The sequence below is a fragment of the Pseudonaja textilis genome, chromosome 3 (genome assembly GCF_049901715.1).
Source record: "Pseudonaja textilis isolate UNSWEBS1 chromosome 3, rPseTex1.2, whole genome shotgun sequence".
Lineage (NCBI taxonomy): Eukaryota > Metazoa > Chordata > Lepidosauria > Squamata > Elapidae > Pseudonaja > Pseudonaja textilis.
The window spans coordinates 161,293,274-161,365,362 of NC_141992.1; the positions used below are offsets into that span (position 1 = coordinate 161,293,274).

Genomic DNA, 72,089 nt, shown 5'->3' on the forward strand with positions numbered 1-72,089 from the left:
TATTTAATATGATCATCTAAAAACGTGAATCTAGTTATAGTCATGTATAAAATTGGGGAAACTGATGGTTTATCATATATATATATATATATATATATTCCTAAAATATTATTGTAGGAATAATATTACTTCGTTGATATAGTTTCAGACTGGAATCTCAATTCATAGGTTTTTCTTCTCACTCCAAATAAGCTTTCTTAATTTATTTAAATAATGATTCCATGACACAAATTCATTTTCACTGCAAATGACCTGAAAATATTACATGAATGCAACTTAGGATCTATCACATAATCCATCAAAACTTTCTTATGTTGATTTTCAAACCTATCATGTCTTACCTGTATTTTGAAGTACAATTAGTTATTCAATGTGGAAAATATGCCTTAAAAGCATCCAATAAAATTGCTAAATTTCAATAGATATCTAATTACATTTTTAATATCCTAGAAATCTTGCTACATATGATTTATTATACTTAAAACTTTTAATAATGATACAGTCAATATTATTATAAGGTTGTACATCATTTATTCCAGTAAATAAACATGCTGATGTTTGATATCTGCACACATCTGGAAATCTTGCCCTTTTGCAAGCAAAATACTTGAATGTTGTTCCCCCATGTCTTTGCCGCTTTTTACAGCTGATATGTCTCCAAGATGTTCTTCAGGGCATTGGATTTTTAAAGTACCAGACAAATTCGCAATTAGTGCAGTTGTTGCTCTAATTTGCTTTGCCTGAAAATCCATTGGAGATTTCTAGCATTTTTGCACAATATCCATTATGTACAAACATGCCACACAAAAAAAGCATATGTGGAAACAAATAGGAACTCTTAAACAGCGGGTGTTGGGAGTTTTAATTAGCTTCCAAATCTGGGAAGAAGATGCTGTCTCTTATTGAGCTGCTTCCAAAAAGAGCAGGCAGTCATTTCAACAAAGAATTCCATAAAGCATAATAAAGGAAATATCCATCACTTAATAAGTAAAGCATCTTCTTTTTTAAAATGCCCACTGATATTTCATCATGAAAATAACTTCTTCGTAAGAGGAAATGATTTTGGCTATGTGTTTATCTAAAGCAGGGTTGTCAAATTCACGTCATCACAGTGGCACCATGTGGTGTATCAGGATTTTTTTTCCCCTTCGCTAAACTGGGTGTGGGTGTTTGACCCATGGGCAGGGAGTTTGACAGCTCTGATCTAAAGCATATGGCTGCTGGGATTCTCTATTTTTCACAGAAGGCATGTTCAATTCCCCATTAGAAGAATGGTAGATTATGAGTTAGGAGTATATATCAATATCTAACTCAGAATCCTTTAAAAATGATACAGACTTAATGTGGAAACTATTCATGAACTATGATTCTGCCCCTCACCTTCCACATCCAAAGATTTAAAAGAAAGGTTTTCAAATACTAAATTTTGTCTTATTAGCAATAAGTTGAAGATGGACTGCTGCAGGTTGATTAGAAAGTTTAGTTAAGCCTTAAAATTAGTACCCCTTAAGCTTTATTATATTTTGGCTCTGCTCATCTTTAACCAGCATCACCGACCTAGAGTACGATTTTTGAGAAAGATATTTTTTAGAGACACAGCCAAAATATTGGTATTTCTTTTTCTCAAAGAATCCCCATCTGTCATGAAACAAGTTAAAACTGTTTCAACATATAAGCTACATGGAAACAAGTAAATGGCAGCCACCATTTTTATTCCATAATTCCCAGATCAGACACATTGTTTTTGATATGCTACTTAACATATTCTTTCAAATAATAAAACAAATGACAATGGGAGACTTAGTTTTATTTTAGTTTTATTTTATATATATACATATGCATATTTATTCTTGGTCATATTTCTTCAGTGTTCCTTGACTTTCATTACTACAACTTGGAGATCACTTGCATTTTCATCATCAGAGTGCTGGTTATTGATGATTCTTTCTCCAGTTTTAAAACCACATTAATCTTCTTCCAATCCAGTTTTCCCTGATATATATTCCACATGTAGGTTGAATAAATAAAGGGAGAGTATACAGCTCTTTTCTGATTACTTTGCCAACCCTGACATCAACGAAGCACATTTTTACTTTCTCAATTATCCAGTGTGCATCAGCAATAATCCTATGTGTTCCTTAGTTAAACTTCAACATCTGGCATTTTCCTTTCTATTTATGGCTGTAATATGAATTGAATGGTGTTAGATATTATTTTGCTGCTATGAAATTAGGGATATTATTTGGATAATATTTGAATTATTAAAGTATAAGGATAGTTTAAATGTCTGTGGAGATTTTCAGTCATCCAAGTTATGGTTGTCCCAAAGGTGCTTTTTCAAGAGGCAACTGGAATTTCTTGTTTTTCTTTGAAGAAGTTTTGCTTCTCATCCAAGAAGCTTCTTCAGCTCTGACTGGATTGTGAGAAATGGAGGAATGGTGGGGCATGGAAGGAAATACATATACACTTTAAACCCAAGAATACACTAAGGCAGAAACTTCTCCATCCCAAGAATAAAACCCCCAGACACAAACTGAGCAATGTGGTATATAGAGTACAATGCAATGTAATGCAATGAGACATGTGCAGAACTGTACATTGGGGAAACAAAACAACCACTTCACAAATACATGGAACAACATTGGAAAACAAACCCATCAGGACACATTTTGGACAGAGAGGACTGCTGGTTTGAAAAGGGGGACAAAGAAGCCATCTATGTCAAAATTGAACACCCTTCTCTCAACAGAGGGGGAGGGATACAATGTCATCTATCTCCTTTTAATAACACTGTCCTTTCAGCAGTTCCAAGAAGGCTCCTCATGCATTTGCACTTATCAGTTAAATCTGAGGGCACAGATGAATCTCCAACTGGCCTCAACGACTTTCTAAAAGAATGCAAATGACCAGCTGTCTGCAAAGAATATAAATCCTTTCATTCCCCACCATCCAGTCAGAGCTGAAGAAGCTTTTGGTATGGGAGGTGAAACATCTTCAAAGAAAAACAAGAAAGTCCAGTTGCCTCTTAAGAGAGCATCTTTGGGTATAAGAATAGTTTGCACACCCTGTTAAGTCTCCTTTCCTTGGTATTGGTATGGTATGTACATTTCTTGACTACTGAGTCATAGCCCAGATTTACTAACATAGTTTTGTTATGCAACTTTTTCTGATTCTTCTTATGTTACTGTTAGCCCTCCCAAGTACCTTTTTGTAAGGCTACATTAACAGAATCTTGCCAGTCTGAAGGTACAAATATTACTTTTAACCACATGAACAATTAGAACTAAACATTCCAAAGTTTCTTCCTCTGACCATTAATCCATTGGGGGCTACCAACTCTTTTGATTGTTTTCTAAGCAGTATCTCTTTTCTCCATCTCCCAAGACCACCCAAACATTCCGTTATCGTTGTTTACCATATTTCTGTAATATTCCATCAATTCCTATAGCCTTCTGGTTTGGTAATAACTGGAATGCTGTCTAGTTCATCCTCTAGTACTGGAGGTTCTTGAGACTAAAGAATATATTCAAGTTATCTTGGATGTTGACAGCTGTACTGCACAAAATTTCAGTATACCCCTTTGATTTATCTTCTTGAAATCAATTTCTATCTGTTCATTGATTTTCTTTGGCATACCAATTTAGAATTTAGTGAATTTTTGGAAGACTTTCCTTGTTTTTCTAAATATGTTTCCATCTTTGATGTCTTTACAGATGTCATTATAATCTTTCCTAAGAGCTCTTTGAAATTTCTGAAACCTTGTCTTTCTTGGCTTTGATTTATTTTCTCTTCTTGGCAATTTTCACTGTTGGTTCTAACAACCAATTTGTTGCTTCTTTTTCACAGTAGCTTTTCGCATTCATCCTTGATAATTTATTTGATTTCATTCCACAGTTCCTGTAGTTTCTATCACTGAGGTTCAGGACTTCATACTGATTCCTGATGTTCTTCTTGAAAATGATGAGTATATGTTCATTTTGTGGAAATTGGCTTTCTTTTTCTGCTTTAGTTTAACTTGGAATGAGCATATCAGCACTAACTTTATATTCTTCTGTATCAGTGGTTGGAAAATAAATTTGAATCATTTTCATATTAAATGATTTGCCACAAAATCTAATTTATATCATTTGGTTATTGATTATACTGTAGCCAGTACAGTTTTTGTTATAATCTTCCTATGTGAAAGCAATGCTGCTCCTTCTTTGATCTTTGATGTCTTGAGTAGTGTCCAATTCTAATCCATTTCAATTCATTGACTTCTAAGATGTTAATGTAGTTTATTCATTTCATCTTTCACTGTGTGGAGTTTTTTTGTGTTCTTGCTTCCTATGTTTTATGTTCCTACTTCAATTCTATCTTTGCAGATTTGGAGTTCCTTTTTCTACCTTGAAGGTTAGCAACTAGACATCCTGAAAAGTTTAATCTAGTCATGTCATAAACCCTGTTAGTATTCCAAAAGATTCTCCACTCTTCCTCAGTTCTGTGTTAAATGCCTTGAAACCCAAGAGGCCCATTATATGGTACTATATCGTCAATCATTTTATGTATTTTTATCCATGTGGTTTTCTTGGTAAAATTCATCATTTGTTGCTATTGAAAAAAACTGGACTTCAAAGGAAGATGACATGCTCCAAGGGCACTAAAATGAGCTGATATCACAGCTACCCCACATGTGATTGATGAAACGGGTTCTCGGAAAATATCAAATATGAATCTTCACCCTTGCCAGAAAAATAGTTTTTCTGCTTACTTTTTCTGTACTGTTTTCCCAGTATCAGTTTATTCATCATGGTATTCTTTTTACATACCCTCAAAATGCAGTTTCCCTAAGCAATGAAAGATACTTTCTTCAAATATGCTTATATATGAAGTCTAAAGTATATCAAGATAAGAAAGATATCACTTACTAATGTGCTGCTTACCCTTACCAATTGCACATAATTGACACTTTTGAACACAATGTTGCTTGCAATTATTCTGTTTAAAATTGTGATAGTAATGCCATTAACATCTTTATCAAATGATTAGGAGCAGTTATTCATAGAAGATGGCAAGAAGGTCAGAATCAGAAAATATACAATTGACTCCCAACTTTATATGTCCCTTTTTTCAAATCCAGGTAAGGCAGTAGTCCACTCCAGGCATTTACATCAATATCTGGGGGCTAGAAAATATGTACAGGTGGAATACACATGCAGACCTCTGCTCTCTAAGGTCCAACATTCAGCTGGAGAGTAGAAAAATAGTCACATTTTTATTTTCTTGGAATGTAAGTATATCATCTCTCAATTTTGTAAGTCATCTGAGAGCCTAACAAAGCTATGGATCATATCTATTATGTGAATTTTCTAGACCAGTTTCCATATTATATTCTCCCAAAAACCTGAAAAGTGCGAATAGGAATTTTAAATCAATATCTGGTAATAATAGCAATAGATTAAATGAGTCATTATCCTGAGAATCAATCAAGTGGGAATATAAGTACTATGTGAGTGTATATAATTTGCATATTTACTTTTTGGGTTTTTTTAATACTTTTTTAAAATTACAACTATGATAGCTCTAAAGAACAGCAGATTTCTCTCCCAAATTCATTTAATACTAACCACCTGGCAGACAAACTACTGTGAGCTTTGGATCAGGTTATTGGAATCATTTTTTATAGCATCTTGTTCTTCTCATACATAAGATCATTTTGAAAGCCCTTCCCTATATTTCATTCCCACTGAGAAATGAAAACTAGTTAGAATTGAGCTGGATTCAGCTCTTAGAGATTAATACTCAAACCTAATCTGCTTCTCTCTCTTGCTGCCCCTGGCTGTTTCTCAAGCCAATTCCAAACATTTCAGTCAAAATTGCTATGAATGAGAGTAGTGCTCCATTTAGTAATTTCAGCCATTGCAAGATTGCAAGATCACTACCCCATTATGTTCCCTTCCCATCCATGCAGGGATGGCAAGTCTTAGTGATGAGCTTTTGTGTAGGAGTGATGCCTGACTTTTCATTTTAGATTTTTTTTTCTTTCTTTCTGCCTTTCTTTTGCTTTCCCAAATGTTTGCACACCCTTCCTACATTATATATTTTTTATACTAACAAGATCCTTTCTTCTCAGTGAGAAGAGCCTCGGTGGCTACTGACTACTGGCTGCCTGCAATTTGGCAGTTCAAATCCCACCAGGCTCAAGGTTGACTCAGCCTTTCATCCTTCCGAAGTGGGTAAAATGAGGACCCAGATTGTTGGGGGCAATAGGCTGACTCTGTAAACTGCTTAGAGAGGGCTGTAAAGCACTATAAAGAGGTATATAAGTCTAAGGGCTATTGCTATTCTTCCATTTTTCCAAGACAGACTCGCATATGCAGACATCATAACCATCACTGCTTTTCTCTTAGACAGAAATGGAAATGGTGCCCACTGAGAAATGTGTGGATCATAAGCTTCTCCAGTGTAGAATGTCATTTGTTTGTTTGCTTGCTTGCTTGCTTCCTTGTTTGCTTGTTTGCTTGTTTGCTTGCTTGTTCAATAGGCACCCATCTCAATCCAATTGACTCTAGGTAGCAAACAATATCACAATAATTAAAGCACAAAAGCAGTTATAAAGTACACATATAAGTAGCTGAATTATCATAATTACATAAAAATTAGCAGTTTGACAGTTAGGCGATGGCAACTTGATGTTTTCTGTTGGTTTGAGAAGTTTTGCTGTTAATCCAAGCAGCTTCTTCGGTATGAACAGGATCATTAAAGCATTCTGAGTAGGCAGAGAATCATTGGAATTGGAATGACCCTACATGCCCTAATAAAATTATTCTGCACGGTACCAAGAGGAAACTCTGTTACACGTACTCAGGTTGTTTGGGAAAGGAAATGAATCTTCTGTGAAGTTAGAACTAATGGAAACTTACCTTTTCAGATGTTTAGCAGCAATGGGGCGGGTTTCCATGGGAACTGCAGCAAGGAAATAAATGTTAATGGATAGCCACATGCCACTCTGCACTTAATAAAACATTTTTAAAAAACTTGGTAACCAGATACACAATTCAGTCACTAGATTCAAGAAAGCAAATTCAGGTGAGTTTTCTATTTTTTCCAGTCAGTAGAACTCTTCTTGGAAAAAAACAACCTGTTCTTAGCTTGTCCACAGTCTTGTATTATATTTTACCAATTACAGTACATTTTATCTGATTTATGAATACAAGATGTTTCTAGCCTGATATGGGGGGAAAATATTCCCATGGCCACACTATATAATCCTGTAGAAAGTAGCTGAAAAAAGTCTCAAACACCTGTTTTTTTAAAAAAGGAATATGAATACAATTCAGTAATTTGTAATTACATTTAAAGTCAAATCTCAATAAGGTAACAAATGAAAAATATTTCATAAACTCAACTTGTTTTTTTTCTTTTACTGACAAGTGTTGCCACAAGCAACATAATGGTAGAGGATGAAAGAGAAAATCAAAATTAATAACATTATTAATTAATAATTATATCTTGCAACAATATCTGTTCACACCTATCCCAGAGCCTTAGGAAGGACTCAATAGGTGGACAAAAATGCCAAAACCAGTTTGAACATCTGGCTGAGTGTGCAATGAACCGATATAATATATTAATATTGTATAATCAACCCATTGATCCTGCATTAACAATAGGATTTTGAAATTAATGAAACAAGTAAGCTACTCATAATTCTTAGGATTTTTTTTAAAGTCTAGATGTATCAGTGAAATACATGTTAAGGGAAACTGAATTCTTCTTTAATACATTATGGTGGATTCCAGCCACCTGTGCTCAAATAAACTTCCCTTAGATCCTAGAATTAATATGAACCTTGGAATATTCTTCTGACTCTGTGGTTTCTTCCCCAAACCCCAAAAACTTTAACCTTAAACTGTCTACTATTGACCTTACCCCTTTCCTAAGAGATCTGTAGGGGGCGTGCATAAGCGCACCAGTGTGCCTACTGTCCCTGTCCTATTGTTTCTTTTTATTTTTCTCATATATATCCATTTCATGTATTCATAACTATATTTATACTTATGCCTATTACCTTGTAAGCGATTGACTAAATAAATGAATGAATGAATGAATGAATGAATGAATAAATAAATAAATAAATATTGTAGGTTGGGTTCCAAATCATCACTTATAAGGCAACTATCACAATAAAGCAAGTCTCATATTTTTGTTTCCCAGTGCATACAGAAGTTACATATTGAATTCTTTATTGGCCAAGTGTGATTGGACACATAAGGAATTTGTCTTGATGCAAATGCTTTCAGTGTACATAAAAGAAAAGATACATTCATCAAGAGTCAAGAATCATAAGGTACAACACTTAATAATAGTCATAGCGTACAATAGGCAATCAAATCATACTAGGAAATAGTCAATATAAATCTTAAGGATACAAGCGACAAAGTTACAGTCATACAGTCACAAGTGGGAGGGGATGGGTGATAAGGAGTGATGAGAAGATTAATATTAATAGTTGTGCAGACTTTGTAAATAGTTGGACAGTGTTAAGGAATTATTTGTTTAGCAGAGAGATGGCATTCGGAGGAAAAACTGTTATTGTGTCTTGTTGTTCTGGTGTGCAGTGCTCTATAGCATCGCTTTGAGGGAAGGAGTTGAAACAGTTTATGTCCTGGATGTGAGGGATCTGTAAATATTTTCACAGCCCTCTTTTTGACTCGTGGAGTATTCAGGTCCTCGATTGAAGGCAGGTTGGTAGTAATTGCTTTTTTCTGCAGTCCTAATTATCCTCTGAAGTCTGTGTCTATCCTATTGGGTTGCAGAACCAAACCAGACAGTTATAGAGGTGCAGATGACAGACTCATTTGCACTATATTGTATCTATTAAGCATAAAATAAGGCTACAATTTTGTCTAAAAATGTACATACTTTATTAAAAATAATGTATTGCTAAAATACTAATCATCTTCTGATTAATAATAATAATAATGAAATTTGAAATATTGCAAGAATTACCAAATGTGACAAAGAGACCCAAAATAAGCAAGTGTTAGAAAAATGGTGCCAACAGACTTGTACAATGCAGAGTTGTCACATCTTTCCAATTGTAAAAAAAAGAAAAAAAAACCCTCAAAGGCAGTAAAATGAAATACTGTATACCTTTACACACCTTTGCAGTAGCTTTAAAATCTGTACATTTTCTTTTGATTTCAGTACTTTCTATTCAAGTAACAGGCAGCATTTAGTCAATACTACTTAGGCTAGGCAGAAATTAAATTCATGTGACATTTCCTTCTACGATCTGATTTATATTTAATGTGAGGTAAGGATAAAATGGTTACTAATCTAAATATTTCTTAAACTATCATGTTTTAAAGCTGTTGTCATATCTACCAACATTTTTGTATAAACAATTCATCTGCCACTGATCAGCAAATAAGGACTGATAACAAACCTAGACAAAATATTAAAATGTAAACTAATTAGATTTAAACATATAGGATATATTTAAATGCTTTCCCTGTGATTACATAATGTATATATGATATGAATAATAGAGTGTGCAATATTATACTTTTCATGCCAAAATGGTGTTACGGAGTGCATAGCATTAGGAATACACATTCTCTTATCTGCTACTCAAGACCAGCAACTGATTGTACAGAATGCTTGAATACATAGTTATGGACTGTTGGCCTAATTTCCAGTCCTAGATTACAATACTGTAGCATAAAGTGTCATTGAAACTCTACCCCGATTTATTCCTAGGCTCTGACCTTTCAAAGGCTTTAGACTGATTTCCTTTTAATAACAGCAAATATGTGTTCAATGCCCATAAGATTTCTCTCAAAGTTCATTCTACTGTGTGAGTACTGGGAAAAGGGCAGAATAACATCACTACCAATGTTTCCTTCATCCTTTCTTCATTTGGAGTCTTGTTGTTTCTAATAATTTGCTTTGCCTCCCTTTTAATGTCGAAACCTGAGCATCAGTTAGCAACCTCCTGAATTCTACCTGACAAAAGTCACTGAAAATCTAAGGCCATGTTTCCCATATGATCAATTCTGGAAGTGAAAACTATGGACTTTTATGTTCTGTTCTTTAACAATGAAGCTCTCTCCATCACGATGACCACCACCACTATTTACTTCAAATTATAGGAAGGAAGACAAAGTAGAAAAATTTATAATTATATTTCAGAATACATTCCAGATTATGAAAGAGTTAAGATTTGTTTTTAAATAAACTGGATATTTAAATATGAAATATATTAATGCAATTAGTGCATTCTTTAACTGGATAGCAAAGACTGACTTTTTTCCAAAGAGAACACTAATGTTTGCCTTGCAGTATTTTTGGGTCTAGAAAACTATTCATGGATCTACTATGGAATGCATAGGCTGATAGCATCAGAAAGAACACGATGTCAATTTATATATGTTTTCCCCAGAGCTATATGGCAAACCCTTCTGTACTCTCTGTTTTTTCTCTCTTTTGTTCCTTTTTTTCAGCCTGATACTAGGGGTGTTCAAGAAAGCACTTAGCTATTCCATTCATTTTTTAAAATTATGCTTTCGCTCTAATTCTAAGAATGAATGATTAATTGTTTTATATCTATTAACAATCAGTTACTTCATCTTTCTAAATCCTTTTGTGGGAAAACAATATATTTCCCAGAAACTTCTTATTGTTTCCAGTAGAAATGGAAATAGCATTTAGATTTAGATATACTGTCCCATACTGCTTTATAGCACTCCCTGGGTGGTTTACAAGTCCTCAGATTGCCCCCAACAATCTGGGTCCTCATTTTGTTTTGTTTTAATCAACCACACATACGTGATTTTATCTCCAGGAGGCTGAAGTAGAATTAGGCTGGTTTGTATTTGAACACCAAGGCTTTTGAAACTTCAATGCACCTAATGTCAGGGTACAGAATAAGCTGTGAAAACTAGATTAATTTAAAATAAGAGTAGATCTGCATTTTACTTCACTATTGGCAATAGAATTAATAGCAGTAATCTTCTAATCAAATCTTCCATCCAGAAAATACCCAAAACATACAGAACACAAATTGACCTGCAGACTATTGTATTATGATCAATAAGAATAATGCCATTAGCACAGCAGTAGCATCTAACAACTTTTTGTTTACAAAAATAGGGGAACAACCAGCAGTGTGTACAGATTTTTTAAAAGACTTTAGTACTGAAGACTGACAAAGGAAAATGGTTTACAATGATAGCCTCCCACCCCAAAGGAAGCAACTGAATGCTATACTTATTTTTGCACTACTGTGTCATGGCCCAGAGAAACAATGCGGTAGACAAAGCTTTTCTATTCTTGAAAAAAACTGTATTTACATGGAAACAATAGATTTTTTTAAAAGCAACAAAATAATGTGAAACTGCATCTGCCTATATTACTGCTGATTTAATCAGATTTAATTATTGATTTCAGTTGTGTTTTAACAATGTACATCTTGCATAGTAATATGTAATTTAAGTGCAATTTATCCTGATGAAAAATATATTGATCAATCTTTTAAACAACATGAAATTTTCTTTGCACATCTGTCCCCATTTCTGGCCTTCAAACTTAGCTTACTCTGCATAAAAACAAATGAGATTTAATGCCCAACTCTATGATCACTTACTTGGGTTTCTGTGTAGTTTATATCCCCAAGAGTTAAATAACCAGATTGCTTACTTGAAGATATGAAAGTCCATCAGATGTAATCCTACTCCTCTGTTTTAGGAAGCAAATGGCACTAAAATTGGGAAGGTTAATTTCAAGTAAGTGTTCCTTAAGCAACTCAGAGCCAGCTTGGACCTTGTTTCAATAATGAAAAGGGTGAAAACATGTGAAGTATGAATTAAGCTCTCACCTTCTTTAAGGTCTCACCTTATTTGCATTTAGGATAGGTGCAAAAGAGAAAAGAAACCCTTGCTTGTTGTAGTTGTATAGAAAAGTCATAGCTAGCATTACTATAATAGTAATCTGCCAACTAGTGGCATATAGTACAGAGCACCGGATGATATGGCCTCATGGCAACAATGAACCTTTCCTGAATATCAGTGGCCTAACATATCAAGAATCGCATTAGATCACTCTATGATTGTCTTCTCACTCATTGGTGTCACTCTTACCTGCGGCAAAATCCCAGTCAAATGATAGAATCTATGGGGTTCCAGAGGGAGTTTGGGTTCTGGTGGGAGATTTGGCTGAGGCTTTGATCACCATGGGCTGGTGGGTAAAGCTTTGGACTGCATTGTTCCTACATGGCCTCTCCTCATATGCCAATCCTGGACTTAGTTGGTTTACTGAGGGACTTTGGGACATTTAAGTACCAGAAGAGATGCCTGGAAGATTTGCTTAATGTTTCATTTAATAATTGTGGCAAGAAAGGCTGCAAAACGAGGCAACATTTATTTACCCGTCTCTCATAAATTTTGGGCTCAATTGTGGTCATAAGTCAAGGACTACCTGTATAAGATTTTCAAATTCAAATAGTATCCTGAGTATTTCCCATATGTTACTTATCTGAACATACTGAAACCAGTCAGGTAGACTGCATCATTGTAAACGAATTTTACTTTATTCTATTATTAATTTTTTAAACCTAAATGAATGGTTATTTCTGCATTTAGAAAAAAAATAGTGCTTTTTTCTTCATAAAAATAAAAGTCAAAAGTCAAATGAGAGGGGGGAAAGGTGGGTTTACTATCTTGCGTACCTCAGTATGGTGTACTGTTGTGACAAAGACCCATTCCCCATTATCTTTGTTTTTGTTCTTTATAAATATTCTGCATTCATATGAGAAAAATAAGGCTACAATTCATGTTTTTCAGAGATGGTACATTCCAAAGCCATTCCAAGTATGCTGAAGGCTTTTCCTGCATTTTATAGTTCCTGAATGATGTTGATTGCCCACTGTATTTAACTGGAACATTGTTCTTGCTGACCTGGTTAAAGCAATTACAGGGCATTAAAGGAAATTAGTCATTCAGACACCTATATAAGCAAGTGGGGGAAAGAACAAAGAGAAGTTTCAGCAGGTGTCAGCCCTTCAGAGTAGACCAGATCATTGGAAGACAAAAATTATATTGATGTAGACTGCAATAACAGAATCTTGTAAGTCTGGGCATGCTGTCTCTCTTGTAACATAATGAATTAGAGAGGTATCTGCTTCCAAGTAGCAACTTCTTTTGTAGAGCTTATTTTTCTAGAACTTATGAGCCGTGATGGTGCAGTGGTTAGAATTCAATACTGCAGGCTAATTCTGCTGACTGTCGGCTGCCAGCAGTTCGATTCTCACCAGCTCAAGCTTGACTCAGCCTTCCATCCTTCCATGTCAGTAAAATGAGGACCCAGATTGTTGGGGGCAATATGTTGACTCTGTAAACCATGCAGAGAGGGCTGTAAAGCACTGCGAAGCGGTATATAAGTCTTAAGTGTTAAGTGCTATTGCTAGAACTTAAGGAATAACTCAGCTCTCTGCAGCAAAGGAGGACCTCTTCCTCCTCTGATTGTCCCAAAGGTGCTTTTTCAGGAGAAATTGGACTTTCTTATTTTTTTTTCTTTTGAAGACATTTCACTTCTCATCCAAGAAGCTTCTTCAGCTCTGAGAGGACAGTGGGGAATGGAAGGATTTAATTCCTTGCAGACAGCTGGTAATCTACATCCATTTTAAAGTCCAGTTCACTGGTGAGATTCAATTTTTTTTTACTACCAGTTCTGTAGGCATGGCTTGGTGAGTGTGGGAGTGCAGGGGAAGGATACTGTAAAATCTCCAGTCAGAGGTGGTATTTGCTGGATCTCCAAAATAATTCTCCGAAATAATTCCCTCGACACTGTTCAACTATTTACAAAGTCTGCACTACTATTCCTGTTAATCTTCTCAACACTCCTTATCATCCATCCCCTCCCACTTGTGACTGTATGACTGTAACTTTGTTGGCTGTATCCTTACGATTTATAGTGACTGTTTCCTAGTATGATTTGATTGCTTATTGTACCCCATGACTATCATTAAGTGTTGTACCTTATGATTCTTAATTCTTGACAAATGTATCTTTTCTTTTATGTATACTGAAAGCATTTGCACCAAGACAAATTCCTTGTGTGTCCAATCACACTTGGCCAATAAAAAATTCTAATCTAATCTAATTCTAATCTCTACTCAAAATTTCCGCTACCTGGTCAGAACCTGCTAAATACCACCTCTGGTCCAGTTGCCTCCTGAAAAAGCACCTTTGGGACAGCCATGATCTGGATGACTGAGAATCTCTATAGACTTCCTTCTCATAGTTAAAATTCATGGAAATGGAGCTGCTCTTGTCATCTGCAATAACAGGGTAGGATTGCAGTTTCTTCCTTTAAATTTGCAAGAACACCTATACTGACAGTGCAGGATAAATGCCCTCCTGAAAGAAGAAACAAATATGCATGCCACATAATCCAAGACCAAACAGATATTTACACTAGGACAATGAGACTATAATAATCAAAGTATTGTCATGGGATGATATTCAACTGAGGAAATATGTATCACACAGATGCTTATGATATGGCAGGACTAAAGTCGATCAATTAGATCAGTTGCTCAGATGATTAAAGATAAAAGGAAAGTTTAGGCTGCAAATAATGTATAAACCATTATTAAATGGAATGTCAGAATCATGAAACAATGCAACAATATCATTAGAGCAATAATGTCAACATTAAAATTGATGTTCTGGGAATCAGTGAGTAGAAAACTTTTATTGGTTACTTTACATTGCACAAGTTTTGTATCTTTTATTTCCAAGAACTTAGAATGAAGCAAATAAAATAACTCAAAACACACAAACACACACACACACAGAGAGAGAGAGAGAGAGAGAGAGAGAGAGAGAGAGAGAGAGAGAGAGAGAGAAATACTGGACTTCACATGATTTAAGATTTTGAGGAAAATGGAGAAGTCAAGTGTTTCTAAAAAGACTTTTTGCTTTTTTGAATATGTAAAAGGCATACTTATATAGGCTACTACAAAATATGAATAATTCTTAAAAATATGTGTGTTCTTGATATCTTTCCTAGCAATAAAGGCTTCCCAGGAGAGCTGGGTCCAAAGTAACATAATTTAAGTCTGGTCATTTGTGCCTCAAATGAGAACTCTGGGTTGGTTGGTTGGTTGAATGATCCACTAGTTTGTATTTTTCACTGTATGTGGTATTCTAAAGTCTTCTCCAACAACAAAATTCGAAAGCTTCAATACTCTTCCTGTCCTATCTTCTTCAGAGTCCAATTTTTGTTTCCAAAGAGTGTCATGAAGAATAACATTGCTTCCACAGTTCTGATCTTTGTAGTCCTAAGCATGTTGTGACATTTAAATATCTTTTCCAGGGCCTTCATGAATGCTCTTATCAAGTGCTAATCTGAGGCATATTTCTTGACTGGTTGTTCCTTTACTGTTGATGATTGATCCTAAAAGCCAGAAGCTATCTACCACTTTGATATCTTCATTGTCATGTTTAATGCTCATTGTTCTACCTGTGGTCATTAGTCTTCTTTTTTAGTCCATACTGCACTTTTATTTTTAAAGGGTACAGGACATTTGCATTCTACCAGAATACTGTCCTCAACATAGTAAAGGTTAATGATGTTTCTACCACCCATTTTAAAACCATGCTCATCCAATCCACATTCTCAAAGAAGGGGAGAATGTATACCTTCGTTGCCCTCATTTGCCAACTTAGACACCATATTCTGTCCACACTGACTTGTCTGTGTGTGTATTTCTCACAAGGACAATGAAATATTCTGAATTTGCCATTTTTCTGAGCACTTTTCACAGCTTGACTTCACTGAAGCACTTTCTGAGCATTTTCCACAATTTAACCTATCAAAGGCCTTGCTATAATCAGTTAAGCACATCCTGACTTGTTTTCTATTCTTTAGTTTGCTCAATTATCCAGCATTCGTCATCAATAAGTAGTTACTTGACAATCAGTGAAGTGATGCCCCATCAAGTGACAAAAAGTCAGAAGCAACTAGATGACTGAACAATAGTAATAGTATTAAGTGCCACCAAGTTTTAAGAACAACATAGATGTGCCTATCTGTCCCTAATCTAGCCCTTCAAGTCTGCCCACAGGGTACCTTTTGCCACTATAATCAAGTTCACCTACCTTGCTGGTGGCCTTCAGATTACCCTGGAAATGTCTATCTACCCAGTAGAGTATACATACACTCGTGTTGAAATTCTTCTTATACAGATAAACTAACAGAATATCTAATAACCACCCCAAAATGGTATGCCTCATTTTTATAACATTTTACTGTGGTTGAAAGACTCAATTAGAGGATATTTTTCCAATTTTCTGATACACTCCTGACATTAACATTTTATCTTGTAACAATTTTATGTTCTACATTATAGAAATGTCTTCTACACTTTAAATTTTTTTCTTCAACTTCACTTTTTAAAATTACTTATCAATGTTTAATGTCAATTTTTAAAGGGTAGATACAGATACTATCCTGGTGTATACCATCATCTGCAAAGAAATGCCATTTAATCTCTTCTAAGATTTGTCCATCACTGTTGAAAGTATATTATGAGTATAATATATTATGAGTGTTGAAAGTATATTACAAGCTGAAAGTATATTATGAGAATCACATGAATCACTGAGTCATTGGAAAAATAAGCTGAATAGTAGTAATTGCAGAAAATTTAAACATTTTTGTTTACTATTACTTATTTTTTAACATATCACATGCCAGAGATATCACCCTAATGTACTTTTATCACCTACATGCCCTTTTCTTTATATTCTCTTCAGTTCCAAAGTGTCAAAACTGTGGCAATCTATGCTGTTTTCTCTAGTCTAATATATGCTACCAAAAATAAATATTTAGATTAATTTACTTTGTTTCTCCAATTGAAGTGAGTTGATAGGCCATATGCAGGAAACCATGAATCACAATATATAGCTAATGTAAAAGAGACTCATTCTTTTAATCTGGATCAATTATATATTTATATTACAACTAAATAACATCCAGTAACAATATGATCGAAGCAGGTCACAACAGATAAGTTATTCCTAAAATACTAGTTAAAATTGGAGCTGATTAATACTTTGATGGTTTCCTCAGCAAATGCTAGACTAGATTGCAACTAGACTAGGAAGTTAAAAAAAATAGGCAGTAACAGTAAACTCATAGTTTTTTATATAGGTGTTACACATCTATAAATGTCTTGACAGAGGTTGCTTTTAAAAACTATGTGGAGAGATTTTGACTTCTTCTGATTCAGTGGATAAGCCCATGTAGTTTTCATGGCAGCAGCAGAATATCTGCCATGCTGTCATGAAAACTACATAGGCCTATCCACTGAACCACAAGGAGTCAAGTCTTTTCACGTATTTTTTTAAAAGCAATCTCTGTCTAGACATTTGTAAGATATGTAACACCTATATAAAAAAAACAATAAACATACAAGTCTCATTAGTGAGTTATTTTTATTTTGTCCATGATCATGACCACTGCTACTCAATAGTAAACATGAAAAGAACTTTCCCTGTAGGCATGGAAGGAAGTTGGCAGCAGGGCCTTCTGCATACAACATTATCTCCTAACCAATCATCAACTTATTCATGAAAAGGAGCCAGCCAGAAAGGATGTGAGAATGGTAAGCAGGACAATTCCATTCATTGTGCTAAACAACAATTCTGCCAGGTTTTTCATCTCCTCTCCCTAAAATTTTATCTAAATCCATAATTTAAAAAATTGGTGCCAAAGATTTTTAAAATTCTTCTTTCTTCTATTTGTTTTTACATATTTTAAATTGTAAAATAAAAAGGAAATGTAGTGTTAAATATTGCCTGAAGAACCAGATAAAAATACTAATAATGAACAATGAAAAGACAATTAAACAATATGGAATAATTATTCTTTATTTTTAAAGACAATAAATACATAAAATAAAGACATTACACATTAGTTGTCTTGGATATTCTGTTGTATTCCTGCCAGCAAATGAAATGATTTACAAGACAAGGCCCTTCAGGCAACAAGATCGGAAGATTTATTGGAAGGAAAGCTCACAGTAGCAGACAGCTAAGGGACTTCAACTACATTATTTTCTTCTGTGTACTTGAAGGTACTTGTAGCAATTATGGTTATCTCATCAAAGAAAGTTGAGGCTCAGCTTCGTGCTGCAGCTGTTTGAGGCTGTTCTGACTGTAGCTGTTTTCCAAGATATTCCCTACAAAAAAAAGCAATATGGAAAAGGGAAGAGAAAAAATTATGAAAAGACAATACCTAAATGGAGTTTCAGAAAGGAATAAACAACAAGAGGTAATGAAAAACAAGCATGCAATTTACTGTCTGAAGACCAGTCAATCCTTTGGCAATTCAGAGATTCTACTTTTGAGAAGTTATTCAAATTTGAATTTTAAATCAGGAAGCCAAGTATCAAAAAGAATTTATGCTAGTTTATATTAGAAGAGCATTGACCGTATGATAGCTTTAAATTTTATTTTACATCTTACAATAATTGTTGGAAAAGGTGGTAAAAATAAGGCCTTGTGTGGTCTTTCTTCAGAGATTACAACACATTCAGCTTTGCTAGGAAAACTGGCAATTTCTCTAGAATAAAATATTTATTTCATCTGCACACATATGCCAGCTCAGTTATATTGTATGATGCACAGAAAGGTTAAACGAAAAATGACAAGGACATTGAACATAATCTCTGTAGCAAAAGACCAGAGGACAACATTTATTACTGGAAAGGAAAAAACAACAACAGCTAAGCATTGTTAAATTAACTTGGAGAGCAAGTTAAAAGAACATTTTAGGTCTAATATTTTATGCAGCTTCACATTATTATAAAATGAATTTCAAACAACAAAACAAAAATTAGCTTTCAAATTAATAAAATATATAGTTCATAAATGCTATACATTTAATTACATCAGTTTTATTTTACTTTTAAATAAAGGAATTATATATATATATATATAATGCTGCCACTTCTGCCCTTTAAGATCACCCAAGAATGTCAACTAATCCAGAATGCAACAGCACGTACAGTAATGGAGACCCCTAAGTATGCCCATGTAACATCTTTGCTGTGTGAGCTACACTGGCTTCCAGTTTCTTTCTTGGTGTATTCAACATGCTGGTCAAAGCCACGAACAGGGCCAGGTTGTCTGCAGGACTGTCTTTTCTAAGAACATCTACCTGCCCTACCAGGTCACATAGAGTAGGCACATGGGAGCTAGGAAGCATGCCCTGCCCTATAGAACACTCTGCACACTGAAATTTGGCTTTGAAGACTTGGCTTTTCTCCCAAGTGTTGGTATCAGATTGTATAACTGCACACTAAATGTTTGATTTAGCACCAGGTTTGTTTTTAATATTTTAATATGTTTAGTTGTATAGTTTTAATATGGCTTTATATGTTGTCTTAACTTTTGATTGAGAGCCCCCCAGAGTTGGTTAGAAGATGAGTGGCTAGATAAATGTTTTAAATAAATAAATAACCAATCTATATGATGCTATAAGAACAATTATGAGAAAAGTCTCATAATCGAAGTTTCACAGAGGAAGAACTATTATTTGTAATAGTTAGAGATGGTAAAATTAATCTTAACTTATAAAGAACCTTGCCTCAGTAATGAGATTCAGCTAATAATGCCTCAATCTCAATTCCATTGTATTCCTAACTTTATGGACTTTTAAATGAATGCTTTAACATTTTTTTCCTGACGTTGAGCTATCACCGACAGTGCTGCATGCATTCTAAGTAGTCACTGAAAAATTGCAGAAAAAATAGAGCCCAAGTAAAATAGTATTGATTATGTTATGTCTGCTGCATAAGCAATAATGCTATTAAATTCTAGGAGCTGCCTTGCAGGGTGTAGATTTTTTTGTAATACAAATCCTTTAAAAAATCCACTTAATATGAATAAAATATACATATAGACTCATATGAAAAACAAGTGGGCAAGTGAGTTATTTGTAATTTCTGTAATTAATACATTTTACTACTGGTAGAGGTATAAAGAGAATGTGCATTATATTCTATTTATATTTTATCAATCACATACAGATAGATTTCAGGGACAACATATTACGGAAGAATAAAATCTTGCAATAAATTTCAATAAAATCTATGTAAAAACAGTAAGCAAAAGCACAAATTATCAACAACAGATCGAGTTATATGTCATTAAACATTCATTGACAACTCACAAATACTGAGGTGTACAAATAAGCCTTTATCAAGTACTGAAATATCATAAATGTATAGAAAAAAAGAAACAATAAAAAGTCATACCAATCCATTTCAGCAATATTACTTTCAATTATTGGTGTGAATAACAAAAATAATCAGAATATTATAATTAATCTGATACTCCATAATTAAGATTTAAGGAATGAGAAAATAAATTCTTTTTGTCAATACAAAAATAAAACTTAGCCATCACATACCAATTATGAACCATCAACTTTTGCACAGCAAGTAAGGCATTGTAGCGAACCTGCTGATCTTCATGATGCATATGATTCATCACAAGCTGTTTTCCACCAAGCTGTTCAATCACACTAAAGAAAAGAAAAGAAAAGAAAAGAAAAGAAAAGAAAAGAAAAGAAAAGAAAAGAAAAAAGGAAGGAAGGAAGGAAGGAAGGAAGGAAGGAAGGAAAAAGGAAGAAGAAAGAAAGAAAAGAAAGAAGGAAGGAAAGAAAGAAAGAAAGAAAGAAAGAAAGAAAGAAAGAAAGAAAGAAAGAAAGAAAGAAAGAAAGAAAGAAAGAAAGAAAGAAAGAAAGAAAGAAGTGGTGGGGTGTGTAAATAACACAGGCAAATGTATTATTGATGCTACTTCTTCTGATTTCTCACAATTAGAAATTTCAAATTATGAACTTGTACAGGAGTCACCTTGTTCAAGATTCTAAATAGAAGGTAAAATAGTTCACCTCTAAATAATCAAAATACACATCACTTTAGCATAAAAAATATAATTAGTTTTCCTTACATAAAAATATAAATGTAATAACAAGCATGAAATCATCCTAATTCAGAGACAATAGAAATGTATATTCTTCAGATTGTTTGTTGTCAAAATGGCATTTTCACTCTTCACCTTTCTGGCATTTATTAAATGCAACATGGAAACTAGGAATGCGTTTTCTCTTGGAATGGCTGCTTGAGGGGACTGAATACCAGCTAACTGCAACACTAAAGTCTATTTTGAATTCACTGTCAATACTTCCAGTGCAAGCAGAAGCCAGACAGGAAATATGAACAGAATAACTGTAGCAGCACTGGGGATTCATCGGAAACACATGTCTAATCCACCACAGCTATTTTATATAACAAATATGGCAAACCATTTGCACTGCTGATTTGTTTGCATTTTAGTTATTAAATTGACTATAGGCCTCACAGTTTATGGATTGTTATTTTGGTATAGTTAGGCCATGTGTAATTGAAAGACTGGATTTTGACATAGATCTGTTATTTATTATTTTATTCTGGAATTTTTAATTGGATATTCACCTAGTATTTTTATTTGTTCTGGTTTCTAGTCTGTGACTCTAATAAACTGAAACTGAACTGAACAGAATAACAAGAATTTTTAAAGATTTAAAAAAAAAGAAATTAGTTGCCTATTTTAATGGATTCTGATTTCCTTTGATGTTTTATAAAACAGCATTAAGTTCATTTTCCAATGGGACATTTAGATTATTTTCTACATCCTCAAATAAGCCAAATAAATGCATCTATTTAAAAGCTTAACACAACAGGAGAGCTGTTGCAGGCATTTTATAGTTGCATGCAACCAAATAAAAACTTCTATGTAATATTGAAATAACTACTACAATAACTTAAAAGCAGATGTAAGACATAAATTTTGCCTACCGTTTTCCTCGAGGATAGTGTCGTACGTATTCTCCCACATCATGAGCAGCTACAGCCAAAACCTGAGGATCATCTGATACTTCCAAAAGTTTTGTCAAAATCCTACAATACAATTTTATGTATATAGTAAAATTTAAATTACAAAATATTAGAATGTTTAAAATGTTAGAATATGCATCCAAATATTTAGAAATGTGTATTTCTAAAAATCCATATCAACTTACAAGTTTACATATGAAAAGAATAAATTCTTATTAAAATATACCATGTTTTAATTATTTTATTCCTTTGATTACAAATAATGAAGCTTACTCTTCAGAATTTCTGAACAAAGGCATATCAGTATTCTTGAAAGTTGTCAACTTGATGCACGTACAACTAAACCTATTGATTTGATATGCATCCAAATTAGGTTTCAAAGCCAGACATTCAAAATATAAATAAATAAATCACCGACAGCTGTAGGAACATATCAGTTTGAATGGATAATATAAATATCTAAAACATTTTAGCTTCATTGTAGAAATGTGCTATATTTAGATGAAACATACATATACTTGATGCTGATTTTTAATTTAATGTTATTTATTTGCATAGAGACTCCATGAACCTTACACTAGCTCATTCCACAATCTTCAATAGTCTCCATATTTCCACCAGGAAATAAGAGTTGAATATGTTTACATTTATATATGTTTGCTTCTCTGGAGTTCAAAGTGGTGGTTCCACTTAGTAGAAATGAAGTACATTTGTTCCATCTCGTAACACAGAATTTATAAGCTAACAACCTTGTTGCAGCCTGCATTTTAAAACAATAAAAATGTAATTTGCTCTTTCACAATCTCAAATACATGGTTTTAAAACAGAAGGGTTCCAGTAGGAATGCCAAAAACACTTCTCAAAACAACAGGGAGAAGGGCCGCAATCTGAAGAATCACCCTCTATATTTTGTTTAAAGAGGAAGTGTTTCTCTGAAGTGAAATTTAAATTTTATCTTGCCTAGAGGTTTTAAATGCAATTTTCATTATTCTGAGCAACACATACATTACAATTGTCAAAGAAAAAATGGGAGAAAAGGAGAGAATCTGGGAACATACTTCAACAGTTCGTAATTCTTTTCATTTAATCTTACGGCATTCTCCCTCCAGAATTTCTCAGATTTGTGAACAGGACTCCATTCCAGTCTTCCTGACTTAAGCTCTGAGCTATATTCATCAAAAGAACTGTGGAAAAATTGAAGATGAATTTAAGAACAAAAGATCTTTGCTAATATAAGATGCCCTCTTGCTTTTCCACCAGCTTTGAATAGCTGCATATTTCTAATCTTAACTACCAGACTAATTCAACAAAACATTTTGTCATGTTTACTGAGCACTCTAGAGAATGTTTTAAAAGTATTGATTGTCAACTCCATTAAGTATAAAATGGGCATAGGAATACTTACTCAAATGACTTGTCACTCACTATTGCCTAATTATGGAATCACCAAAAATGGGGGCTAGCAAAAACAAATAACTCTTCAATATTGTAAAGACAGCATGATCCCAGAGTTACAATCTTGGATCAGTGATATGTATTCCCTTTTGTTTATGAAGTGGTTTGAGATCAGTATCTCAAAGGAAGATACTGATCAAGAAGACTGCCAATGTTATTCCATGTAATTAAAATGTAATTGTGTATTCCAAAATGCTTTCCTTTTTATGTTTTTCCTCTGTTTTTCAGTTAACCTTTTTAATTGTTTTAAACCTCTATTTTATAGTGATAAAAATTATATTTTGCTGTTCCTAATACCATTTCAAACAGGCCATGGCTTGGTAGTGGGCTGCAGCTCGGAGGTTGGGGTCCCCTGTTCTAAGAGAGTGGTCTCTATTGGAACATTTGCCTTATCCTTCAAAATATGGATTTATAAGCTCCATGAAATTTATTCATTATGCAGGTATCTGAACCATAAAATCATCATTTAAATTTAACAAGAGTTAACTATGTTAATAATGTTTATAGTCTTTATTAATTCTACATTATTTGGAGTTTTTGTTATAAGGAGGGATGTAATTGAAAGAATAATTGTGGTAGTTGTGACAAATGATAACCACCAGATAGTTTTTATAACTTTTTGAATTGTAAGTACAAACCATCTAAGGACACAATTTATTAGAAGAGGTTTTTTTAAGAGCTCTCAAAATGATTCCTGCAAAGTTTTTAGAAACAGCAGTTTGAGATTAACTATTTACTTTATGTGTCAACTTTTATTTGATCACCAATGATTTTGTGAAGAAAAAAGTTTTAACTGAAGCCTGGCCAACATTCTTATTATGCCATTTTTAAGATTCTAAATGCAAAATTTACCTGAGATCCTGGACACTCTCTCCAAGTTTATCTAACAGAAATTTAATATCCTCACTTATATCTTCATCGTCATATTTCTGTTGCTCCAAATTTTCTAATTGCTTCAGTACTTTGCACTGGATCATGGCAAGAGCATATTCTTGGCGGGTTTCTCTCTCAGTGGACTTTTCTAGAAAATTCTAGGGAAAATATATAAGGATTTTAAAAAAAATGTCATCATAAATGAAAAATATATTGCTTTGTAATTTGTGCTCATATATTTTAATATGTATAATACCACTAAGCTGTTTCCTCCAGTAAGCTTACAAGGAAAATTTTATACGTTTTTACTTAAAATGATACCATAACAGCCAAGGAAACAAATAAAAGGATCAACATAGAAATCAACATACTGGAGACACAAATGACCAAGCTCAAATTATCCTACTTCAGATACATTATATGAAGTATAATGTATACTCTTCTCTGAAAGACTCTAATGTTGGGAAAGATGAAAGGAAAGAGAAGAGAATGATCAGTAGCAAAGTGGGTGGATTCACTTACAATGGCAATGAATGCATCATTAGAAAATTTGAAGGACCAAATTAGGAACCGATCATCATGGAGAAAATCTTTTTAAGGGGTTTGCCATTAACATTTGCTCAGACCCCCAGTTTCTCCAAAACAATTTAGAGAAAATGGTGTCCAATAGCTTTTCTCTATAAAACTCTATCAGAAGAATTGGAAAATAGAGATTCCTTTTCCTTCCACAGCTACTGGAAAGCCCCCAATTTCTACTCTGGAGTAATAAGCTTCCTTGCCTGTGAAAGTTGCATGAAGGGAAGGAGATTCTGAGTGTGGGAGTATTGTGGATTGCACTTAAGCACCAAATGATAGGTGCACAAGTCTTCCAGATAAAGGCATACTTGGCTTCACAGCTTTAAAATCTGAAAATATTAAGGCAGAATGGTTTGGAGGGCATGACATTTACCATGCAGTTTAATGCTGCATTTCTCTTTTTTCATAGCTAATGTAAGTCCAATACAAGACTGTAGCACAGATAAACCCCCTCCGATAGTCCACCTAGTCAAAATTGGACACTCTGTCCCAAAATAAATATTGCCAACAAATAGACCCTTCTCGGCATACAGGGCCTTGATATGAATTGGAACTATAGTAAAGGACAAACAACTGAGGCCCTTCCAGTTCCAAAGCCAACTCTTGCTTGAAAAAAAAAAACAGTCAAACAACACCAAGTTATTATACACACACATACACACACCACAACACAGTCGGTTTCATCTAGTCAATGTGCTTCATCCACTCACCCGAAATGCTGCCAAAATGATCCTGGTTACTTTCTCTTTTACAGACTCTTGAAGGATGTCAGATAAAACAGGAACAATATTGTAACGCCGCAAGTGTTCACACATTTGAGGACTGAAGGCCAAAAGCCAGACAGAGAAAATCATCTGATACTGAAGCTGGAAACCACACTTGTTACTCAATACTCCCATTATACTGGAGGGCAAAAAAGACAAATTGAAAATACAGTTTCTATCTGTTCAGTCTCTATTTTGCCCTTATTCCCAAGATCTTGAAAAGCTGGTCTCTCTTTTTAAAAAAAGGGTAGGGGAAAATCATGTATAGGCTGATTTTTGGAATTCTTGTAAACCTCTTAAACCAGCAATGGCCATGGGAGGTATCTGTATTTTTTCTGGATAATGAAATTACATGTTCTCCTGAAAGCCACAACTATTATTAGTTTCATTGCTGAATTGCACTTATGGAGTGCCTTGACTGAACATGTTTTCGTCTAACTTAAATGTCCTGGAGCAACTCCTCAGCATTCAATGCAATTTAATCCAAATTTACTGTGAACAGAATAGCAATTTTAAATGAATTCAGATTTATGTTTATAATCCATCATGCCAGTGTTCCTGTCCATAATATAAGTAGTCCCCATTATTCTTTTAAGTACAATCTGCTGCTTACCCAGAGAGAATGTCTCTTTTAAAAGGCATTACAATGATATTCTTCTAAATTAGACATCTTAAATATGACCCAAGAAAATAGTTCACTAAAACAAAGACACTGATTTCTTTTCTTACAAATACTCACCAGTTTACTCCATCTGATTCTACCCATGCAAAACGGTATTCATTGACTCTGAGCATCAACTGCAAGCACCCAGCAACACATTGGACATATTGTGAACTCTACATGAAAGAAGAATACATTTCCCTAAAGATATGTACATAGAATGATTTCTTAAGTAGGAAGTCTCCAATTATTAATCGATCCTGAAAGCAGAAGCTGGCCCAACACTAGAAATGCCTGTTGCTACTTTCAGGCTGAAGAAAGTTTGATTTAAAAAACAAAACAAAATGTTCTAATTCACCAAATATATTAAGCTTTTTATTGATTTATTCAGACTTAAAGGTTGAATGCACCGCTAATTCTATGCTGATTAAAATATTCACGTTTGAAAGTAAGAAGTACCACAAGCCAGTAATTAATGTGGACTATTTCAATTTTTCATACATTTATATAAAGAGAATAATAAACAAAAATCTGGTGCCACAAAGCACTTAAACAAAAATAGATTATGATTTCAGAAGAACCTCATCAGAATTAAGTGCATTAGGTCCTTTCCAAGACTGAATCCAGTCAAATAAAAAAGTCCCAGCTCTGATTTCTGAACTTGCATGTTCTTGCATGCCTGCTTCACAGAGGTGACTAGTTTACAAATATTCAGTATGCAACAAAGCGATCTTATTACACTGTTTCCAAAGAATGTCTAATAAGTAGTCATACAGTATCTTTCATGTAGAACTAATCCACACAGTTGATGAATGTATCTTACTTTGCAACAGGAAACTAAACAAAAGTATTTCAACCTATATACATAAAATGCATTTTTTCTTAATTATGATTAATTATTTTCCTACAGTTAAGATTCTAAAATAGGAAAAGGAATTTATGTAGTCGTCAACATATTTTTTTTTCTGAATGGACACTTAAGTTAAACTATAGTGTCTAAAAACAGCCAATCAGTCTTACAGTATTACACCAACAAAAACTGTATTAAAAGATCTGGTAAGTTGATAAACTCTTATGCTTCTTCATCTATGCACACACAAAAACTACTCATCAAGTCATTGAAGAATCCATCAAAATTCCAGCTTCTATTCCTTTTAACTATTTAGGGTCAAAAATCTCCACAAGGTAGCTAATTGTGTCAATCCCTTTATGGGGACTAACAAAAAGAACATGTGTATCCAATCTGTTGAATTTCCCCAGGTTGAGTGACCTATAGAAGAATAAGCTTGAAGGTCTTCAGGGGACAGCAGAGTCAATGAAGTCTCCCTATTAATCCGTTTTCTATTTGATTGCAAAATGTCCCAACTGCTGCCTCTCCAGTGATGCCGTGTTCAAGGCTTGAAAGCCAAGCAGGAATCTTTTCTTGGGTTGTATCCTCACTATAGCTGGTTGCTCACTAATGGTTACCAATACCATTCCTGCATTCCCTTATGACTATCTGCACACAAGTACCAAAGTAGCTTACCATGTGCTACTGTCTGTCTTCTAGACTGAGTATTTCAACTGAGTCCCAGTTCTCATTACAACATACCATCCTTCAATCATCCACACATCCTCCTCTTCAACAAAACTGACTCAGGAGCTAGGAATAATTTAGACACGATTTCTGAAATACCTCAGTGCTGCATGCAGTGCTGCTACATTGGATCTTAGATTCTCTGGGTCTTCAAACTTGGCAAATTTAAGACTTGGCAAGTTTAAGACTTGTGGACTTCAACTCCCAGAATTCTTCCTCCAGTCATGTTAGCTCAGGAATTCTGGGAGTTGAAGTCCACAAGTCTTAAACTTGCCAAGTTTGAAGCCCTTTGCTCTAGGTTAAAAGCCTTGTTTTGCAAATTCTGACTGATAGGTTTCCATCAGGCACATTTTAATCGATACTTCACTGAGAAGAAGTCTCAGATTCTTGAATGAGTAAGATTTTAGAATAAAAAGAGAATTGAAAGAGAATTCAACTAAATATTACTTCAAGAGCTGCCTACTAAAAAATATTTTAGTATATATACAACTGAAACCAAACTAGCTTCTATTGCTACCAAAAAGAACAAAGGTTAGCCAGATCCAGCCTATATTCTTGAAGAAATATATACTTACATCAGTTCCAGATTCATTAGCACTTCCAGTACCACGTAGTTTCTGGTATAAAATATATATACTATCAGAATTATTTTTATTTAAAGGAAATTTAGATTTTAAGAACTACAGAAATACAAAAGAAAAAGTAGGAAAAGGAAAAAAGGAAAAGGAAAAAAAATAGAAAGGAAAGCAAAAGGAAAAGTATCTAAACAAGCAATTCCAATGTTTGCATCAATTACAAACACAATTTATGTTCTGAAGACTCATAAAGAGTAATTGGGTACGATGTCCATTTTATTTCATTCTCATGTATGGACTTTTTAACTTGAAAATATCCACAAAAAAACCTATTCAGTCAAGTTCATGACATTTACATGCAAGAATATATTTAGATATTTCATACTGGAATCTTCTGCTTTGTTTCATTAATCAATAGAACAGAAGTCTGCAGGTGTCTATAGAATTTGTTGTCATAGTAAAATATAATCATTCTGTGCTGTAACACACCCAGTAACTTTTCTTGGCATAAAAGCTGATGGGAAATTTCCTAATTGTATGATGCTACCTGGTGGTACTCAAATACTGATTAGTTTCATGCACTTTTCAGGAAAAGACCAGCAACAAGGATATGTCCATGTCTTTCATGTTGACCAGTTTTATTGAAGCCCAGTGAACGTTTGTATTCTCATCAGTTTAAAAAGATGTTAGGTCACTGAAAGCAACACAATTCCACCTACATACTAGATGCAGCCCAGAAGAGTAATTTCTCTTAAGACTCTTTTAATTGAAGTAATTTAATTTACAGATATTTTAAGCATGACTACATATACCTGTGAACTAAGCTGAGTTTTAATCCAGTTGAAGTAATAATTTAGGTCACTGCCTTCCATCAGCTCCCGTCCCCAAGCTGCTAGTTTAGCAATAATTCTGGCAGCCTGAAAAACAATACAGAAAATAGAATTTCAGTTCTTTCTAGAAGAATATGCTCCTTTGCAAATTTGGGGTTTTTGTTGATTGAAAGTTTACCATATGCACAGTGAAAAGATCCTGACGATTCAACATTGGCAGGAAATAAGACCATGCAGTGTTCTTGTCCCTCTTTGCATAGTCAAAGAAAATGCTAACCCGCTGGTGATTCTCCTGTTGAAAGGAAAGGAATAAATACAGGATTGATACCAGAGTGGAAGGATCATGACGGATACTTATATAAGATTTATTTCAAAATGGTTCCAGCAAAATAAGAAATGCATATAACACATACATAGAACTACATGTTCATCCTGCATTAGTGCTGATTAGGTGATAAGAGTAAATTAGATCAAAGCCGATGATAATGCACCATTATCAACATTTCTTGCAGTCCATTTGCCATTTGATTCCCTTGCTGTTGCAATGTATCCATTATCATAGCACTTAAAATGGTCTACACTGAGGCATACAAAAGTGCTAGAATGAAAAACAGCCCTCCCTCCAAACAATTTAATGTTTTAATAAAATTGCACTCCATTAAAAATGCAAATGACTACAATATTTAGCAAAGTCAAACCACAAAAACCTTCTAAGTTAAACTGCAAGACCCAAACTTCATTGGAATAATACCTAAGAATAAAAGGATCATTTATTAATTCAGATACTATAAAGACATTAAGTAAACATTATTTGTTTTGTAGGATTCAAGCATAGAGAAGTAATTGATAAAGAATTTAGTGTCTCTGAACACATTTATCAGAAATAAAGGTGCTTACAAGAGTAGATAATATTCCAAGATTACCATGACCTTATGTCTAGAAAGCAGCTGGCAATAATTTATTTTAACATAATTTTGGCACACCAGTTAGCAGTCTAGTTCTGCATTTTTCACTAATCAAAGCTTCCAGACTCAAATAATTCTGAAGCAGCTTTCACAGATACTAACTAAAACTGTCACCTGGATGGGATAGGAGACCACAGTCCATAATATCTGGAGGCTATTAGGTTGACTACCCTTTATTGTATAGGATGGTGAAAGTCCTGCTTATTGAGAAGCAGCTTAACCATTAGATTCAACTTTCTTTGGTACATTTGGCAAGTAGATCAATTGATGCATTATTTGCTTTCAGGAATTTCAAGATATAAATGTAATCATGCCACACTAAAAAAAAAATTGGCTGAAGTATTTTCTAAGAGATCCTACTCACAGGAAGTCCAGCATTACTGGAAAAGTGGATATCAAGTAAAAAGCCAGCTATACTGCAAAAAGAAACCTGCATATCAATTAGTTAATCATAAAAATAGTTAATGAACGTACCTGCAGCATATCATCAACCATAGTTAAAATATACTGAACTGTCTGTTCCTTGGAGATATGAGTCATCAGACTTATGAATGTTTTAGCACACTAGGAAAAAAAATAAATTTTTAGACATTGTTTTCATTCTCATTTTGCTCTGCATTTCTGCAAGCATAGGCTGAACAGTGAACATAAAAACAATCTTAAATTGATGGATCAGAATATTCTCATGTATTGATTTGCTAGAATGCTTTCATTAAGTATATTATTATTATTATTATTGAAAAATTCCATTAATTCAGTTATCACTAAGACAGTTGGAGCAGCAATATTTCATTCTTCTCTTCTATATAGAAAAATAAACGCTGCGTATATTTTGCTACTTCTAATTCAGATTCATAGAGACTAATATTTGCTGTAATTTATATGAGGAAAATAAACAAAACTATTTGTAACCAAATGGTATGGAAGCTCGCCTCTTTCTCCTTCACTGTTCCAAAAGATCAGAACTAGAACAGCTGAACATTAAGAGAAACAAGATTTCATTTACACACACAATTATATTAACATGGGCGTTTCTTCAACAGTACCTTTAATAGATTTTACAGGCTAGTGGAGAATATAATACATTAACATAAATAAATAGGACTATAGATATATAGACACACATGCACAGAAATCTTTCTGACACTCTCTCAGCTATGCTGCCCTCCACAAGCTTTCTTAGAATATTCATAAATGTTTCACTAAAATGAGGGAGAAGGGAAAAGAAAATATCCCTCTAGATTCCTTTGCAAGAAATAAATGTCATAGCAAAAAAAAAATGTTTACATAAGGGATGCACAAAATGTTACATTTCAGATTCTAAAAAGTTATTGTGATCTTATAAAAAAAAAGTATAGCCATAGTGAAAAGTTTCAAACTCAAATAGTGCTGCCCTGAGTTGGGGACATTTTGAGTTTTTAGTATTTTCTATAAGGTCAGAACAGCTGTTTATAACCTATAATATTTAATAAAATTATTTAATTAAGAGCCACAGTGGCACAGTGGTTAGAATGTAGCAAACTGTGCCAGAAGTTTCGCAGTTCAATTATCACTGGCTCAAGTTTGACTCAGCCTTCAATACTTCCGAGGTTGGTAAAATGAGGACCCAGATTTTGGGGGCAATATGCTGACACTGTAACCCACTAAGAGGGTTTTAAAAGCACTGTAAACTATATGAGTCTAAGTGCTATTGCTAAAATATTTCAAACTGAAGTATTCTGCACACAGCAATGGCATAGTTTTGCTATTAATAACACAATATTGTTATAACCAATATTATACACATTGGACTATGGTGTTGTTGAACTAGGGGTTGGACTAGAAGACCTCCAAGAATTCTTTTAGTCCTTTGATGATTCAATGAAAATTCAGTAATTCTGATGTAAATAGTTTGTGCATTCGCTATCAATTACTGAGTATCAAAATATGAATCAGTGACATACACAGATATGTAATTTATCTTCTAGAAAGCCATATCAAATAACAAAATGTGAATACTGTTTCAGGATTGACTATTAATAATGGCAAATAATTTGTAAAAGAGTACTCAGGTAATCATATTGTACCGCTGTATAACTTTATTGTGGCGAAGCACCACAAAAGTCAATAGTATTTATTCTTAATTTGAGAAGTTGTAATATAATACAATGTAATATAGTCGGGATTAGCTGCTATTCCCTGGAAAATATTTGTCGGGGCACACACTATTTTTAAATTGTCAAAATAACTTGGCTTTGTCACTATTAATAATGTAAGTAGTTTGGAAAAACTGTGATTACAGCATACAAGAATCAATCAAAAACCTTTCCAAACCAAAAAAAATCACAATAACAAATAAACAAAAAAAAATAAAACCGAAACAATTCAGAACACTGAATAATTATTTGCCCCCCAGAAACTGTATTACTTGATTGCCTTCTGTTTGTATTAATTCTTGCTTTTCTTCTGGAGTCCGTTTTTGTTCAAATCTTTGAATGAATTCACAGTCTTCTCCTGAAATCATTAGTCCTCTGTAAAGGAGAAAAAATAATCTTTTTTAGCATTTCTGATTTGTAGCCTTCATTTATTTCTGCTCTAGAATTCCCACAATTGCTTCTAAAATCACTTATATTCCCAAACATAAATATCAAATGATGAATTGGATGGGCAATCTTTGCTACAAAACATCACCTCATAAAGGAAAGCTTTATATCTCATATTAAAAAGTATTTACCACTCATCTTAGAGACTTAGTTTCAAGAATTGTTTAAAAGCTCCTTGGACAAGCGTGAGTGCTTTTTTCCTGTTTAAAAGTATACATGTGTCCTTTATGAAAGCCATTTTCTGGCTGTCTTGTGAATATACATTATGCCCCTGCTTCCACAAATTTGTTACAATATGCATGTTTTAAGTCAAAGTTAAGTTAATGTTTCAGGTCAAATTGGCTTCTCTGTATTACTTGAAGATTTAAGTTTTATATTTCACATCTATTTTCCATAGCACTGTTTATGCCACCGTACAACCACAACAAACAGTTCCAAGTACTTGTTCTACATTTCCATTAACTTTTTATAACATTTTTCTTATGACATTTTCCATCAACAAACATATTGGCCAAAAAAATAATAGATTTATTATTTCTAACACATTTGGAAAATCCAGTTTAAGAAGAATGGAACTTATATTGTTAATAAAGATCAAGCTAGGGGCAGATTATCATGGAGAAAATCTATGTGATTGCTAAGCATCAACATCAACTTTGTGATACATAAACAATCAAATATTAAGGGCCGAATACTGTATATATTAAAAGACAAAATGAACTGATTAGACATTGATAACTAGGCTAAACCAATTGAAATGGTTTGTATTGACACTTTTATCACAAAATTATATAACTACTTATTTAGGACTCACAAAAAAACCCAAGAAGGAATAGTATTAGTCATAGGCAGGAAGGATATAGTCAGGCCAATATTTTGGCACAATGAAACAAACAGATTAACACAATCAATGTCTTGGGCATGGGGGCAGGGGGCAGGGGGCAAAATATGGAAGACTATGAAAAACCTTGTCCATCTATTTATCCCAATTAGCATTTCTTTAACTTTCAAGTATCTTCAAGAAGAAAAATGAAGGGAACATGAGAACCTTGTTTTGCCACGAAGCAATAATCTATTAACATAAGAAAAGTAGTGAGATGAGAAGCTTTGAAAAAGGATATAGCTAGCTGTCGAAAAAATATTTGTGCCTAGACTATATGTCTTTCTCAATATATAATTGGTTAAAATAAAGTAGATGAAGAATCTGCTATTCTGAAAACCTGGTTTTAGCTACAACTGCCAATTTACTTAATATGTTACTAGAACTGTGGTTCAGAATAATATGTACTACTACATTGAAATATCTTATTACTAATAACTGCCAAATCATTTTTCCCAATTTCCACTGACTCAAGATTTTTCCAGATCTTAAACAGTGCTCTAGTTTGCAATATATCTACATATATTCTATGTAACTATTTTAGAAAAAGAATGCCACTTATAACCATTCATACCCAGTTCAAAACTTACTGTAGATACAACTGCCAATTTACTTTATTAGCCCGAACTTCAGCTGCTTTAGCAGCAATGATATTGGTGGGGACAGCAGCATCAACAGCACCCCGAATATCCATAATTACTGTAATTTAAAACCTATTAAAGAAACAAAGATAAATATGAGTTTGCGATAAACCTAAACACTGCTTCAGTCAATACATGAACACTGAAATCAGTTTACTTTCACTGATCTGAAAAGCTAAACTTCAATACCTTTGTGGAGCTTCCAGTGTAAATGTCATCTCAGTTATCTATAGCTGGACTCAATTCATGTGGTTAAGAAAGAAACAGGTCTTGTGTGGAATACTCAGAATTTGGACAAGCATAGTTACTTTAAAATGTCTAAACTAGCTCCAATACTGTTTTTAATTGTTTTTAAATTATGTATATACATTTATACTATTTGTTATGTTCTATCTCTATATTTTCTTTTTCTGCACTTTCTTCTGAAATATGTCTGGCATACTTCAAGTTGTTTTTATAAAAAAAACAACTGGCCAGATATATTTTGTCATATGCTTTTTTTTGTGGAATACCATTCCTCCCCAGCTTCAGAGGGCCCCTACCCCACTGGCCTTCCAGAAGGCCCTGAAAACCTTTTCATCAAGGATTGGGACAGAGAATGGGATGGTTCCATCCAGAATGGAAGTCTTTGAAAGGACTATGGAATCAGTCTCATATTAATTGTATATAATCTTTAGTTTCTTGTTTCAAGTTGATTTGTGAATTGGGCAGTACATAAAATATTATATAAATATTTTAAGTTACCTTTATAATGTTTAACTGATGTAAAACAATATGGGATATGTACTACAATTTGTATCACACAGTTAACTGCCCATCATGTTACTGCAATTCAATTTGTAATTGATAATGCATTATCAAATAATTTTTAAAAATCTGATGTCTCAATAAAGCAGAATATTTGTAGCTCAGGGTTAAAACGAGGGGTCCTTGGTGCTGTCTAAGCTTGCTTGTTTTCTTGCAGACGATTCATTACCCAAGCTAGGTAACATCATCATTGCTAGTAAGAAGTGCTGCTTGCTGTCATTTTATATTATATTATGGGGCTGTTTACTGTTGTCTCTTTGGCAGTTTCTTGATTGGGGTATTGTTTAGTTGATTGTTGGTCTGAAGTTTATTAACTTCAAATCAACATTCAAAAAACAAGTGAACAATATCCCAGTCAAGAAACTGACAAAGAGACAATAGTAAACAGCCCCATCAAGGAATCTCTAAATCCTCCCCCACAACACTGACAGGCAAGCAGCACTCCTTAACAAGCACTGATGATGTTACCTAGCTTGGGGAATGAAATGTCTGTCAGAATTCCAATTGGAGTTAAACTATTTGTACAAAAATGCACTTCCTCTGAAATAATTTGATACATAATTAGTATGGCTTGTTTAAATTTTGTTTGAATAGCTGTAAATTGGAGTAGTATTGTTTCTATTATTTACAATGTACTTCGTGGTTACTTTTGCTTGGTTAGATTTCTGTAAATGTAACAATTTACTTCAGAAAACAGAATAATGTGCAGAATACCATCCCTTTATTTCAGATCATTACACATCTGTTACCAAAATAAAATTCCTGTTATTTATTAAACAGAGATGAAAGAAAAAAAATCCCAACTCAAGTTTTCATATCCAATTCCATCTGGAAATCAGCTATTGGCTTTGATTCTTCCTATTAATTGTTTCATATTTTAAAATTTGCATTTTAAACTAAAGCTTTCTACATATGCTTTTCCGAAATTAAGTGCAACTGATCACAGAACACAGCTACTTTTTGAAAAAACACAGACAAATTATATTTAATGTCCTAATGTAGTATGAACTGTTTATGCTAACATAGAAAAGCAGAAGCACAGCTAAATATCATCGCACCAATGACCTTCACCATTTCATTTTCTCCTCAAAGAGCTTCTGGCCTACTCTGAATTTCTGATGCCAAAACAACTATTCAGTTTTTATTGCATCAAGTCATGACTGGGGCATGGTGTTGATCAGTACTAGCCAACTCTACCTGACCAAACCAGCTGAAACTGTATTACTGTCATTTAACCATATGCAAAAACCAGATTAATCCTTCCTTCCCTTCCCCTGCAAATACACATCTATTATTGGATGAAACAGCTATTACTGCCTTTTTTTGGTTAAAGCAATGCTAGCAAAAGCAAGGTTTAATTCAGAGAAAGGCATCTGCATGAATGATCTGGCCTTAAGATTTGTTCAAAAATAAAAACGAACTGATGGAATGAGCAATAGCAATTCAGCAAACTCAGGAACACAAAGGTTCAGAAAACTAAAGAATTTGGAACAAGCAGTTTCCGTCTCACAATCAGTATATGCAAAGTTTGTTTTATTACATCTACCCTGTTTAATTGATTAAAGTATCTGACCTATCTAACTGATTCTTTCTATAGGGAAGCCACTGTCTGAATATTAAGAGAGCCGAGAAATCACGAACATCATATTAATCAGTTATTGCTCCTAAAAACAGGGCAAGGAAAAAACACACCTGAGAGCAAAAAGATAGCAAAGAACCGCCGCCTTGTGTGACCTTCCCCTCCCTGGGGAAGCCTAAAGGGTCGGCGCTGGAGGAAAGACACTGAACTGGGGAGTCTCTGCAGGGCCGTTCTTCCGACGGCTACAAAATGCTGCTGGCAACGGGAGCGGGGAGAAAGGCCGTTTAACCTCTCCTTCCTCTACCGCGTTTCACAGCGACAGCCAATGTTTTATGCGAGCGAGGTTGGGCAGAAGGACTGCAGAGGCGCCTTCTCACCTCGCCGCTGCCCGCTAAGCTTCCCCCTTCAGGCGCGAGGAAAGCAGCCCGCGACCTGCTCAGCCACGCTGGGCTGTCCCTTGAGCTAGGACGCCTCACCTCTCTTTGCAAGCCGGCAACGAAAGCCCCGGGATCGGCAGACGCGACGACGGGAGGTTCGCAGTCAGCCACGGAGCGCAGAAAGGAGAACCGACACTCCCGGTCATATGACAAGAGTTCAGCTGACAGCCCCACTGAACGAGCTACGGATGCCGACAAGGTCCCCGACAGAGGGCCGAGCTCCGCGAAAATACTACAGAGATCGGTAGGCTAGGCAAACTGGCGTAACGCGCCCCTTTCGGGGTATTGCGAACCACAACTCCCAGCGTCCATAATAAACGTGGTGTTTTCTCTCTCTCCTTCCCTCCCTCCCTTGCCTATTATTTCTCATCTACAAAATGCTTCTTGTGCTGAGATCCATGTTTAGGAGCAAAACCTGGATTTGTATCTATTCCATATTTTATGTTACAAAAACCCAGATGACTTTTAGATTGAAGCAAAACAATACAGAAATTTCTTTGATGCTATTTAGAGACTGTCCATATTTTTCCAGCCCCACTCTGATACGCCTAGCAAGGAACACAACTACTGCATGGATGAACTGGGTCAATGTATGTTGACTTCTGTACACTGATTCCTGCTGGCAATATGTTTGGAGAATGATCTTCAGGTTCTTTCAGGTCACTGGAAGAAACAGAAAGTAAAAGCTTTCCTTGGGGTGTTATAAATGCAATTTAGGATCCAGATTGGAAAAGCTCTGCTGTAGACTAGAAAATAACTTAGAACTTCTGACTCCTGAGAATTCAGTTTCCAGGAGAGGTTTCCCCTACCACACGTACACACACTCACATATATTTCAATCTCTGTTATTTGAACTGTAATGAATACTTTCATCTGTTTAAAAGAGATCTATCTTTTCAGTACAAAAGGCAGCAGCGAAGGTGAGCTTTATTTTATTTATTTATTTACTTACTTATTGAATGTGTACATCACCCATCTTATCTAAGTAAGTCTGTATGATTTACAGCAACATAAATTATACAGTGCTTACATAATGCTCTGTCTTACATATTGGCAAAAAAATCAGAAAATTAAATACAAGCTGAATAGTCAAGACCTTGTTGATGATCCAAGCTAAGGACCTTGGAATATTCATCTCTAATGATCTAAGTGCTAGAGCCCACTGTAACTACATAGGCAAAAAGACTTTAAGAGTTGTTAACCTAATCCTACATAGCTTTTTCTCTGGTAATATCACACAACTAACTAGAGCATACAAAACATTTGCTAGACCAATACTCGAATACAGCTCATCAGTCTGGAGCCCACATTACGTATCTGATATTAGCACAGTTGAGAAAGTCCAGAAATATTTCACAAGAAGAGTTCTCCACTCCTCTACTTGTTGTAGAATATCTTATGCCACCAGACTTGAAATTCTAGAACTAGAAAACCTTGAATTACGCCGTCTGCGGTCTGATCTAAGTATGGTATATAAAATCATACATTGCAATGACTTACCTGTTAATGAATACTTCAACTTCAACCATAACAACACAAGAGCACACAATAGATACAAACTCAAGGTTAATCGCACCAAACTCGATTGCAGGAAATACAACTTCAGCAACAGAGTGGTCAATGTCTGGAATACTCTACCTGACTCTGTGGTTTCTTCCCCAAACCCCAAAAACTTTAACCTTAGACTGTCTACTATTGACCTTACCCCTTTCCTAAGAGGTCTGTAGGGGGCGTGCATAAGCGCACCAACATACCTACCATCCCTGTCCTATTGTTTCTTTTATTTTTCTTATATGTACCCATTTCGTGTGTTCATAACTATGTATATACTTATACCTATTATCTTGTAAGCGATTGACAAATCAAATAAATAAAAAATAAAAATAAAATAAAAAACTTAAAAATACATGAATAAAAGCACAGCTTTAAAAAACAGTTTAAAACTCGTGAAAACTTAAAGTAAAAAAAATCTGATTAAATTTCAAAGGCTAGGAAGTTAACAAAACAGCAAGAGTGCCCTCAGGCCACCAGACACTCCCAGGCCTTTATACACTTTATATACTTTTAGACCCCCATGCTAATTAAAGCCAGGCTTTAATGCTTTTCTAGGAACCAGAAGAATGGAGAGTCACCTCATCTCTGCAAGTGAGATGTCCCATAACGTGAAGGCAGCAGCTGAGAAGGCCTTCTTCCTAGATTCTGCCAATCGAAACTCCCTGGTGGATATGCAGCATGACTGCCCTACTTGGCTAGGTGTAATGGTTGAAATAATTTGGATAAGATGGTTCCTCAGATATCCTGGTCCTATGCTGTGTGGATTATAAAGGTGATAACAAAAATCCTGAACTGGACCTGGAAGCAAACTGCACCCAGTACAACTTGGGAAGCTGCATTATAAGGGAGCAAAGGATTGAAACCCCCGCACTATTTGGCCATTACCTGTCAATTAAGTTTGTGAATAGTAATTAATTCAATTACATATCTTTTTCTCATTTTTTAAAATCTTTCTAATCAATGCTTTTATACTTTCGTCTGTCCTGTTTACGATTTCATATTATCTTTTCATATAAAACAAATTTTCCCCTGTAATTACTAGGCTGGAGTGTAACACCTTTGTATCTTTTTTCAAATCTTGTTTAAAATTTAAGTTACACTTTACAGTTATTCATTTTTTAACCTCTATTTTATAACACATACCTATTTTCAATCGAATTCTGCTTGGTACATTCCTTTAAAAATACACACTAAATTCTTAAAAGAAAAAAGTATAGATGTACATATATCTGTGTATATATGTATAACAATAGTAAATGGAATAATTATTCTATTCAAGTACAGCTCTGCCATTAATATTAATAACAATCTTTTACATTTCAATTTCTTTTAACAAACCTTACCTAGTAATATCAGTTGTCTTTCACTTTAATCATCTATATTTCATATTTTACTTATTACTGCCTTTAAATAAAAAACAAAACAATAGTTATTAACAGTAGTCAATAAAATTATTATTCTTATTCAACTTCATCTTGTCAACTGATAAAAAATCTTCCATGTTTCTTTTCAGTTTTTTTTTAACTTTCTTTTTAAATCATTGAGAGCCTTATTCCCTTTACAAACAAATATTCCATTACACATCAATACAATTTTTTTCTATCACTTTAATCATCTAAAACATATTTTCTAACACTTTTCTATTTCTAATATAACAATGCTATCCCATGCACCCTTGCAGAATCCTCTCCTTAAGTTAAATTTTAACCATTGTCCCTGTGTCTTTTAAATAGGTTTATACCTTTAATTCTTGTATGCTTTTTCTGTACCTTTATATCTTGTTTCTGTCCTTTGTAGCTTCTTTTCCCTCTTCCCTCTCTTCTTCTCCCTCCCCCTTTTATTCCCTTTTCTAACTAATTGTTCCTTCTGTGATCCTCCCTTCTGCTTCTTCCTGATATTATGATTGCTTTTCAGATTACTCTTTTTTTTGGTTATTGCTTTAATGCTTAAGTTTTTAACTCCCTTTCCCCTCCTCTCCCTTTTTTATCCCACTTAAAGTTGCTTGGTCATTGAAGGTGGCTTCTTCTTTATCCCGCCCTCCTTGTTCTGCCAGCGTTTCTTGTTGTTTTTCATAGTTCAAAATCTCCATTTCTAAAAATTGAAATATGAAGTCAAAAGATCCTCTTCCCTCTTGTGTTTCTTCTTTTTGTTCTTTAAATCTCATTTTTAACTCTTCAAGGAATGATGCTATTTTAAAAAAATTTAAACAACCCCCAATTGATTTTATTTTGTTTCATTAGGATCCACCATCCAAAATTCCAGGAATCATCCAATAATCCAAAACTGTTTCTTGCTTCTTTTCTCACTTTCTCTTTCCAGGGGCTTTGTTCTCTTGTAAGAAAGTTTCAGCTACAATGTATCTTTTGCAAGCCTTGTTAAAATTCCACTATTGATTTTTTTAAGTTCCAGGTGGTCTCCTCCATTTTCCAGATTCCATCCTCTTGTTTCCTTTTTCCCTCCTCTGCTTTCTTTCTTTTTTTTTAAAGAAAATGTTTAAATTATCCAAGAATCTTTATCTCTTTGACACTTTATTTTCAGCTAGAAATAGCCTATTAATGTCAAAGTGGATTAGTATCAATTTCTTATTCGAATCTCTTCTTCTTAACGTTCCAAGTCAATTAAAACTGTCAATATGAGAGGAAAAAAAGCCAATTCCATTTCCTTTCCCTTTCTCTTTCACCACTTAAGATCTTTTTTAGGAGTAGTATTAGTCTTTAAAATTCAGGTTCCAGGTACCTTAAATAAATGTTCTCCATTCAACCTGGTCAGTCAAACGTTCTCCTTTAAACTTCCTCCTGCACAATCTTGTCCGGTTCTTTGAGGTGGCCATTTCTGACCACTGCTGCAACCACCATTGGGAAAGGGAGTAATGGCCAGCCGAAGAGGAGAGATGCGGCTCTCAACCCCACTGATGGCTCCCCCTTCTTCACCACCTCTACAGGGTGGCTTCAGCTCTGAATCTGGGTGGCTCAGGGCACTCCAGCGGTGAGCACGGATCAAAACCGTGCACGATCATGCATTTTGGTCCATTGCTGAAGAAGCAAGGGAGGGAGGGAGGGAGGAAGGAAGGAAGGAAGGAAGGAAGGAAGGAAGGAAGGAAGGAAGGAAGGAAGGAAGGAAGGAAGGAAGGAAGGAAGGAAGGAAGGAAGGAGTCACTGTTGCCTTCTTGTTGGGCTGTGCAGCAGATTGAAAGCAATGTTGTGTATTTCTGCACTCAGGAAACAGTAGCCCACACTGATATTTACTACAACCTGATCAATGCTGTATTATTTAATTTTCTTAAGTGATCAACATTTAAATTTCATTACAACCACAATTAGGACAGAATTTCCATTACTAAACAAGGCAGTTTTTAAGTGAATCATGCTTGACTTACAACCTTTTTGCCATAGTTTTTAAGTGAATCATGTAGTCATTAAGTAAATCTAGCTTCTCCCATTGACTTTGCTTGTCAGAATCTTGTCAGAAGCCAGCTGGGATGGTCACACATGGCAAATTCATAGATATGCCTTTCTATGACTTATCAACATGGATGAGTCATAGAACACAGAACATATTTCCTTTAGAGCACACCACAAAACTACAGAAGATAACCATGGTGAGAATACTAAAGCTTGGCTATTTCTCAAGGAAAGAAAAAAATGAAAGAAACAGAATTAAATAAAAAAATGCTATTGTGACCCTATAAAATTTCTAATAGTTTACTCATAAAACAGAGGTAATGGGGATAATCAATTCATGTAATAAAACAAAAGATAACTGCAAAACTGTATTATAAATTATGCAATCAGTTGAACAGAAAGATTCTCAAAATCATAAATGCTTGATGCAGAGGCAAGTAAAATGTTCTATTGTATCTCTAGTCCATTATAGCAGTGCATCTTTTTAGGATTTCAATTAGCTAGGAAACCAATTTTATTGGATTTTGTGGTCCTGCTTTAGATCACCTTTTTACCAATATAAATGAACTGGGTTTATTGTTAGAAGTCGTAACCTGAATGTATGAAAGATAGATGCCTACACGTGTATTCCATTTTCCAACTTTTCTCCAGAGCATTCATTCTTCAGTTTCTTTCCCATAACAGCTACTCTGTGAAATGGATTGAATTTTTAAAATGTTTTCTAGAGAAAAATGTAAATAATTTTCAATGAGTTGGGAGTCTAAGTATAAGGCTGTTTGTTAGCTCAAATGTTCAAATGCTCATATGTAATGCATTACATATCAATTGTTTTTAGGATTTCATTCTAGGTTATAATTATTTGATAATAATAATATATAAATGATAAGAAAGTTGAAGTGTCTTGTGCAAAAAAACAGAATTGGATAGCACTTCCTTTTAAAACAAATGTAGCTTTTAGCAACAGTAAGAATCTTTTTTAACATTGAGTTTAGTGTGACATCTGCTGGAAGATTCTAATTTAGTAATAAAATGACAAAATTACTGTACACGATGAATCATTGCATTTAGATGACTAATATTTATTAATATAATTATATTTTATTTCATAATATATCTGAATTCATATACCATACTAAAGCTAAAGAAGACAATCCAGATTATAGCTCAATAGCTCACTTTCCTATTCACACTGAATCACAAGCCAGCTAAACACATTTCACTACAGCATATTGTGTGAACTCAAGCTAACTGTATGCTAGTCTATTGTTCAGTATGTTATACCAGCTCAGAAAATTGATTGAATTAGGAAAACTATGGGTAAATATGTCTGGAAAATCAGGAACTATATTTTTAGGATGCTGTGATTGGCAAACTTTAACAGCTTTTCAGTACTTACTGCTGATGTTCTATGGCAATATTTTTCCCAATTTCATCCCGTGATTTGACCCTACATGTAATGCTATTTTGAAAAAGCCCTGATTGAACTGTTTAAATCAATATGGTATTTCTCCTCTTACATTAAAATTTCCAGGCTGGTCCTTCCAAATTATAATAAATTATGCTTATTAGCTCTCTAGTCTTTAGCATATTACTTGTTGTTTGGTGTAAGTTTGTAAGCTATTGTTATAAGGGAACAGCATTTGAAAAATAGTCCTGCTTGAACTAGAAAACTCTATTTCTGCATTTAGGAACCTCTAACTTTCAGCAATTTAGCAGAATTTGTGGTAGGGGAGAGAACTGGGAATGTCTGGGGGCTCTTTCCAAATTAAGACAGCAGTCTGACTCACATCTGCTGAATGTGAAGGCTCTCTGTTTTCCAGTTAAAGGTGGGAGGGCATCCTGGATTGAGCTCCTGAGAAGCAGAAGGAAGTGAGCCCAAGGTTATTTCTGTATCTGATCAATTTCAGTGTCTGGGAGAGGAAATTGCTCCACTGCCTTCTCCAGAAGGGGCATAGAGTGGCGGTGTGAAATGGAAAAGAAGTGGGCAGAAGTCATCAAGAAGCTCCCTGCTGGTTAATCTAAGGAAAGAATTTCTTTTAGGCACTTCTGCCCTCGATTGATCCCTCTCGATGGATCCGGTGGAAAAGCCAATTTTCTCTTTCTCACAAACCCTTTAAAGTCTGGGGCGCTGCCATTCTTTCTTTCAGCGCTGAGGTTCAGGAAGGAAAGACGTTCTCGGAATGACACAAATCGCTTCTTTAACCAGCTTCCCCGATGCAGCTGAAATTGTTAGAGGACGGTGGACCTCGGTCAGACTTATCCAGCGCTGCCCGGATGTTTTGGACTACCGATACCATCGGCCAAACCTTGTCTGAAAGCAAAGGGGTGGTAGCTCAGCACACTGGGAAGGCATTGGGTTAGTGAAGGCCGCTTTGTCTTTTTCTTTTTTTCTTCCAACAAACACTCTTGTTTATTCCTCTATTAATTTTCCCAGAGGGAGACTTAAGCAGGAAACTGCGTCGTTCGTTCGTCTCCCGCCCATCTTCAGGCTTGTTTTCCTCCTCTGTGTTGTAGCAGATGTTTATTGCTTCACATGTCAACTAACCCAGCTGGCATTTATACACTTACATGCCTGCGGGGTGTTTCCACCAGCCGAAGTGATTCACGGGACCAGGGATGGAGGGGAGGTGGGGGGGGAGAGCAAGCCAACCGCCGGTTCAATTGAGCGACTTTTCGGGAACTGTCCGAGGTACTGAACCTCGGAAAGGCAGCAAGTGACGATTCCTCCGTAAAGGGCGATCTATCAAAGCCTTCAGTTCGCCACGTTTTTAGCCAGCCTTTTAGCTTTCGGGCAGCAAAAATACGGAATACAGGAAAGGACTCGAGAAGTTTGGTAATTGGAAAAAAAACGGGGGAGGGGTTTTGAGCGGGAAGAACGGGGGGGGGAATAAATCAATCGCGAGTGTGCAAGTGATAGTGCCAACCGAGGTGAGCAAGGCAAAGATTTCCACGTGGCTCCGGAGATCGAAGGGAAAGCTGTAAGTACTTCAAGCACCATCATAGAACGGGTTGCTGAAACCTGTCGGAATGGCATTCACCCCTCTGCTCTTGACGTGCCCTCGCTTAAGGATGAATCTGAATGTTCCAGTTAGGAATGCAAAGGCTGCTCAGTCCTAGGTTCAGATGTCACAGGTTTTGGTGAAACTCAGAAAGAGACCCATTGGACGCGAGGAGCCACGCGGGAAGAAAGAATAGCATGTTCAGTCAGAAGGTCTCTCTTCTTTAGAGAGCTGAGGAAAGTAGGGACGGTAGTTTTGTCATGTTGACGTTTGCGATTGCTCTGGTTTTCTTGAAGGGGATAAGGTGGGAGAGGGGAGTTTAGTAGGCGGCATTGCCAACTTCAAGAGGACGTTAATCTGGGGGAAAAAAATGCCAGACAAGGTCCGCATCAAAAAGCTTCAAATGAACGGAGAAGAAGCGAACATTAGGGGTGGGGAGTGGAGGGTGACACCTGTATTTGCACGTAAGAAATATCCGAAGAAGGTTGCTGGGTGGATGAGAACGTGTTGCGCTTGTTCTTGTCTTCCAAACAAAACAAAACAAAACAGATAGATTCGGTCTAGCAAACATCCAATCAGGGAAGAGTCCGCGTGCTTTAGCCCTGTAAGAAATCTTGCTTTCAAAACTAAGAGCAGTCTTGATGTCTGCTCGTCTTTGAGCTCTGTTTCCGCTGAATCTCAATATCATTCATTTTCCATTGATGGAAATTACAGCAATCTTTTTTTAAAAAAAATAGCGAACATATCCTATTTTTAAAGAGGCAAAAAAAAGTAAACGACACGCCTTCAGTCAGCCGAATCTTTCACAGCGTAACGCCAGAGGGCGCAATTGCGAACTAGCAAGAAGAGCAGGAAAGACGCTACAAGTACCGGTAATTCAGTGTTTTTCTATTGCCGACCAAAAAGCCTAAAATAATTTTTAAACTAACTTCAACGAAGGATAATAAAATAGAACAATAAATTATTTTTTTCAGGTAGATAGGATGAGCCCATCAACATATGTATAACTTCGTCAAAATGAAAAGAAGTATAAATGAACATGACAACTAGAGGGACCCTCATAAAAATCATAAATCCCCAAATTTAGGACCTACCCTCCACTTGAAGAGATGGAGCCTTTCTTTAACAAAATCACCAGACTTCCTCTCCATTTCTCAGTTTTGCAAACATTATGGCTGTTGTGGGCAAAGACATTAGGAAAGAGAGGTTCTGTGTTATGGATAAGTGATAGTAATGTCTGGATGAAATTACAGTTCAGAAAGATTCTTTTTAAATATCTCATAAAGACTTAGAAGGTTTTAGACTGTTTATAGTAACTGAATAGTGCTGTTGCTATTTTAATGTTCTACATAGCTATCTAGGGGAGAAGGATTATTTGGGTTTGGGAAAATTAGTGTTTGGGGGAAATTATTTTCTAAGCTCCTGTGAAGATGATCCTTTAGATCTCAACAGGCAGAAAAAAGGTGATTTTTTAAATAAAGATTCTCAGAAATACTTAAACTTAGACCAGTGTGTACTTTAAAAAGCCAACATATAGTTGCATATAATACATAAACACATTTGTGGCTAGATTAGCTATTGTTTTTTATCTCATGTTTTTTTATTGTTCTATCCATGTATTAAATACAAAGAAAAATAAAAATAGGAATTGTGTACATAATAATGTGAAATTACAGCTTCCAATTCTTTACCAGGTGTTGGCCTTTGTACATAACAAGTTCTTCCTGAGAACCTACAGTGTCCAAGATTTTTTGGTATGGCACCCAGTGTATCAATAACCATTGGGATTATAAAGGCCAGTTTGTGACATTGTTTTATTATTATTGTAGTTGGTTGTCCAGTCAGCTACATTTTAGACTGTATTTAGCACACCTGTCCACCTATTGAGTTCTTTCCAAGGACCTGGGATAGCCAGACATTGTTTTTTTAATAATCTTAAAGGTACTGTTGCAAGGATGTAAACTGTTCCAAGTAACATGATTTTGTCAATGCTGATGGTGTTTAAGTTGTGTCTCAGAGATTTTGGAATTGTGCCCAAGAAGCCTATTACTATTGGCATTGTCTTTGCTTACTTTGCCACAGTTGTTCTACTTCTTTTTGCAAGTCTTATATATGTGTGTATGTGTGTGTGTGTGTGTGTGTGTGTGTGTGTGTGTGTGTATATGTATATGTATATGTATATGTATATGTATATGTATATGTATATTTCTCCAGTTCTTTCTGTTCTCTTCTGCGGTCTCCAGTTATTGTAAAGTTTACTATTCAGACTTTTTTTGTCTTTCTTACCAATAGCGCACAAGGCACAATGAAATAAAGATACTTCCCATTCTCTACTCACATAATCTGTCACATAATTGAGTTAGTTTATATTGACAAAAAGTCATGAATCTGAAAATACCTTTTCTGACTAAGAAATTTTATTAAAAGGCATAAACTATGCTTTTAAATAAAATGTGTTAGTTGGAAAAAGTGCCACCGGACTCCTCCTGATACCCTGTCACCAGAAACTTGAAAAAAGGTTAAAGCTGCATATTGATTTCCTCCTGCCTTTTAATATCAAGATCTCCTTCTTTGTTATATATTAAATTCAAAGCAAAGAATCTTGAGACTCAATCATTCCACCAGTCAATATTGGGGAACCTAAGCAACAAAAAAGATAAAAATACAACATGGTATGTTGATTTTCTTTTGGACATTATCTTGTAATTTATTATGCACATCATAAATTGTCAAATGGACATTGCAGACAGCTATATTTTGTTCCACAGTGAAAATATTGCAACTTACTAGGAATGAATGTATAAATGAACATGACAACTAGATGGTAAGAATTCTAAAGTTAATATACATTATTTCAGCCAAAGTGGATATCCCATTTTTGAGTTTCTGATGCATGTTATTATATTTCTTATTGCTGTTTGGCCAAGTAAAAGACATTGCCTTTGCTGTTAGGTGCTACCAGATATATGGCTCCTGGTGCTGTAGAATAGAAGGATGCTGTGTAGCTATTTCTGTTTTCCTCTCCTTAATGTTCTTCTCTTAGTCAGAAAACACAAAGTTACAAGTGACAGAAAGTGTTATCTGTTTACTTCTACTAAAAAGCCAGGGCATTAACATGATACCTCTTTTTTCAATACGTTTCAAGGATATGAAAAGACACGGGAGGAGGAAGGAAGCATTCTAAAACAGAAAAACCAGTAACATGGATCCTTAAAGCATTCAATAGGTTTTGTATTTCTGGTATGAAGTGTAGTATTTTGAACCTGTCTTTCCTAAATAGGAATGCAAGATCAGTTTTGGTATAATTTAGGAACAAAAGTAAGCTGGAATAAAGCAGTATGTAACAATATACCATCTGCTTTATTATAGCTTTCATTAGTTATGCCATCCAAAGAACTTTTGAAAATAATGACTAGGTTAATCTTCTTGTCAATCCTGAAAATATGCTTTTCAGATTCAATAAGCCCTGTTTCTGCCTCATTCACAGGATTTTTTTGCTGAACAACAAAGCAGCTGTCAGGGACACGAGGAAGCCTATAGTGTTCCATTTGTTAAGACATAGATCTGTTTGCATTTCAAACAGCAATTAGAAAAACCATTGGTTGCCATTGCAGCATGGCAGCTATCAGCAACCCAGCATACAGCTTTTTCTTGCATGTTTAATCTATTTCCTAATATTCTATTTTGCAGCTCATGGGATCAGAGCAGGTGGAAATGCGCAAAAGGCAGACCTCTGCATCTCAGGAGATACCAAGCTCTCTACTTGCCCAGTCTGGGGTAGAGACTCAAGGCTCCAATCCCTGCTGCTTTTGCTGGTGCTGCTGGTGCAGTTGCTCCTGGTATGTCTTTAAAATATATTCAATCCAGCCAGAGGAAATATGACAGCTAGTTTCCATAGGAACATAGACCTATGTCCCTTGGGTAATCAGATAAGCAGGAAAGGAAGATGCCTAAAGTAAGCTAGGCAACAGCTGTGTGGAGATGAAAACAAAATCATGCTGTTTGCGGAGTTGCACAAAAATGCAAGATTGATGCTATTCATACATTATATGTTTCCTATCTAATTTTCCAAACAGGAAAATTTCATTGACAAATACATTCTAATTCTATAAAGTTGGAAGTGGTTTAAATGGCCAAATGGATCAATAATCTGATGCAGGGGGTTAAATCAGATTATTCATAAAATGTGGATTGCACTGCTTAGTCTATGCTGTTTTAAGCTCTTGAATGGAAAGAGGAATATAAATCTGTCAAATAATAGTATTTCAAAAACCCAATACAAATAATTGCACTCAAAACAAAAGCGAATAAGGAAGAGCAGAGGTGATATTCAGCAGGTTCTGACCAGTTCTAGAGAACCGGTAGCGGAAATTTTGAGTAGTTTGGAGAACCAGCAAATACCACCTCTGACTGGAGATTTCGCAGTATCTTTCTCCTGCCATACTCACCAAGCCATGCCCATAGAACCGGTAGTAAAAAAAATTTAATCCCACCACTGAGGAAGAGGTAATATCTAATGATGTTTATGTTAACAGATAACAGATAATCAGAGTTGGAAGGGACTTTATAGGTCATCTAGTCCAACCCCCCCACCCAAGCAGGAGACCCTACACCATTTCTGACAAATGGCAGTCCGATCTATGTTGTCATTTACCATTCCAAAATGCATTCACTGGGTAGGTAGAGAACATATGTGGATCCCCACAAAAGAGGTTAACTCCTGTGGCTATTCCACCATTAAGCAGACATTGTCAAACACGGATACAGGGATGTTTGCACGTATCTAATGACCTTGTTTTAGCCAACTGAAAAATGTTTCAATATGATCACGAAACACTGACTGTTGTTGCTTTTCTTCCCAGGATACGCTAGCCAATATGATAAGCATATTTGCAAGCTTGCAAACTATCACATACTTTGTTCTTTGTTCTTTGTTTATGATCTTCTTCCATATAAGGTAAAACTCTGCTACCCCCTGTATGCTCCCCCACCCGCTTGAAAGAGGATAATAAATGAGGTTTGTACAGAGCACCCGAAGCTTTTCAGCTCTTTCTCCAGCTCCCCCTCCTTCTCCTGCTCCCCCTCCTTCTCCTTCTCCCCCTCCTCCTGCTGCGGCTGCTGCTGCCTGGGTCAATCCATCTGCCTCGGGTGTGAAGTGCTGCCTCCTATGAAAACAATCGGATGTCTGGTGTCTGTTATTGGTATTCACCCTTGCGAGGGTCCCTCTAAACTTCTTCCCTGCGGGGAATTCCATAGGCAGCGAAAGAACGCAGACGGAACAACGGACCAGTCGCTCGATGCGACAACTAGGGGCTCGTCCGGGATTTGAACCCGGGACCTCTCACCTCAAATCTTGGGGGAAATCTTCCATTAAATTGTTTTCTATTTATTAAATTTAAATGAGCCCATCTCACAGTTGAAGTGACCCAAAATGTATATTCTACAATTAATCTAGCCTGCTTTCCAGACATACCTATTGAGACAACCTGTCTCATTACTGCCTCTCCAGATCCATCTCTTAAGACTGTCTTGGTTTTTTTAAAACTTGGCCAACCACTCTAATAATTGCTCCCGAGCCTATTATCGGCCCCGCTCTTGGTGCTTTCTTATTTTCTCTTTTTTTCTTTATAACAGTCCCTCCTAGACTGGTGGAATAGCTTTTCAATTTAGGTATTTACTGATTTATTGATTTTTGTGGCACTTTAAATTCTCGAGGAAATGTTTCTACATTTTTTTTTATTCCATTAGCCTGTATTTGTGGATGGAATCAAGATATCTCAGAATGATATATCCACCAGGTTACAACATTTGTAGTAAGCGTCATAATAACTAAGGTTATATTATAGGAAAACAACCTTTATCCAACCATTAAGTGTATAAATACCATTAGCTTGTCAGTTGCAACAGGACTGAATTTCCTAATTAAATTATATTTTTAAAGAAAAAAAGAGAAAGTAATCTCTGAGTGGATTGATAGTGAAAGTCATGTCCAGCATCATATGCTGTTTTCTTGACTTAAATCCATTACAACTTTGAAAAACTAAAACATATTAAAGGTAAAGGTTTCCCTTTCCAGTCATGTCTGGCTCTGGAACATGGTGCTCATCTCTGAGCCAGCATTCTCTGAAGATTTTCCATGGCCATGTGGCCAGCATGGCTATATACCATAGATGCATGGAATACTCTTACCTACCTAGGTACTGAAGTGGTACCTATTAATCTACTCACATTTGCATGCTTTTGAACTGCTGGGTGGGCAGGAGCTGAGACAGGAACAGCAGCTCACCATGTTGTGCGGTACTCAGATCTTCAACCCAAGCTGTTGTTGTGGCCCATCAGCTACCAGCAGAGCTAGCTGCAGAGTCAGACAAGGAGGAGGTTGAGGGAGAGCCTGGGCCAGCTTTGGAGCCTTTGAAAGGTTCTGATAAGGAAACAGCATCAGAGACAGAGACAGAGGTCAAGGCCTTCCAACCTTCTCCAGGTGGAGAGGTAGCTGTCTTCAAGGGCAAGGAACAGGTGGGGAACAGGTGGCCCCCATCCCAGATGTGCGTATGCACAGAGAAGAAAGGAGAGCAAAGGAAAACAATAAGCCGGCTCTCAAGGAAAAGCAAACGGGGACACTAGCCAGCCCCTCCTATCTAGGAAATAAACAGTAGGGGTTCTGTTCACTTTTAAGATACAGCAAGCAATTTAGATTTCTTGGCCAGGTCTGTTGGGACTAATTAGGGTTGATTTTTGTTTATCCATATGAATAAAAGATTGTTCCTACCCTGTTTGAAAAGGTTTGTCCTTACTCATCAATAAGCAGCTCATCATTACTTGCTAAGGCTGGGTCAGCTTTCCAGCTGACAGCTGTCAGTTTTCCAGATGACAAGCTCAGTATCTTTAACTGCTGAGCCATCACACCCCTAAAGATTATTACTCCCATCTTTTATAAATTACAAAAAGGGACCTTCTTGACATAAGAACAAATAAAATAAGGCAATGCATATAAATGACATTGAGTGGCTGGACATCTGAACCTTAATGTGCTAATTTGTTTTCAGATAAATCTCTCAGTGTAATATGTTGCCATTCTTGCCCTCTTTCATACTGCAGATTTTCTAGAAGAAATCACATTTGCTAAAAATATTGTTTTCTCTTCTGTCCCATATTTTTCAACTAAAGCACAGATAGCCAATATATTATATGAACCAATATTTTTCTAAGAGATTACAAATTATCATTTGTAATGCCTTATCGTTCAACACATGAAGTTTAGAAGAAATTGCACAGTATCTTAGTGGAATTCTTATAGTGGGAGAATTAGATTGCAACCTCTATTTACTGATAAATTTAGAATCTCAACAAATTGTTTATTTCAGTTTCACCAAACTCTGTTTTATTACAGTCTTACTGTTAGGAATCAAGATGAAAGTTCAACGGCAGCAGCACATGAAATTGGATCAGAAATGATTCCATACTTTCAACAAGGGTAAGGATTAATTGGTAAAGTCATTTTATTCCTTTTAAAGCACTGGTATTTCTTAGATAGCATGATCATATATACTGGGAGTGATGGAAGTTGTAGTTCTATGTATTTTAGACGATATCACACTGGATAAAGTTATTACCATTCTCATACCAGTTTAGTATATTTTGGTTACCATGAGATCACTGTCATGTAATACATTGACCTACAAACAATCTAGTTAAAATGTGCTATGAAAATATATGAAAAATTAATGCAAGAATTTGTTTTTCCATTTTAACACTTTACTTTATGAAAACATGAAAAAACACCAGACTCTGTAGCTTTTGTTCCTTAATACTGCAGCTATGGGATAGCATATAAGAAAGAACCTGAAAGTACTGGTTATACTGAGTAAATATATTGTACATAATTGTCCTGGTCAATTCAGTAATATATTACAATAAGATAACAGATAGAAAAAATACTGACAGAGTATTTTATTGGCAGAGTATTAATAACATAATAAGATACCATTCACCATCTTTGTGCATTTTTTAACTAAATTGCTTCAAATTTCAGATTTATCAGTGCATTAAAACCTCCTAGTTTCTGCATTTTCCTCCCACACCGTGGTAACAGTATTTATTATTTTTCATTCATTTATTTCATTTATAGCTCAACACCTTCTGCGGACGAAGCAAGTGCTTGGAGGCATTCCTTTGACAAACTGATGGCAACACCTTCAGGTCGAAATGCTTTCAGAGACTTCCTCCGGTCAGAATACAGTGAAGAAAACATGCTTTTCTGGCTGGCCTGTGAGGACTTAAAACGGGAATCCGACAAGAATGTAATTGAAGAAAAAGTCAGACGAATATATGAAGATTATGTTTCTATTCTTTCTCCAAGAGAGGTTTGTTAGATTTTGTAATACCCTTGATTTTACATTAGTCAACCAAAGAGATACAACGAACTGTTCCAAGCTGTTCTTATTCAAATGGTGTATTTTAAAACTTAAGACTGTTACAAGATTAAGATTTTTAAAGGTTGATCATTTTAAAGTGATTTATTTTATAACATTTAAACATTTATTTTCGTGAGGTGTTTTGAAGGAGTGATCTATTTGGGCTAAAAACTGCAATACTAAAATGTTAAAAAACGTAGAATATATTTGTTCTAATAATCTAATTGAAAAGATTAGTTATCTTTAAGCATACCACTGAGGATGATAGGGATAAGTGCATAAGTAGGGGGACAGTTATAAAATTTAGGGAAGTTATAAAACGTAAACTTATCTTTCTAGAAGACTAACATGGCTCAATCTCATAGGATGTTTCAAAAATTTAATTTTGCAGTCTTTCCCCATTGTTAATGAAGTCCAGCTGTATAGCAAACTGATATATACATAGATATGTTAAATATTTGTTGTGTAATATTTCATTAATCAATTACTTTTTAAATTCATACAATAGATTTTTAACATACAATTCTTTTCCTTCATTTTTTAAGTTTTTAAAGACAAGCGAAAGCTCTTTGAGTGTAATATTTGATTTGTGATGGAAAATTGTTTTAATTCCTGATGGAGTTCCACACTGAGTGCTGAAACAGGAGCAAGAAACATGCGCGCCCTTCACCTGGTCTTCCGGCTTCTAATGTGCATGTGCTTGCAAAGACCAGCTGGCCAGCGGGTTTCTAACACTCATACATGTGCCGGTCAGCTGTCTTTGCGTGTGCATGGCGCTGGTCTGCACACGCACCTGCTTGTTAAGAAACCAGAAGACCAGATGGCCAACCAGTTTCTAACGCACATGTGCATGCCGGCCAGCTGGTCTTCGCATGCGCACACATTAAGAAACCAGAAGATCAGGTGGCTGGCACATAGGCGCGTGCCAGGAGCTGCTCTTTCACTTTCCAGCACCCTAGCGTGCACAAAGATCAGCTGGCTGGAATGCATGTGCGCCAGAACCCATAAGAGCAACGGGCGACGGCTGGCGTGCCTGGAGAAATAGCTCTGCGTGCCACTTCTGGCATGCGTGCCATAGGTTCGCCATCATGGCCTTAGTATAATGGATTCCAAAACATCCAGATCTGTTTTAAATTCATACTGGATATCCTTCAAATGCTAAGCATTTGAAGAAAACCTTTCGCTTGTCTTTCTTCAAGGAAAAACAAAAACTGTAGATTTTAAATTAAAGACTGAAAAGAAAGTAGAGCATTGTCAAATGTTTTAGTGGTATTAGAATGTCCTCCAGTTATTAAAAATTTTTCAGACCCATTGTGAAACTATCAATTTGTTCCCATTGTTAGCAACAGAATTGAGGAAGGCTTTACTGAACTCATAAATAAATTCATTTATTAACAGGTCAGTCTGGACTCCAGAGCAAGAGGAATTATTAACCGGAACATAATGGAACCATCGATACATACTTTTGATGAAGCACAATTCCAAGTTTATATGTTGATGCTCAGAGATTCCTACCCTCGGTTTGTGAACTCTGCTATTTACAAAGACTTAGTTGTATCACATTTTCAAAAATCTGCTGAATCGTAGAATTTAAACAAATTTATTTTGTATCTAACTACCTACTTATACAAATAAAACGTTGGCCTACAATCCATTAATATGGAATTTAGAATCAACAAGCTGATTGCATAACAGTAATTCAGTAAGAAATGTATCTTAATACAATGGTAACAGTGTTCCAAAGTTTACAAATTCTAAAATTTCACATTATTTCCTGAATTTTAAGTAGATCTACCTAAATTATATGTGCTGATGGAAGATATATAGAAAAAAATGTTAATAGCAGGAACATGCACTGTAGTAAAATTCTGAAATGCATACACAGCTTTAATAATAGTACTACGATCTATCTGGAGTGCTTCACTATCCAGGCATCCTATCAATGAAAGACTAGAAGCGTGGGGTCAGCACTCTTTCCAGTATTTTTCTTATTTTAAAAATGAATTATTATATTTTTCCCCTGCATCAGGGATATGGCAAAGGATAAGGGAACTACTTGATCAAATAGATATCAGTTCTTTCCATTCTTCTCATTGTATAACCCATACTATGCCACTGATATTTTGAATATTAAAACAATTCATATCAGAGCTGTTGCAAAGTTGTAAGGAAAAATCTCATACTGAACTTTATCCTCCAGAGCCTTAGAAACGAAAGAAAGTGGCGTTAAATTCTGTGGCAACAAAAGGATTATGTAAATTTCACTGAGTAAAGCAATATTCACTATATTTTGATTAAATCTACAAAAGAAATTTTTTAAAATGTTTAAAAAACAATTACCTGTAAGGCAAAATATATGTTATGATAGAAAAATATGTGCAGGTTCCCGGAATTGCCCCCATTCCATTTATATTAATATAAAAATATATGCAAAACTTCCTCAATAACTGTTGCTTATTGGGTATGGAATATCCTCTAGCAAATAGCAATAAATAAAAGATTAATGCCTTCTCTTTTCAGAAATAGATTTAATTATGGATTCTCTGTGGATGTTTTTTATGGCCACATGAAGCAAAAAAACCTCCTGAATTGGGAGCTTTATCATAAGGCAGCAGCTTTGACTTGGATTAAAGAATGGGTTAACTTAAACAATAAAAGGATATTAGGCCTGGAGGGCCATGACTTACAAAGAGGATGGCATGCCTTCTTATGGGAAAAGGAAATTAAGAAACAAACCTATTTCCATACACTTCATAGAAGATTCCCTGATACAAGTCTGGAATAAAATTAGGAAGAGACATTACATGAAAATTCCGATATGGTTATCTACAATGGAAGCCATGATACATCCCAATAATTTGGATATAGGTAAAATGGCAAGATATAAAGAAGTTTTAGACCATCAGGGGAAGTTAAAATCAAATCAGGAAGAACAAGGAATATTCATAGACTGGTGGCCATACCTCCAACTGAAAAATAGATATAAAAAAGATGTAGAAGACTATGGAATTTATACAGAATTGCAACAATTAAACAAAATTCTAACAGGCTCTGAGGAGAAATGTATAACCAAACTGTATAAATACTTATCAGAAGTTGATTTGGAAGAAAAAATAGTGAAAGGTTGTATGATAGCATGGGCCAAAAATATAGGACATAATATAGATAGCAGATTGGGAAAAAATTTGGAACCGGAATTATAAATTAACAAGATCATAGGCCTATAAAGAAAATATCTATAAGATATTCTACCGGTGGCACATACTCCCAATGAGATTAGCAAAAATGCATCCCAACATGAACCTGGCATTCTGGAAGTGTAAAAAAGTACAAGGCACTTTCTACCACATGTGGTGGTCCTGCCCCAAAGCTCAAAGATTAGGCACTGGTTACAAGAAATAGTAAAAGAACAAATAGAATTTGAACCTGAGCTATTCATGTTAGGAATATTTAAAAAGAAACATGAGAAAAAGATTAAATATATCTTATTACACTTATTAACTGCGGCAAGAATAACATATGTACAATGTTCGAAACACAACATCCCTTCTGAGGAACTGGTAATTCAAAAAAAAACTTGGAATGTGCTGAAATGGATAGACTGACTCTAAAATTAAAAGATAAAGAAGAGTCGGAATATCATGAAATTTGGGATATGTGGTATAATCGGCTGGAAAATAGGAAACAAAGTTAAGATAAGAAAACTATAGATAAATGTATATAATCGTATAATATCGTATATTAATGTAAATATCTACAAAAGATGGATATGTATAATAATGCTACAGTGCTGTAATGTCATGATCACTTTTGTTTTTAAAAATGTAAAAGAACAATAAAATTTAATAAAAGCAAAAAAATCCTGATTGTATTAAATAAACAAATCCATTAAAATAGAATAGAGTAGATTGACATGTTACTTTTCTTCTTTTCCAGCCTATAATCAGTACTCCCATTTGGGGACTGCAAAACAAAAACACTGTTAGACTTCTCTCCATTGGGACAAAATAACTCATATATACTAATTTACTTTTCTGTTCAATTCACCAAGCTGAAGATGTGTTTTATTTTTCCATGTTAACCCCCCCTCCCCCGTTTTTTAAAAGAAAATTTATTAAAAGAAAACCACAAAGTGCCAAGGGAGAAAATACAGAACAAAGCTGATATTTCAACTGTGACCATAAGTTCCATTACCTTAGTATGTAAATAAAACCAACTGTAACTGTATGACTCAAGAAAACATGTTCCACAGTATTGCTGAGTTGCATAGAAGAAAGTATCTCTGTATATAATTTTAGCTGTCATTCTCCCTCCCTATTACCATTTGGATGACTGACAAAATGCTATCAAATCCATATTAATTTCTAGTGACATGAATAGATTATTTCCAGGCACTATTAACATACGCATCACAGGAGATAAAAATAAGTGTATAGTTTTCTTCAAAATATATTGCAATTGAGAAAGATAATATTTCATAAATATTAAAGGCATAAGAGAGGAAATTGATTTAAAAGCTTAGAAAAATGTGTAATTTTTAATATATAAAATTATAATATTGTGTTATGATATATACTCAGAGGTATGACTCAGTATAGTGGATCTTGTTCCCAGATAATCACACAAAAAACTGCAATTAATTGAAAGAATATATTGCCTGTACAACATTTGTTTGTAACTAAATAAAACATATAAAGACAGTACTCTATGCTGTGATTGCACAATCTTTTTTCCCTAGGGAAGATTAAAATAGAGTCAGTGTCAGTTTTAGTGAGAATATTATTATTTCATCAGAAATCATCACAATATGGACTAGCAACACACATGGATATGGAATTAAAGTTATATTACTGAACTGTTGAATGTAAAAGATAACTGCAGCAGTTACCTTAAAGGGCAAAAAAAGTAAATGAAATGGAAGGGCTAGGTCAGAAGGACCTTTTTAATCAAATAAGTTTTAAACTTTTCTAACTAAATCAAAAGTATAACAAAAAGAAAAATCTCTAATTTACATATCGCAAAGATAATAGTTCCAGAATTAAATACAGGATCTGAAGCTGTACTCACTATTTGGCAGCTCTACCCATTTTGTTCAAAAAGTGAATGTTGTCATGAAAAGCAGAACAATTGTAATGCTGAGCATTTAAGCATATTCCTATCATTTCCACTCAATATTGTTTCAAAATAAAAATGAACCTCTAACAAACATGAACCAAATTTCAACCACCAATACGATCCAGTGTTAGAGAAGAATTTTCAACATCAAGTTCCTAGTTGTAAGGAATAACATCTCTAACTGCTGTTGTGAACTTAATATATATGGAATAATTATGTAAAAGTAAATTCATTCATTTAGCGTTTATGTATTGACACATAGGCCAAATCCCTGTATAGGGATTTTCAGTTTGTCCTGAAATGAACTCAGGCTAAGTGTGTCATTTCTGAGCGCGTCAACAAATTTAAGTGTCCTTGACACATAGCATTTGTAAGATCCAGATTTACCATCACAAAAAATAAAATTTATTGTCACCAAATGAATATACCACAGGGCTTGAGAGGTGAAAACTATCATTATTTCAAGTTGGTTTTTTTTAAGTGATCCTTACTTTGCAAAATAAACATGCTACTTGGAACTGCCTATATATTCAGATGGTACCTTAACAGTCCTTGGTTAGGATTTGAACTGTTACAAGTTTTTACCAATCCCAAACTGTGAATCGAATTGAAGATTGACAACAATAATAATAATTGAAAATAAGATGAAGATCCCTTATGGGACTTTCAAATATAGACGGATCTTCATTTGGAACACAACACATCAGATATCAGAGTTGTCAAAAATCACAAAGTACAATTTATTGATATCACTGTACCAGGAGATGCCGGAGTCGAACAAAAAGAACTGGGAAAAATCAAAAATATCGTGATCTGGCCATTGAAACTACACGATTATGGATGAAACATGTAACAGTGATACCCATCATTGGGGCACTTGGCACCATGTCCAAGAATTTTGCAAAATATACTGCTCAAAAAATAAGGGAACACTTAAACAACACAATGTAACTCCAAGTCAATCACACTTCTGTGAAATCAAACTGTCCACTTTGGTAACAACACTGATTGAAAATCAATTTCACATGCTGTTGTGCAAATGGAATAGACAACAGGTGGAAAGCATAGGCAGTTAGCAAGACATCCCCAATAAAGGAGTGGTTCTGCAGGTGGTGACCAGACCACTTCTCAGTTCCTATGCTTTCTGGCTGATGGTTCGGTCACTTAATGCAAGACAATGCTAGACCTCATGTGGCTGGAGTGTATCAGCAATTCCTGCAAGACAAAGGCATTGATGCTATGGACTGGCCTGCCCGTTCCCCAGACCTGAATCCAATTGAGCACATCTGGGACAACATGTCTCACTCCATCCACCAATGCCACGTTGCACCAGACTGTCCAGGAGTTGGGGGATGCTTTAGTCCATGTGTGGGAGGAGATCCCTCAGGAGACCATCCGCCACCTCATCCAGCATGCCCAGGCGTTGGAGGGAGGTCATACAGGCACATGAAGGCCACACACACGACTGAGCCTCATTTTGACTTGTTTTAAGGACATTACATCAAAGTTGGATCAGCCTGCAGTGTTTTTTTCCACTTTAATTTTGAGTGTAATTCCAAATCCAGATCTCCATGGGTTGCTACATTTGATTTCCATTGATAATTTTTGTGTGATTTTGTTGTCAGCACATTCAACTATGTAATGAACAAAGTATTTAATAAGAAAATTTCATTCATTCAGATCTAGGATGTCTTATTTTTGTGTTCCCTTTATTTTTTTGAGCAGTGTACATTAAGAAGTTGCAACTTCCTCCTTTAGCACCAGTGGAGCTGCAAAAGACTGCGCTACTCAGAATAATATACATTTTAAGATACTTGGTTGATATCTAGGATGCTGGCAGCATCCCCTATCCAGTCAATATTTGTGATACATTTTTAAATGTTCAGTTGATTTGAGTTTTATGTTTAATGAATATAATTTTATAATAATAATAGAAAAAAGAAAGACAAGATATTACAATTACTGGTGAATTGTCATTAGGCAGTCAAAGTCTGGCTAATTTTGCAGACAGTATAACAAAATTTAGCTACAAAGAAACTATATTGTACTGATCTGATAACAACTGTATGTAAAAAAAAGGGGGGGGGTGTTCCTGGGTATTTTATCATCAGGGGCACAGTCTGAGCTTGTATTGAATTATTTTGTTAAGTCTCCAAAACTGCTATGCAGGAGTCTGCAACCTGTGGCTCTGGAGCCACCTGTGGCTCTTCCGGCCCTCTGCTGTGGCACCCTGTCAGCTGATCCTACCACTGGCTGGCCCTTCCCTGCTTGGCCTGAGAAGGTAAGGGGGCTGGCGGGGAACAGAGACTCACTCCGTATTCCAGAGCAGGAGGTGACTGGGTGGGACCAAGAGACATTGGCTACACCCACCCAGTCGCACTGGTTGTTAAATTATTGGCTCTTTGAGTGTTTAAGGTTGCACACTCCTGAGCTATGGGAAGTGCACTGCAGCATGCTAAAATTAGTGCCCTTCAGAATCTGGAGACAATTATATGATGTAAGTATCCTGCTGGTTTAAAAAGAGAAGCTTGATTGCTCAAAAAATACATTATTAGGAAAAGCAGACTGATTTTGTTGGGCTTCCAAGTCTTTGATATGTTGTTTAAATCAGCTATCCCCAACCTTTTGAGCACCAGGAACCAGTTTCATGCAAACAGGTTTTCCATAGACTGGAGGGCGTGTGGTTTCGCGTGCTGCCTGCATCCTGCAGATGGAGTTTTGCTTGTTTGTGCAGTCCAGTTTCTGAAAAGCTGCGGATAAGCTTGGTCCATGGACCAAGGGTTGGGGATCCCTGGGTTAAATGCAGTAAGTGCACACTTGTACCCATTAAGAGCACATCCATCTTAATTCAGATTATATTGTGTAATTTTTTCAACAATATTTTTATTTTTCAAAATCACTTTTATCAAATATTTTAAAGACAAAGTTTGAAAAACAACACACAACCAAAACTTGTAGAGAAAATTTACAGTTTTATTTCTGACCTCTGAGATCTAGGATTCATTCAAGACTATTTTTCAGTAAAATGTATTTGTTGCCAAATGTCTGTGTGACTGGCAAATTACATAATGTTTTTGGTCATGTTTGGAAAACAAGTGACCAAACAAAACAGATCAAATCAATACATTAAAAGGCAGACTAGAATTCATTAATATAAAAATACTGCACATATTTTATGCTGTATAATAGTAGGGGTATATCAGTACAAATTTCAAAACTATTTGAAGTTTGACAATACAAAAAAGCTTTTTGTATGTTATGGAACAGGAAATACCATGATGAATTGCAAAAATGACTTATAGAGCGCACCTATCCACACTAGATATGGATTATTTTGTTAGTATTATGAAAAACTTTAATGCTTTAACACATTGAAGTGATTCAAATGGAGTATGACATTGTGAATTTTACAAAAAAAAATTCAGCCATGTATGTCAAAAGCAAATAAGTACAATAAATTGTTTATAAAATTAAGAAAAAAACAGTTACCCAAATTTCATTGATAAAAGTTTAATATAGAGTTGCTTATAAAAATGGAAAAAATATTACACCATACAACTAAGCATCCTGGCTCTGACTATTAACTACAGGGATGGTCATGTCAAAAACAAAATCTAATTTCAGAGTTATTTGCTTAAAAGGAAGCAAACAAAAACATCTCTGCAAGTAATCGGATGCTTTACCTAGTTCTTAAAGCTAATTATAATATTATTTTTAACTGGTCCAACAATTTCTTCTTCTAGCAGAACTGTAAAAAGAAAATAAGTATTTATGAGATAGGCACATATACGGAGGTTCACTTCATTTATTTTCTATGACTGCAAATGTGTATATTTTACTTTTGGACACATCGAGTATTCTGATTTAACATCAGGATTTATATCAACATTCACTTCAATTTTGAGCACTTAATTCAAAAACATAGAGGATCCGTTAAATCTGCTTTTCTTGGATTACATATATCAGTTTTACATTCAATTTCATATGCAGAATCCTATTTAAAAAACAGATATATCCCAGAATGGTAACTATGAAAAAAAATCCACTTTGTGTATTTACTATAGTTTATTTTATTGCTGTTATATATTTATTAAAATAAATATTATATTACTGTCTAAATTGATTTTTTTTTAAAAAAAAGCGTTCCTGGTAGAGCAAATGTAAACCAGTAATCAAGTTGTTTATTTTTTCCAATAGGAAAAGTTAAAATCTTCTGACAATACAATCTGTATATAATAAGTTTCAGAAATATTGCTACTTTAGTTTTCCTCTATTATTATTTATGCAATATTTGGCAAAATTTGACCACAAAATTATGATATTTGATTCCCATCTTTTTCTCTTTTAATTTTAGGGTGCTTTGTTTTCATTATTCTGGTTAAATATATATAGAACAATGAAAGAAATGCTTAATAAAACGAAAACTTTAGCATTAAAAAAGAAACAATGCTGCACAAAATACAAACAAAGCAAGTTATTTTTACCTTCCATCTGTTTCCACATTCATTGCATACAACAAATGTTGTCATAGGTTCATCGGCACTTCTGGTCTGAACCTACCCCCCAAAAAACCCCCGAAACAAACAGAAAATAGCAATGTGACTTGGCTATAGTTATATAATTTTCTTATTTTGTGGTACTACAACAGTACAATCTGATCTACTGATTAAAGTAATTAACCCATCCAAAAGCCAAAACTCTCTAGTCACAATATAACACATTAGTTTGAATAAAAACATGTATGATAAAATTGAGTTAAACGCAAAATGAAAACACCATAGAAACCAGTCAGCTGCAAGGTGAACATTGAAAATGTAAAACAATATGAATTAAAATACAATTAAAAGTCATTTTTAAAGCCTAGGAAAATGCAAAGCTCTTCACCTGGTATCAAAATGATACCAATGTGGATATCAGGCAAACCTCACTGGGAGGGAATTCCATAACTGGATGCCATCTCAGAAAAAAAAACCTCTATAACTTGTAGAAACCCACCTTGCCTTCTTTGGTGGGGCAACTGGAGAAGGGTCTTAATGGAACATTTTAAGGTTTGAGTAGGTACATAGAGGAGGTGCTGCTTCAGGTAACCTAATCCTAAATAGGTTAAGGATTGTTATGATCAAAACCAGCATTTTGAATTATTTATTCAGATATAAAAGCCCAGTTTGTTTAATCGGGGTTAATCTTTTGGTTGCTTGGTAATGTATGCTAAAACTAACTTTTAATTCAATATTACAACTTTAGTCCAAATTATTAATTTATAATTTTCATATGAAATATTAAGTGAACCCACAATCCTTCTCTTTAACAGCTAAGATTCTCTCTAGTATGCCTCTGTGACAGATGAATTTTTAACTTCTCTAGTTAGGAATAGCCAGTGATAAGAGAACTTAAAATCTGGCAACACTAAGAAGACTATATTTTGCCAGTTATTACTCTCAAAAACAGTTTTCTGTATCTTATTTGGTTATGAGTGTCTGGCAAAAACATTCATTTGGGCCTTTGCCTTCTGATACTGGAAATACAGGTTAAATAGGGAGTTAAGATTTAATGTTAAATTTGATGTGAAGAGAGAAAAGCTAAACATCAAAGAACACGCACCATTTTGAGAAGAGATCAATTATAAATTATTGTAATGCTTTAACTACTTGAAAAATATACTGTATCCCAAGACAGCCAAAAAAATTGTCAAAATTATATTTAAAAAAAAGATAGGTGGGTGAATGGAGATAGACAGATGGATAAATAGATCGATAGATAAAAATAAATAACTCCAAAAGCTAATACTGTAGCGGGCATATAGAAATGTCTAAATCACAAACCAGAGTATGTATAAAACAAGGTATTTTTGAACTGTTAAGGGAATTGGATCTTTTTCCTGCCTTGTTGGTTCCTTATAATATGCTGTGAGCATAACATTTAATGTATTTCACACAATCACAAATGTTGAATGCAGCTTAGATACAACTGATATACCTGGGTATAAGTACAGTTCTTCTTTTTACATTTCCCACAGGTAAATAAATCAGTCTGTGTTCCTCCTGTTTTAGCCATCTGGTGTTCTCTTATAGCTTCTTTGGTAAGATTCTTCCTCATTTCTTTCAACTCATCACTTGCCATCTCCTACAGTGAGCACACACAAAAAATCATGTTAATTTTACACTTTTTGAATACACACACACATACACTTTATTTACTAGGCATAATAGGTTTACCCTTTAATTTGTGAAAGTAAAAGTATTACTAATATTTATTATATATGCATTAACCTTATTAGATAATATTAGATTATTCTCTATATTGGATTATCAGGTTCCTTTGGGAGGCTTACAAAATGACAATTTATTTTACTGAAAATACAGTTTAAGGTATAGAAATCATTCTTGTACCTCATCCTCTAAGTGCTATCAAAATATACTGATTGGCTGCTGTCTTAAAATATAACAGAGGCCATGTATCTTAAGTATTGTACAATAGTTTTGTTATTATATAGAACTTTTAATGATTTATTCTCCATAGCAGCCTTCAGGAAAAAGTATATTCTTCAAATAGTTGAAGTGAACAGCTTCAACATAATCTAATTATATATACAGGTAGTATTACAATGGCAACTGGGACAGGAATTTCCATTACTAAGCAATGAAGTCATAAAATCCTATTTTAATATACAATATAGGCAACCAAGTTAGGAAGCATCATAGATTTAAGATTTCTGATCCCTCTGCTGCCATCTTCTGACTGTTTTTTACCATAGATATGGTAGCCTAACTTAAGAACCATCTGGGTTTTAAGCTATTCCGAAAAGTCAAAAAAAATGGAAGAAAAGGCAATGGCAAAGGGCTCTGTATTATTGCCAAGAAAAACTGTACTATCACTTCCAGGAAGTTGAGCTCAAACTTAACTATTAACTTGACACTATACCCAGTTAGAGGAGTGATCTTTCCAGCATAATAATATCTACATCAACTGAAAGTAGGTCTTCAAGATTTCAAGTAGAAGCTTCTCCAAGCCATATCAGGGGATGCCAGGAACTGAACCAATGATTGCATGCAAAACATATGTTGTTTCATCCATTTGTGCTATTCTATGGAGATTTGACAGCAGTAAATTATAGCCTTCTATGTTGCTAAAACATGCAACAGATAAATTTAAATACTTTTAAATTATATAGTATAATTTAACAATACATTCTGAATTTTTTTCTAAAGTACAAATAATACTGTATTTTTATTTTGGAAACACAAAAAGTCACAGATTTTTGCTTAAACAAATCAAGTAGGCAGGAAAACTCTGACACTATTTTCAACTGAGATATGTAAATGTTTTAGTGTGTCAACTAAATATGGATTCATACTTGTATCTTAGATTAAAAAAATAAAAATTGTAATATGCTGAATTTTTATTACCTCTGCTGACATTTTAGCAAATCTATCAGGAGATATATTTCCACATAAAACATTTTTTCTTAAATTAGGATTTTTTGTATCTTTAAGATTTGCTATCCTGCTGCGCACTCTATTTTTATATTTCATGTCAGTATTTTTTAGCTCCTGAAATATAGGTATTTATGAATTAAGGAAATAATGTGTAAAACACAGAATTCATTTATTTTACATATATTTGACCACATTTTATAATTGGCTGTTTTTAATTAATAAGAGCAATACATATCTAGAAACTTAACTAAATTTATATTAGCCACAAACTATCAAGTTTGTCTTGCTTACGTGAATTAAATATATATAAAAGCAATGTTCATTTAATGGCATATTTCAATATTAAAATATTTTAATAATCTCAGCTATCTCCAAGGTATTGTCCTGTTATTAACAAAATCTATACAAAATTCTAAACATATTTTTAAATATATCCTCTTTCTACCATACAATTTGTTTAAAAATTATCTGTTCTAATTTACTTTATTAAAGTTTATAAAAATGTAAATATATTAGAACACAATACAGACTGATGTAAACAACAAAAAATTAAAGAACAAAATATTTTAAAAGAGGTTAAGAATTAAACTACAGAATAAGGTAGAACTTTCATTATATTAGAAAGGATATCTTCTTCAATCTGAGAACCTAGTTCTTCCTCATCAGCACCAATAGCAATATAATCATCTGAAAAATAAATTAATTGGGAATCAGTTTTTTGTAACCTGATTATATACATATATTTAGATGCAAATAAAATTGCACTTAGTAAAATGTGCTCCAAATTATACAGCACTAAAACTGCAGTAGATTCTATCCACAACTAGAGAGTATCATAAAAACAAGATAGAAAAAAAAATACAAAAATAACTGTAAAACAATCACAAGCTGGCAATCCAAACAACAATCCAAACATAAAACATCACAAATTCCATCCACCCTACTCCAAGGCTTGGGTAAATAGATTTTCAAAGCCTTCTGGAACATTAGGGTGGGAAGCATATGGATCCCACTTCATTCTAGAAGGCAGGTGAATTTCTTAGGTATTAAAAGAGAGTATCATTTAATTGGGATGACCCAAAGCATACCACTCTTCAACATTGTATCAGATGAGCAGAAAGTGAAGAAGATGGGTAGCATAGGCCCTATACCCATGATGTTGAACCTATGGCACGCATGCCACAGGTGGCACACAGAGGCATTTGTGTGGGAAAGCAAGCCCCAGCTAAACTTACCTCACTGGGTATGCGTGTGCCTCCCAGCTGGTTTTCAGCCCGTTTGAGGCCTTTTTCGGCCTCCCAGAGGCTTGAGGGAAGCCTCTGCAGCCTTTTGAACCTTTGGAGCTCAAAAAACAGGCCTGTTTTGTCACTTCCTGTATTTCCAAGCCTCTGGGAGGCCAAAAAAGGCCTCAAGCGGGCCAAAAATCAGCTGGGAGGCGCACACATGCCCAGTGCAGGTATGGGGGTGGCGGGGTAGATCGCGTGCGCATGCGCAGGGGGCATGGGGGGGCACACGCATTGCCTTCTGGGTGCTGGCATGCGAATGCGCATATGCAAGCACACATGCAATTTTAGGCACAGGAACCCACAATGGTTAGCCACCACTGCCCTATACCATACATAGGGTTTTAAAGATAATAACCATCATCTTGAATATTTCATTTGGACCCTTAATTTGTTAAACTGTAAGCTATTTATTTCTAGAATTGAAAGAAAGTCAGTTCTTTTGGTTCTCTTTTACACTTCCCTCTTTGAATTTGAAATTAACTTTCTAAGACTTCCATTAACTGGTTGAAGACACTTCACTATGTTATTTTTCTACTAGGTCATTTTTCACTTCACTTCTCCACTGTTTTTTTGGTGTAACTTTTAACTTTAGATCAGCAAAAGACTTTCTACAGTACTGACACAAGACATCTCTTTATGTAATATCAGATGTGCATCCAATCCACTTAACTGTAAATTCAAATTGCAACAAATTATCAGTTCAAATTATCAGCTAAGAATAATAACTTAAGGCCATTCTCAAAAAGAAATATGACAAATTCACAGTGACTAAAAAATAATAAGCACACATACTGCAACATATAGAGGATCCCCTAAAAATGTTTTTCATCATGCACTTAATATAATCTCACAGCCGGTTTCTTAATAGCCTTGTATTTTGTATTGAATAAAACCAGAAAGAAAATATGGAGTCAAATGAAAAGTAAGTATAGCCCAGTAATATAATTCTTACCCCCTGTTTTAAGAGCTGCTGCCAACATTTCTCTGCATTTCATCCGTACAGAATCAGATGTGCTTGGAGCCCGGGGAAAAGAAGAGATATATGTGTCTGTTGAAATGTTAGAATCCTCTTTCTTGTTGTTTGAATTGCTACTGGAACTGCTAAATAGACAACAGATAAACACTTTTTTTTTGTTCTGTTTCACTATGAATCAGCAGGACCCACATGGTATGATTTGGACCCTCTTTATCATCCACCCAGACACTAATTTTACTGACCAAATGACCCTTTTAAATATGTAAATCAATGAACAAAAACCTCCAGTATTAAATATATTTTCCTTTGTATAATGAAATTCATAAATGCAGAAATAAATATTTCATCAATCCCAAGTATTAAAAATAATACAAGAATGAAGTCTCATCTCTGTACATAATGATTATTTCTGACTTAAATATTCCAATTTAAACTGACAGGATTTCACCTAACCAAGTGTTAAATGTACTGTACATGGTATAAGACTATTCTGTAATCTTTTTTCCATACATTCTTTCATCATATCCTTTAATATTACCCTTGAGTTTGTACTCTTTTAAGTTTGTAAACATTAGGATGAGTTAATGTTAGTTGTCTTCTACCATTTAAGCAAAAAGGTTATAAGATATACCTTTCTTCCCTTGCTTCAGGACTGTTTTGTGAAGATGATGCTGATTCTTTTTTCTTGTCTTCAGATTCTTTGTCATTTGATGGTCCATCTAAAATGCATATATAATATATAAAAGCAATAATAATTAAGTTGATGAAATAAGGGGATGTCAATCCAAGATAAATAAAAGATTAGGGAATGCCTGTGCAGCAATGAATGAATTTAAGTAATTAATTTTATCTGATTAATTAACCAATTAGGTTTATAAGAACAGGTCAGATAAACCTTTGCTTCCTGTTCTTCTTTCTCTTTTGCCCTTTATGTAGCCATTTCATTCTACTTAACTACTGTTTAGTTTTGTCTAATCTCAAGATGACACCTAACACTATGCATAACTGAGACCTGCCAACAAGTATCAGAGAGGCACAATCAGCTTTTCTAATTCTTAATTTTTAAAAAATGAAAATAATTTTATCATCATAAAGAACATTTAAAGGCAAGGAGAGCTCCTGCTGCTATTTTTTGAATCTACATCTATTCTAACCTGCTCTTTTCCACAGGTAGAAAATTAGTATTTTTTCTCACAAATTGTAGCTAAAGGGAGATATGTAAGAAATAAATCTGTGGGTAAAAGTGTTACATTTCTCTCTTCCAGTGTAGCAACTCTGAAACAGCTCACTGAACCCCTCTCTCCATGGTAGATGGATGAAATTTTGTATGTCATAGTAGCTTAAAGTAAAGGGCAAATACAGGGAATAAAACCAAGAAAAGACTAATCACAGGAAAACTCTTGAAGACAGAAAAATGTATTATCATTATTAAGAAATCAAGAATCCAAGTAAAAAGAAAAAGTTGGATTACAAAGGAAATAATTATCTCATGAACATTATCCTAATCTCCATGTTACAGAATACAATTTATATCATTCTGGTTATAGGCTAGCTAAGATCCTTGTCATTCACATCAACCTCGACAAACTCTAGATTTTTCAGATAATTTTGCAAGATAGATTCATCAGCACTGTTAATCCAAGGGTCTTTTTAAAGTTTAGTGAAAAGTTACTGTAATAAGAATAGTTTAAAATAGGTTTCTAGAACTTACTGATCCATCTTCAAAATACTAGATTATTAATAACTATTAGATTGTTATCTTTTTTTTGCAGTTTCCTAAATATATTATATTTTAGTACTTTGTTGTAAAAAATCTTTGTTTATATTTTAAGTTTTCACTATAGCCTCACTGCATTATGTTTGAAGGTAATTTTTTAAAAGAATGTACATTTCAAATGGTCTTTTCCCCATGCTTCAACCATTCTAAACTAATGCACATAATAAATACTTGAGAATTTTCCAGGATATCCATCCTCCCCCAACTGCAAACATATTCCACAGATCAACTAAGTATAGTAGCATATAGAATGATCAAGAAGGAATATCTCTTAAGGTATGCTATAGTTTCATTCACCACAGCCAAAAATCATAAGAAAAAACTGGATATACAAGATCCAGAAAAGGAGCTAATGTTTAGATTAATTTAAAAATCATCTAACAATGAGAAAATGCAAAAGCTTAATGCATCTGTACCTAACAATTTCTTCCATGATTTAATGAGCGATTTTGCTAGAGATGTAACTTCTTCATCTGTACTTTGTTTCCGAATTGCATTCACAGACATGCCAATTCTTGTGGACTGAAAATTAAAATAGTTAAGATCAATGAGAGGTATTTGCAAAATGAAGTACTGTATATATGCCATTAAATCCCCCCCCCCCTCCCAAAAATATGTTGTAGAAAAGAGATGTCTTAAGTGAATTCTATACTTTCACTCCCTTTGAAAAATTCTCTAATCACCTCATCTGCAATTTCAGTTACCAAAGTGACAGATCTCTTCATAGTGATCTGTTGAGGCAACTACTGTAGCTTTAATTTAAATGTTTTATGAGATAAACTCATATTCTGATTTTATGAAAAAATTTATATGCATATTTTATCAGCTTTCTACATTTTGTGGAATATTTTTTATACACACGCACACACATACACACACACACACACACACACACACACATATGTATATGTATATACATACATTACATAATACACACACACACACTATTTTAACTGCCCAGTCACTGAAAGTTAAGTGGCATATAAATGTATAAATAAATAAATACACAACTCCAAGATATCAGACAATCACTGAAGTTCAACCATCCATAGGATACAGGATATACAGGTAGTACTCAACTTACAATTCATTTAGCGACTGTTTGAAATTACGTCACTGGAAAAAAATGACTTGTGATTTTTCACACTTACAACCATTGCAGCATGCTCATGCTCATGTTATCAAAATTCAGACACTTGACAACTGACTCATATTTATGACAGTTGCTGTGTTCCCGAGTTATGTGATCACCTTGTGCGACCTTCTAACAAACAAATGGGGAAGCAGATTCACTTAACAATTGTATTACTAAATTACTATCTGCAGTGTATTCACTTAACAACTGCAGTGATTCACTTAACAACCTTTGCAAGAAATGTCATAAAATGAGGCAAAACTCACTTAACATGTGTCATTGCAACACAAATTCTGGCATTAATTGTGGTCGTAAGTTGAGGACTACTTGAATAAGCATCATAAATCTACTAGCAAGATTCAATAATCATAACTAAATATATTTTTCCTTATCAATACATTTATAGCATTTATGTTTGAAATTAACATCTGACAAATCATTTTCTCTTTGTAAGGAATCCAACATATCATACTAATGAAGTTAGTTTCTGCATCTCTGTGTTTATAGCATTATCAATTTCAGTATTTTTGCAGGAAAAAAAGCGCATACCTGTAACAGTTCCAGCGTCATGGGCATATTCTTAAGTTCCTTGAGTAAATCAAGTGCCCCGCCCTGTAAAACACATTGAAAATTAAATATACCGATTGCCGTAAAGACACCTAAAAAAGACACCTAATATTATTTTATCATCTTCAAATCTATGATATAAATGCTAATAAAAATATTGATAAACATTTAAAAAATATTTTTTCATGCTTGTTCCAAGAACAACTGACTACAGTTCTCGTCCTTAAAAGTGAACTAGGTCTATCCTAAAGTAAAGCTATCTATGTGAAGCTAGTGACATTTAATTAAAATTTTCTA

General features: G+C 34.7%; 3 protein-coding genes across 8 annotated transcripts in view; 1 reads left to right on the forward strand and 2 right to left on the reverse strand.

The window, feature by feature from the left end:
* Positions 1 to 17,902: 17,902 nt before the first annotated feature.
* ATP6V1H (ATPase H+ transporting V1 subunit H) lies at positions 17,903 to 48,873 on the reverse strand. Of its 3 annotated transcripts, none has more exons than XM_087931237.1 (14): positions 48,854 to 48,873; positions 34,259 to 34,381; positions 32,614 to 32,716; positions 30,681 to 30,770; positions 29,420 to 29,533; positions 29,224 to 29,328; positions 28,412 to 28,453; positions 26,339 to 26,436; positions 25,546 to 25,738; positions 24,239 to 24,417; positions 22,990 to 23,115; positions 21,893 to 21,994; positions 20,464 to 20,577; positions 17,903 to 18,229 (listed from the first exon to the last, which is right to left on the reverse strand). In XM_087931237.1, the coding sequence occupies exons 2-14, from the start codon at positions 34,360 to 34,362 to the stop codon at positions 18,169 to 18,171; spliced, it is 1,431 nt and encodes a 476-aa protein (XP_087787363.1). In that variant the 5' UTR covers positions 34,363 to 34,381; positions 48,854 to 48,873; the 3' UTR covers positions 17,903 to 18,168. The 3 variants fall into 3 exon arrangements, with proteins under 3 accessions (XP_087787363.1, XP_087787364.1, XP_026554983.1); XM_087931238.1 differs by lacking the exon at positions 48,854 to 48,873 and adding an exon at positions 44,198 to 44,285; XM_026699198.2 differs by lacking the exon at positions 48,854 to 48,873 and adding an exon at positions 37,172 to 37,314.
* On the forward strand, positions 44,508 to 55,110 carry RGS20 (regulator of G protein signaling 20). 2 transcript variants are annotated; one of them, XM_026699133.2, is made up of 5 exons: positions 44,508 to 45,065; positions 48,777 to 48,925; positions 52,477 to 52,560; positions 53,215 to 53,449; positions 54,899 to 55,110. In XM_026699133.2, the coding sequence occupies exons 2-5, from the start codon at positions 48,780 to 48,782 to the stop codon at positions 55,085 to 55,087; spliced, it is 654 nt and encodes a 217-aa protein (XP_026554918.1). In that variant the 5' UTR covers positions 44,508 to 45,065; positions 48,777 to 48,779; the 3' UTR covers positions 55,088 to 55,110. The 2 variants fall into 2 exon arrangements, with proteins under 2 accessions (XP_026554918.1, XP_087787365.1); XM_087931239.1 differs by having other exon boundaries at positions 44,756 to 44,920.
* A 6,457-nt stretch (positions 55,111 to 61,567) lies between these two features.
* The window catches only part of TCEA1 (transcription elongation factor A1), a 16,242-nt gene continuing 5,720 nt past the window's right edge, over positions 61,568 to 72,089 (reverse strand). For 2 of the 3 annotated variants that reach the window (XM_026699193.2, XM_087931241.1), the window contains exons 2-10: positions 71,775 to 71,837; positions 70,507 to 70,612; positions 68,945 to 69,032; positions 68,290 to 68,438; positions 66,682 to 66,738; positions 66,022 to 66,176; positions 64,592 to 64,738; positions 63,100 to 63,171; positions 61,568 to 62,363 (exon numbers count right to left, since the gene is read on the reverse strand). In XM_026699193.2, the coding sequence (XP_026554978.1) occupies positions 62,355 to 62,363; positions 63,100 to 63,171; positions 64,592 to 64,738; positions 66,022 to 66,176; positions 66,682 to 66,738; positions 68,290 to 68,438; positions 68,945 to 69,032; positions 70,507 to 70,612; positions 71,775 to 71,837 (846 nt within the window). In that variant the 3' untranslated portion in view covers positions 61,568 to 62,354. The remainder of the gene's footprint in view (positions 62,364 to 63,099; positions 63,172 to 64,591; positions 64,739 to 66,021; positions 66,177 to 66,681; positions 66,739 to 68,289; positions 68,439 to 68,944; positions 69,033 to 70,506; positions 70,613 to 71,774; positions 71,838 to 72,089) is intronic. The other variant, XM_087931240.1, reaches the window with a different exon arrangement.

What these genes read in the sequence shown, in the direction of transcription:
- ATP6V1H (XM_087931237.1), bottom strand. Translation starts at nt 34,362, where the DNA reads ATGGATATTCGGGGTGCTGTTGATGCTGCTGTCCCCACCAATATCATT. An exon ending in TACAAACAGAAGGCAATCAA is followed by an intron (nt 30,771 to 32,613) that starts GTAATACAGTTT and finishes TTTTTTTCCTAG; the next exon opens with TGTGCTAAAACATTCATAAG. An exon ending in CTAATGAATCTGGAACTGAT is followed by an intron (nt 26,437 to 28,411) that starts GTAAGTATATAT and finishes TCTTTCATGTAG; the next exon opens with AGTTCACAATATGTCCAATG.
- RGS20 (XM_026699133.2), top strand. Translation starts at nt 48,780, where the DNA reads ATGGGATCAGAGCAGGTGGAAATGCGCAAAAGGCAGACCTCTGCATCT. An exon ending in TGCTGGTGCAGTTGCTCCTG is followed by an intron (nt 48,926 to 52,476) that starts GTATGTCTTTAA and finishes GTTTTATTACAG; the next exon opens with TCTTACTGTTAGGAATCAAG. An exon ending in CTATTCTTTCTCCAAGAGAG is followed by an intron (nt 53,450 to 54,898) that starts GTTTGTTAGATT and finishes ATTTATTAACAG; the next exon opens with GTCAGTCTGGACTCCAGAGC.